Source organism: Lissotriton helveticus, chromosome 3_2 (genome assembly GCF_964261635.1).
Source record: "Lissotriton helveticus chromosome 3_2, aLisHel1.1, whole genome shotgun sequence".
In the NCBI taxonomy this organism is placed as follows: Eukaryota; Metazoa; Chordata; class Amphibia; order Caudata; family Salamandridae; genus Lissotriton; species Lissotriton helveticus.
Window position 1 is genome coordinate 180492180 of NC_136062.1, and position 70000 is coordinate 180562179.

The following is a 70000-nucleotide window of genomic DNA, read 5'->3' on the forward strand; positions in this document are numbered from 1 at the left end:
TGCACTCTGCACTCACTACTCTGCACTCTGCACTCTGCACTCTGCACTCACTACTCTGCACTCTGCACTCACTACTCTGCACTCTGCACTCTGCACTCACTACTCTGCACTCTGCACTCTGCACTCTGCACTCACTACTCTGCACTCTGCACTCACTACTCTGCACTCACTACTCTGCACTCTGCACTCTGCACTCTGCACTCTGCACTCTGCACTCTGCACTCTGCACTCTGCACTCTGCACTCTGCACTCACCACTCTGCACTCTGCACTCTGCACTCACTACTCTGCACTCTGCACTCACTACTCTGCACTCTGCACTCTGCACTCACTACTCTGCACTCTGCACTCACTACTCTGCACTCTGCACTCTGCACTCTGCACTCTGCACTCACTACTCTGCACTCTGCACTCACTACTCTGCACTCTGCACTCACTACTCTGCACTCTGCACTCACTACTCTGCACTCTGCACTCACTACTCTGCACTCTGCACTCACTACTCTGCACTCTGCACTCACTACTCTGCACTCTGCACTCTGCACTCTGCACTCTGCACTCACTACTCTGCACTCTGCACTCACTACTCTGCACTCTGCACTCACTACTCTGCACTCTGCACTCACTACTCTGCACTCTGCACTCACTACTCTGCACTCTGCACTCTGCACTCTGCACTCTGCACTCACTACTCTGCACTCTGCACTCTGCACTCACTACTCTGCACTCTGCACTCACTACTCTGCACTCTGCACTCACTACTCTGCACTCTGCACTCACTACTCTGCACTCTGCACTCTGCACTCTGCACTCTGCACTCACTACTCTGCACTCTGCACTCACTACTCTGCACTCTGCACTCACTACTCTGCACTCTGCACTCACTACTCTGCACTCTGCACTCTGCACTCTGCACTCACTACTCTGCACTCTGCACTCTGCACTCACTACTCTGCACTCTGCACTCACTACTCTGCACTCTGCACTCACTACTCTGCACTCTGCACTCACTACTCTGCACTCTGCACTCACTACTCTGCACTCTGCACTCTGCACTCACTACTCTGCACTCTGCACTCACTACTCTGCACTCTGCACTCACTACTCTGCACTCTGCACTCACTACTCTGCACTCTGCACTCACTACTCTGCACTCACTACTCTGCACTCTGCACTCTGCACTCTGCACTCTGCACTCTGCACTCTGCACTCTGCACTCTGCACTCTGCACTCTGCACTCTGCACTCACTACTCTGCACTCTGCACTCTGCACTCACTACTCTGCACTCTGCACTCACTACTCTGCACTCACTACTCTGCACTCTGCACTCTGCACTCTGCACTCTGCACTCTGCACTCTGCACTCACTACTCTGCACTCTGCACTCACTACTCTGCACTCTGCACTCTCTACTCTGCACTCACTACTCTGCACTCTGCACTCACTACTCTGCACTCTGCACTCACTACTCTGCACTCTGCACTCACTACTCTGCACTCTGCACTCTGCACTCACTACTCTGCACTCTGCACTCTGCACTCACTACTCTGCACTCTGCACTCTGCACTCACTACTCTGCACTCTGCACTCTGCACTCACTACTCTGCACTCTGCACTCTGCACTCACTACTCTGCACTCTGCACTCACTACTCTGCACTCTGCACTCACTACTCTGCACTCTGCACTCACTACTCTGCACTCTGCACTCTGCACTCACTACTCTGCACTCTGCACTCTGCACTCACTACTCTGCACTCTGCACTCTGCACTCACTACTCTGCACTCTGCACTCACTACTCTGCACTCTGCACTCTGCACTCACTACTCTGCACTCTGCACTCACTCTGCACTCTGCACTCACTACTCTGCACTCTGCACTCTGCACTCACTACTCTGCACTCTGCACTCACTACTCTGCACTCTGCACTCTGCACTCACTACTCTGCACTCTGCACTCACTACTCTGCACTCTGCACTCACTACTCTGCACTCTGCACTCTGCACTCTGCACTCACTACTCTGCACTCTGCACTCTGCACTCTGCACTCACTACTCTGCACTCTGCACTCTGCACTCACTACTCTGCACTCTGCACTCTGCACTCTGCACTCTGCACTCTGCACTCTGCACTCACTACTCTGCACTCTGCACTCTGCACTCACTACTCTGCACTCTGCACTCACTACTCTGCACTCTGCACTCACTACTCTGCACTCTGCACTCTGCACTCACTACTCTGCACTCTGCACTCTGCACTCACTACTCTGCACTCTGCACTCTGCACTCTGCACTCACTACTCTGCACTCTGCACTCTGCACTCTGCACTCTGCACTCTGCACTCTGCACTCTGCACTCTGCACTCTGCACTCTGCACTCTGCACTCACTACTCTGCACTCTGCACTCTGCACTCACTACTCTGCACTCTGCACTCACTACTCTGCACTCTGCACTCTGCACTCTGCACTCTGCACTCTGCACTCTGCACTCACTACTCTGCACTCTGCACTCTGCACTCACTACTCTGCACTCTGCACTCTGCACTCACTACTCTGCACTCTGCACTCACTACTCTGCACTCTGCACTCTGCACTCACTACTCTGCACTCTGCACTCACTACTCTGCACTCTGCACTCACTACTCTGCACTCTGCACTCTGCACTCTGCACTCTGCACTCACTACTCTGCACTCTGCACTCTGCACTCACTACTCTGCACTCTGCACTCACTACTCTGCACTCTGCACTCTGCACTCTGCACTCACTACTCTGCACTCTGCACTCACTACTCTGCACTCTGCACTCACTACTCTGCACTCTGCACTCTGCACTCACTACTCTGCACTCTGCACTCTGCACTCACTACTCTGCACTCTGCACTCACTACTCTGCACTCTGCACTCTGCACTCTGCACTCTGCACTCTGCACTCTGCACTCTGCACTCTGCACTCTGCACTCTGCACTCACTACTCTGCACTCTGCACTCTGCACTCACTACTCTGCACTCTGCACTCTGCACTCACTACTCTGCACTCTGCACTCTGCACTCTGCACTCACTACTCTGCACTCTGCACTCACTACTCTGCACTCTGCACTCTGCACTCACTACTCTGCACTCTGCACTCACTACTCTGCACTCTGCACTCTGCACTCACTACTCTGCACTCTGCACTCACTACTCTGCACTCTGCACTCTGCACTCACTACTCTGCACTCTGCACTCTGCACTCACTACTCTGCACTCTGCACTCTGCACTCACTACTCTGCACTCTGCACTCTGCACTCACTACTCTGCACTCTGCACTCTGCACTCACTACTCTGCACTCTGCACTCTGCACTCTGCACTCTGCACTCTGCACTCACTACTCTGCACTCTGCACTCACTACTCTGCACTCTGCACTCACTACTCTGCACTCTGCACTCACTACTCTGCACTCTGCACTCACTACTCTGCACTCTGCACTCACTACTCTGCACTCTGCACTCTGCACTCTGCACTCTGCACTCACTACTCTGCACTCTGCACTCTGCACTCACTACTCTGCACTCTGCACTCTGCACTCACTACTCTGCACTCTGCACTCTGCACTCTGCACTCACTACTCTGCACTCTGCACTCACTACTCTGCACTCACTACTCTCTACTCTGCACTCTGCACTCACTACTCTGCACTCTGCACTCTGCACTCACTACTCTGCACTCTGCACTCTGCACTCACTACTCTGCACTCTGCACTCTGCACTCTGCACTCACTACTCTGCACTCTGCACTCACTACTCTGCACTCACTACTCTGCACTCTGCACTCACTACTCTGCACTCTGCACTCTGCACTCTGCACTCTGCACTCTGCACTCTGCACTCACTACTCTGCACTCTGCACTCACTACTCTGCACTCTGCACTCACTACTCTGCACTCTGCACTCTGCACTCACTACTCTGCACTCTGCACTCACTACTCTGCACTCTGCACTCACTACTCTGCACTCTGCACTCACTACTCTGCACTCACTACTCTGCACTCTGCACTCCTGCATCTGACTTCTGCACTCTGCACTCTGCACTCTGCCACTCTCTACTCTGCACTCTGCACTCTGCACTCTGCACTCACTACTCTGCACTCTGCACTCTGCACTCACTACTCTGCACTCTGCACTCTGCACTCTGCACTCTGCACTCTGCACTCTGCACTCACTACTCTGCACTCTGCACTCACTACTCTGCACTCTGCACTCACTACTCTGCACTCACTACTCTGCACTCTGCACTCTGCACTCTGCACTCTGCACTCTGCACTCACTACTCTGCACTCTGCACTCACTACTCTGCACTCTGCACTCTCTACTCTGCACTCTGCACTCACTACTCTGCACTCTGCACTCACTACTCTGCACTCTGCACTCACTACTCTGCACTCTGCACTCACTACTCTGCACTCTGCACTCACTACTCTGCACTCTGCACTCACTACTCTGCACTCTGCACTCTGCACTCTGCACTCACTACTCTGCACTCTGCACTCACTACTCTGCACTCTGCACTCACTACTCTGCACTCTGCACTCACTACTCTGCACTCTGCACTCTGCACTCACTACTCTGCACTCTGCACTCTGCACTCTGCACTCACTACTCTGCACTCTGCACTCTGCACTCACTACTCTGCACTCTGCACTCTGCACTCTCATCACACTCTGCACTCACTACTCTGCACTCTGCACTCTGCACTCTGCACTCACTACTCTGCACTCTGCACTCACTACTCTGCACTCTGCACTCACTACTCTGCACTCTGCACTCTGCACTCACTACTCTGCACTCTGCACTCTGCACTCACTACTCTGCACTCTGCACTCTGCACTCACTACTCTGCACTCTGCACTCTGCACTCTGCACTCTGCACTCTGCACTCACTACTCTGCACTCTGCACTCACTACTCTGCACTCTGCACTCACTACTCTGCACTCTGCACTCACTACTCTGCACTCTGCACTCACTACTCTGCACTCTGCACTCACTACTCTGCACTCTGCACTCTGCACTCACTACTCTGCACTCTGCACTCACTACTCTGCACTCTGCACTCACTACTCTGCACTCTGCACTCTGCACTCACTACTCTGCACTCTGCACTCACTACTCTGCACTCTGCACTCACTACTCTGCACTCTGCACTCTGCACTCACTACTCTGCACTCACTACTCTGCACTCTGCACTCTGCACTCACTACTCTGCACTCTGCACTCTGCACTCACTACTCTGCACTCTGCACTCTGCACTCACTACTCTGCACTCTGCACTCTGCACTCTGCACTCACTACTCTGCACTCTGCACTCTGCACTCTGCACTCACTACTCTGCACTCTGCACTCACTACTCTGCACTCTGCACTCTGCACTCACTACTCTGCACTCACTACTCTGCACTCTGCACTCTGCACTCTGCACTCACTACTCTGCACTCTGCACTCACTACTCTGCACTCACTACTCTGCACTCTGCACTCTGCACTCAGCACTCTGCACTCTGCACTCTGCACTCAGCACTCTGCACTCTGCACTCACACTCTGCACTCTGCACTCTGCACTCACTACTCTGCACTCTGCACTCACTACTCTGCACTCTGCACTCACTACTCTGCACTCTGCACTCTGCACTCACTACTCTGCACTCTGCACTCACTACTCTGCACTCTGCACTCACTACTCTGCACTCTGCACTCTGCACTCACTACTCTGCACTCTGCACTCACTACTCTGCACTCTGCACTCTGCACTCACTACTCTGCACTCTGCACTCACTACTCTGCACTCTGCACTCACTACTCTGCACTCACTACTCTGCACTCACTACTCTGCACTCACTACTCTGCACTCACTACTCTGCACTCTGCACTCACTACTCTGCACTCTGCACTCTGCACTCACTACTCTGCACTCTGCACTCTGCACTCACTACTCTGCACTCTGCACTCACTACTCTGCACTCTGCACTCTGCACTCACTACTCTGCACTCTGCACTCACTACTCTGCACTCTGCACTCACTACTCTGCACTCACTACTCTGCACTCTGCACTCACTACTCTGCACTCTGCACTCACTACTCTGCACTCTGCACTCTGCACTCACTACTCTGCACTCTGCACTCTGCACTCACTACTCTGCACTCTGCACTCACTACTCTGCACTCTGCACTCACTACTCTGCACTCTGCACTCTGCACTCACTACTCTGCACTCACTACTCTGCACTCTGCACTCTGCACTCTGCACTCACTACTCTGCACTCACTACTCTGCACTCTGCACTCTGCACTCTGCACTCTGCACTCTGCACTCACTACTCTGCACTCTGCACTCACTACTCTGCACTCTGCACTCACTACTCTGCACTCTGCACTCTGCACTCTGCACTCACTACTCTGCACTCTGCACTCTGCACTCACTACTCTGCACTCTGCACTCTGCACTCACTACTCTGCACTCTGCACTCACTACTCTGCACTCTGCACTCTGCACTCTGCACTCTGCACTCTGCACTCTGCACTCTGCACTCTGCACTCACTACTCTGCACTCTGCACTCTGCACTCACTACTCTGCACTCTGCACTCACTACTCTGCACTCACTACTCTGCACTCTGCACTCTGCACTCACTACTCTGCACTCTGCACTCACTACTCTGCACTCTGCACTCACTACTCTGCACTCTGCACTCTGCACTCTGCACTCTGCACTCTGCACTCTGCACTCTGCACTCTGCACTCTGCACTCTGCACTCTGCACTCTGCACTCACTACTCTGCACTCTGCACTCTGCACTCACTACTCTGCACTCTGCACTCTGCACTCACTACTCTGCACTCTGCACTCACTACTCTGCACTCACTACTCTGCACTCTGCACTCACTACTCTGCACTCTGCACTCACTACTCTGCACTCTGCACTCTGCACTCTGCACTCTGCACTCTGCACTCACTACTCTGCACTCTGCACTCACTACTCTGCACTCTGCACTCACTACTCTGCACTCACTACTCTGCACTCTGCGCTCTCTACTCTGCACTCACTACTCTGCACTCTGCACTCTGCACTCTGCACTCTGCACTCACTACTCTGCACTCTGCACTCACTACTCTGCACTCTGCACTCTGCACTCACTACTCTGCACTCACTACTCTGCACTCTGCACTCACTACTCTGCACTCTGCACTCACTACTCTGCACTCTGCACTCACTACTCTGCACTCTGCACTCACTACTCTGCACTCTGCACTCTGCACTCACTACTCTGCACTCTGCACTCACTACTCTGCACTCTGCACTCTGCACTCACTACTCTGCACTCTGCACTCACTACTCTGCACTCTGCACTCTGCACTCACTACTCTGCACTCTGCACTCACTACTCTGCACTCTGCACTCACTACTCTGCACTCACTACTCTGCACTCACTACTCTGCACTCTGCACTCACTACTCTGCACTCACTACTCTGCACTCACTACTCTGCACTCACTACTCTGCACTCACTACTCTGCACTCTGCACTCTGCACTCTGCACTCACTACTCTGCACTCTGCACTCTGCACTCTGCACTCACTACTCTGCACTCTGCACTCACTACTCTGCACTCTGCACTCACTACTCTGCACTCTGCACTCACTACTCTGCACTCACTACTCTGCACTCTGCACTCACTACTCTGCACTCTGCACTCACTACTCTGCACTCTGCACTCTGCACTCACTACTCTGCACTCTGCACTCTGCACTCACTACTCTGCACTCACTACTCTGCACTCTGCACTCACTACTCTGCACTCTGCACTCACTACTCTGCACTCACTACTCTGCACTCTGCACTCACTACTCTGCACTCTGCACTCTGCACTCTGCACTCTGCACTCTGCACTCACTACTCTGCACTCTGCACTCACTACTCTGCACTCTGCACTCACTACTCTGCACTCTGCGCTCTCTACTCTGCACTCACTACTCTGCACTCACTACTCTGCACTCTGCACTCACTACTCTGCACTCTGCACTCACTACTCTGCACTCTGCACTCACTACTCTGCACTCTGCGCTCTCTACTCTGCACTCACTACTCTGCACTCTGCACTCTGCACTCTGCACTCACTACTCTGCACTCTGCACTCACTACTCTGCACTCACTACTCTGCACTCACTACTCTGCACTCTGCACTCACTACTCTGCACTCTGCACTCACTACTCTGCACTCTGCACTCACTACTCTGCACTCTGCACTCTGCACTCACTACTCTGCACTCTGCACTTACTACTCTGCACTCTGCACTCACTACTCTGCACTCACTACTCTGCACTCACTACTCTGCACTCTGCACTCACTACTCTGCACTCACTACTCTGCACTCACTACTCTGCACTCTGCACTCACTACTCTGCACTCTGCACTTACTACTCTGCACTCTGCACTCACTACTCTGCACTCACTACTCTGCACTCTGCACTCACTACTCTGCACTCTGCACTCTGCACTCACTACTCTGCACTCTGCACTCACTACTCTGCACTCTGCACTCTGCACTCTGCACTCTGCACTCTGCACTCTGCACTCTGCACTCACTACTCTGCACTCTGCACTCTGCACTCTGCACTCACTACTCTGCACTCTGCACTCACTACTCTGCACTCTGCACTCACTACTCTGCACTCTGCACTCACTACTCTGCACTCTGCACTCTGCACTCACTACTCTGCACTCTGCACTCTGCACTCACTACTCTGCACTCTGCACTCACTACTCTGCACTCTGCACTCTGCACTCACTACTCTGCACTCTGCACTCACTACTCTGCACTCTGCACTCACTACTCTGCACTCTGCACTCACTACTCTGCACTCTGCACTCTGCACTCACTACTCTGCACTCTGCACTCACTACTCTGCACTCACTACTCTGCACTCACTACTCTGCACTCTGCACTCTGCACTCTGCACTCACTACTCTGCACTCTGCACTCTGCACTCACTACTCTGCACTCTGCACTCACTACTCTGCACTCTGCACTCACTACTCTGCACTCACTACTCTGCACTCTGCACTCTGCACTCTGCACTCTGCACTCACTACTCTGCACTCTGCACTCACTACTCTGCACTCACTACTCTGCACTCTGCACTCTGCACTCTCTACTCTGCACTCTGCACTCTGCACTCACTACTCTGCACTCTGCACTCACTACTCTGCACTCTGCACTCACTACTCTGCACTCTGCACTCACTACTCTGCACTCTGCACTCTGCACTCTGCACTCACTACTCTGCACTCTGCACTCACTACTCTGCACTCTGCACTCACTACTCTGCACTCTGCACTCTGCACTCACTACTCTGCACTCACTACTCTGCACTCTGCACTCTGCACTCTGCACTCTGCACTCTGCACTCACTACTCTGCACTCACTACTCTGCACTCTGCACTCTGCACTCACTACTCTGCACTCACTACTCTGCACTCACTACTCTGCACTCACTACTCTGCACTCACTACTCTGCACTCACTACTCTGCACTCACTACTCTGCACTCTGCACTCTGCACTCACTACTCTGCACTCTGCACTCTGCACTCTCTACTCTGCACTCTGCACTCTGCACTCACTACTCTGCACTCTGCACTCACTACTCTGCACTCTGCACTCACTACTCTGCACTCTGCACTCACTACTCTGCACTCTGCACTCTGCACTCACTACTCTGCACTCTGCACTCACTACTCTGCACTCTGCACTCACTACTCTGCACTCTGCACTCTGCACTCACTACTCTGCACTCTGCACTCTGCACTCTGCACTCACTACTCTGCACTCACTACTCTGCACTCACTACTCTGCACTCACTACTCTGCACTCACTACTCTGCACTCACTACTCTGCACTCACTACTCTGCACTCACTACTCTGCACTCACTACTCTGCACTCTGCACTCTGCACTCTGCACTCTGCACTCTGCACTCTGCACTCACTACTCTGCACTCACTACTCTGCACTCTGCACTCACTACTCTGCACTCACTACTCTGCACTCACTACTCTGCACTCACTACTCTGCACTCACTACTCTGCACTCACTACTCTGCACTCACTACTCTGCACTCACTACTCTGCACTCACTACTCTGCACTCTGCACTCACTACTCTGCACTCTGCACTCTGCACTCACTACTCTGCACTCTGCACTCACTACTCTGCACTCTGCACTCTGCACTCACTACTCTGCACTCTGCACTCACTACTCTGCACTCTGCACTCACTACTCTGCACTCTGCACTCACTACTCTGCACTCACTACTCTGCACTCACTACTCTGCACTCACTACTCTGCACTCACTACTCTGCACTCACTACTCTGCACTCTGCACTCTGCACTCACTACTCTGCACTCACTACTCTGCACTCTGCACTCTGCACTCTGCACTCTGCACTCACTACTCTGCACTCTGCACTCACTACTCTGCACTCACTACTCTGCACTCACTACTCTGCACTCACTACTCTGCACTCTGCACTCTCTACTCTGCACTCTGCACTCACTACTCTGCACTCTGCACTCACTACTCTGCACTCTGCACTCACTACTCTGCACTCTGCACTCTGCACTCTGCACTCTGCACTCTGCACTCACTACTCTGCACTCTGCACTCACTACTCTGCACTCTGCACTCACTACTCTGCACTCTGCACTCACTACTCTGCACTCTGCACTCACTACTCTGCACTCACTACTCTGCACTCTGCACTCTGCACTCACTACTCTGCACTCACTACTCTGCACTCACTACTCTGCACTCACTACTCTGCACTCACTACTCTGCACTCACTACTCTGCACTCACTACTCTGCACTCTGCACTCTGCACTCTGCACTCTGCACTCTGCACTCTGCACTCTGCACTCACTACTCTGCACTCACTACTCTGCACTCTGCACTCACTACTCTGCACTCACTACTCTGCACTCACTACTCTGCACTCACTACTCTGCACTCTGCACTCTGCACTCAGCACTCTGCACTCTCTACTCTGCACTCACTACTCTGCACTCACTACTCTGCACTCACTACTCTGCACTCACTACTCTGCACTCACTACTCTGCACTCACTACTCTGCACTCTGCACTCACTACTCTGCACTCACTACTCTGCACTCTGCACTCTGCACTCTGCACTCACTACTCTGCACTCTGCACTCTGCACTCTGCACTCACTACTCTGCACTCTGCACTCACTACTCTGCACTCTGCACTCTGCACTCACTACTCTGCACTCTGCACTCACTACTCTGCACTCTGCACTCACTACTCTGCACTCTGCACTCACTACTCTGCACTCTGCACTCACTACTCTGCACTCTGCACTCTGCACTCACTACTCTGCACTCTGCACTCACTACTCTGCACTCTGCACTCACTACTCTGCACTCACTACTCTGCACTCTGCACTCTGCACTCACTACTCTGCACTCACTACTCTGCACTCACTACTCTGCACTCTGCACTCACTACTCTGCACTCTGCACTCACTACTCTGCACTCTGCACTCTGCACTCACTACTCTGCACTCTGCACTCACTACTCTGCACTCTGCACTCACTACTCTGCACTCTGCACTCTGCACTCTGCACTCACTACTCTGCACTCTGCACTCACTACTCTGCACTCACTACTCTGCACTCACTACTCTGCACTCTGCACTCACTACTCTGCACTCTGCACTCACTACTCTGCACTCTGCACTTACTACTCTGCACTCTGCACTCACTACTCTGCACTCTGCACTCACTACTCTGCACTCTGCACTCACTACTCTGCACTCTGCACTTACTACTCTGCACTCTGCACTCACTACTCTGCACTCTGCACTCACTACTCTGCACTCTGCACTCACTACTCTGCACTCTGCACTCTGCACTCACTACTCTGCACTCTGCACTCACTACTCTGCACTCTGCACTCACTACTCTGCACTCTGCACTCTGCACTCTGCACTCACTACTCTGCACTCTGCACTCTGCACTCACTACTCTGCACTCTGCACTCACTACTCTGCACTCTGCACTCTGCACTTACTACTCTGCACTCACTACTCTGCACTCACTACTCTGCACTCTGCACTCACTACTCTGCACTCACTACTCTGCACTCTGCACTCACTACTCTGCACTTACTACTCTGCACTCTGCACTCACTACTCTGCACTCTGCACTCACTACTCTGCACTCTGCACTCACTACTCTGCACTCTGCACTCACTACTCTGCACTCTGCACTCACTACTCTGCACTCTGCACTCACTACTCTGCACTCTGCACTCTGCACTCACTACTCTGCACTCTGCACTCTGCACTCACTACTCTGCACTCTGCACTCACTACTCTGCACTCTGCACTCTGCACTTACTACTCTGCACTCACTACTCTGCACTCACTACTCTGCACTCTGCACTCACTACTCTGCACTCACTACTCTGCACTCTGCACTCACTACTCTGCACTTACTACTCTGCACTCTGCACTCACTACTCTGCACTCTGCACTCACTACTCTGCACTCTGCACTCACTACTCTGCACTCTGCACTCACTACTCTGCACTCTGCACTCACTACTCTGCACTCACTACTCTGCACTCTGCACTCTGCACTCACTACTCTGCACTCTGCACTCTGCACTCACTACTCACTACTCTGCACTCACTACTACTTGCACTCACTACTCTGCACTCACTACTCTGCACTCACTACTCTGCACTCACTACTCTGCACTCACTACTCTGCACTCACTACTCTGCACTCACTACTCTGCACTCACTACTCTGCACTCACTACTCTGCACTCACTACTCTGCACTCACTACTCTGCACTCACTACTCTGCACTCACTACTCTGCACTCACTACTCTGCACTCACTACTCTGCACTCACTACTCTGCACTCTGCACTCACTACTCTGCACTCTGCACTCACTACTCTGCACTCTGCACTCACTACTCTGCACTCTGCACTCACTACTCTGCACTCTGCACTCACTACTCTGCACTCTGCACTCACTACTCTGCACTCTGCACTCTGCACTCTGCACTCACTACTCTGCACTCTGCACTCACTACTCTGCACTCTGCACTCACTACTCTGCACTCTGCACTCACTACTCTGCACTCTGCACTCTGCACTCACTACTCTGCACTCTGCACTCACTACTCTGCACTCACTACTCTGCACTCTGCACTCACTACTCTGCACTCTGCACTCACTACTCTGCACTCTGCACTCACTACTCTGCACTCTGCACTCACTACTCTGCACTCTGCACTCACTACTCTGCACTCTGCACTCACTACTCTGCACTCTGCACTCACTACTCTGCACTCACTACTCTGCACTCTGCACTCTGCACTCACTACTCTGCACTCACTAAAGTGAGTTACACAACCTAACAGAGGCAGGCTTGGATAGTTCGACAAGAAAATACTTACTTTCTAAAAGTGGTATTTTCAATCAGAATGTTAAAATCAACTTCACTAAAAGATGTACTTTATCATTCTGAGTTCAGGCATATTAAACTCGAATTTCTACCATGTTCCACGTCAGTTAGGATTATAAAATGTAATATTCTAACTGCCCATTATGGCCTTTGGGGAATAGGTAGCCTTGCAATAGTGAAAAAATTAAAATGGCTGTAATTCACTAGTAGGACATGCCACACAAATCAGGGTTTGTCCTACCATATACTTACAATGCACCCTGCCCTTGGGCCTAACATAGGGGTGTATGACATGAAGAAAAGGAAAGGTTTAGGGACTGGGAAGTGGATGCACTTGCCCAGTCTGCATGGCAGTACCAGACTGCACACAGGCTCTGCAATGGCAGACCTAATACACTTACAGGCTGCTTCTGTGGGTGGCACAACCAGTGCTGCAAGCCCACCAGCAGCATTTGGTTTACAAGTCCTGGGCACACTCAGTGCACTGTACTAGGGTCTGACAAGTAAACCAAACCAGCCAATCATGGAATCACTAATCCATACATCAATTTACAATAGAGAGAGCATATGCACTTTAGCACTGATCAGCAGTGGTAAAGTGTCCAGAGTCATAAAACAGCCAACAGGTCAGAAAACATAGGAAGGCACAAATTTCAGGGATGACCCTGCAAAAAGGGCCAAGTCTAACATTAAGGGAAATAGATTTGTTCCATTAATGCAAAAGACGAGGATATGCATGTGATGGATGTCACTTTATTGGCAGATATGCAAACATCAAATAAGCTCCATTCATGGACACTTGATGAAAACTTTGAGGCATCCACAGATCGTTAAATATACTGTGGTGAAATCTCTGAAATGGCACATTCCATTAGATTAGTTTGCCCACTAACCCAAAGTGGCTATGTAGCAATGTGATTTAGTAGATTGTTCTGAAAGTACCCATTGTGGAGCATTAGGCATTCAAGACCACCACCCTTTCATGTCATCCACACTCCAGTACTGTCCACAGACTCATCAAAATACAATGGGAGTCCCTTCAGGAGTCATTAGTACGTCTGGTGGGAGTAAGGTAAACTATGGCCTATTTGGGCCAATGTTTGTGGATCCTAATGATACTAGAAAGAATGCTATCTTGTAGCAAAGTGGTGAAATGAGAACAAATAAAACGCCATTTCAGGTGTTTAAGAAAGGGGATAGATTGCAACAGAAAGCAGTATTAAAAGCACAGCAAAGTTCCTTGTATAATATGAAGTTTTTGGACAACAATAAAAGTGTCATGATAACGAGTGATTAATGCACCTGCTGGAGCGAGATGGAGTTAAGTTCAGTAGCAGCTTTGACTCATCTAAGGTAGCGCAGACTGTTAATATGCCTGCTGTAAAGAAAGAATATCATTCATTTCTTAAAAATAAAAACTTTTGTGCGTAGCTCAGTGGGTTACTGCTTTTGACAGATTGTTACTGCGTAGTTCATAAATTACAATCATAATCTAGCTCAATAAGCTATGGACTGCCTCAAAGAGCTGCAAGCAAACTCCACGGTACAAGTTGGTATGCCATCTTTTTTACCCCGAGTCTTTCAATTTCCTGATGCTGCCAAAATGGTTTGTTTGGGTAGAATTAAGTTGCTATAATTAAAGTCAACGCTAACCACAGTGTTACGTTCTGAAAACAGTTTGTGCTTCTGCAGATCAAGCGCTCTTAAAAAAATGCTTGCCATTATGTATGACGTGGATCCTACAGCTTGAAGCCCCCTTTGTAACATTTTCTATACACTGATTGACATGTGCGATTTATTGTTTCTGTATGTGAGTGAAGTAAAGTGCTGACATCCTACACTAGTAGGAGAGATGCTATAAAACAATTGAAATACATGTGACAGGGGTGCTATTGAGAGAATAGAGGCATGTTTGGAGGATGATAGTGTGGATTCATGGAAGAGCCCCAAAAAGATTGTTGTATTGGTGAATAGTAAGGCCATCATTTACTATGCTTTAATAGTGAATACAAATCAGTATATAATGACAAATGTGTTATAGAATGCACCATTTCCCCCAAAATGTTCTTTGTGGGAGAGCTCTCCAAAGTCAGCTTTGTAGTGGCCAGGCTCACTCACTGCACTTGCTGTGCACCGTAGGGGGGTCACATTTGCCAGGGCGGCTTTGGGTTCCAGTCTAGCCCAGTCTGGAGCAGGAGCCTTAGACGGCAATTCGCAGAGATGGAGCACCAACCTTCCTATTAACATTTTTCGATTGTGCCAATTGTTACAATATAAAACACTAAAAGCTTTAGTATATCAAGTATTTGTTTGGTGTGCACACGTGTTTTGTTACAGTTTTAATGTTTGAAATTTGAATCGTACAAATTGCCTGGGGGTCCTCTGCTTCAATTAGTAACTCAATAGGGGCCCTCAGGAGACAAAAGTTTGGGAACCACTGATTTTGTACATCCATATAAAATGTATAAGACAAGCTACTGAACAACAAAAAAAATGCAGAGCCCAATAGAAGTATAAAAAAAAACACATTCATGTTTTATTGATTACTTTGTTTCAAAACAGAAATTGAAAGCTTGATGTAGGTATTTAATCAATATCAATTGTTGGAATGATGCATGTCTTACAGTGACAACCTTGGGTTTTCCAGGTCATCCTTTTTTCGCAGTCAAACGCCAAAGTATCTCTTGGTTTTCCAGGCAAGAGAAGTTTTACAGTTGCTCGTCAAACTACAAATCCAGTCTTAAACAAGTGTTAATTTGGGACCATCAAGCCCAGCTAATGGTAGATCAAGGCTGCCTGAGCGTGGATGGGAGCAGAAGAAGCCACAATCCAAAAATGACTACCAGTCTGTCCAGAAAGCCTCTTGGCATTTTTTATCTAAAGTAAACAAATTTGTTACTCTTTAGCAATCGCGAAGGGCTTCTCCACCACAATCACACCAGAGTCTTCGACAATAACGTCTTTCAATGGCTTGTCTCGTCCATCTGTCTTGGTGGTCTCGATCTTCTTCACAATGTCCTGCAAGAGATGAATAGAGTAAACACTTAAGATTTTTCTGTATTTCTCAGGCTATAGTTTCACTCTTTTACACTTCTTCAAATGGCATCAGTTCAATTTGGAAAGGCAGGCGATTTTCCACGCTTATGTTGCAATTATTCCACTTCAGCCAGGCAAGAATCCGGTATTTAAACGAGTTCCACTTTACAAAAGTGGAAACAGACAAAGCCAATGGGGAAAAAAAGCAGATCACTCCACCACCACAGTGGTGGTTTAGGTTTTCGTTTTGACATCACCTCATGAAACTGTATATAAACACACGTTCATAACCATTTATGGCAAAGTAAAGAATTCTACTAAAAGGTCAGAAAGTTAGATCAACACAAGTAGTCTGAAAGTGGGTCGAAAGTAGCATCACAAATCATACCAATAATACCCAGCAGCAAATGAAAAAACTGTACAATGACTGACGTTAAAATACTGTCAAAATATCAGTGTCATTACCATTCCCTCTATGATTTTTCCAAAGACGACGTGTTTCCCATCCAACCAGGACGTCTTCACAGTGGTTATGAAGAACTGTGAGCCATTTGTATCCTTGCCAGCATTGGCCATGCTGACCCATCCAGGTCCATAGTGCTTCAGCTTGAAGTTCTCATCAGGGAATCGGTCACCATAGATACTTTTTCCTGGCAAGAGTAAAGGCAAGAGATGTAATGTGCAATTTGCTATTATACCAGATCACAAAAGCAGCAAACAGCACAACAGGGCCATTAATAAGTTAGACAGCAACTGTGTTGTGGTTCTGAAATTCTGGACCCTACTGTTATCCCGGTATCGAGGTCCGATACCCGTGTCCCGAAACATCAACGTACCATGACTAATTTGGTGTCGACGAACCGATAATGATTAGGACATCATTCCTATGCATTTGCGTCCTGATCGAGGTATGCTAACACCCCTGAATCGCAGTTTCCGTCCCGACCCCTCAGACTCCATTTTGTAAACAGTATCCATCTTGTGTCTTGCCCTCATGATAAGTCAATTAAAGGTCGAGCTTGATCTAAAAGGACACGTCCACCTTCCCTGACTTCCCCCTGACCTGTCCCAACTGACTCCCTTGCCTCCAGCCAAACCTGTTTGGGCAGCTCCTCGCCCAGTGGCCAAACACGATAGCATCAATGCACAACATACCACAAACCATTCACCGCATACAGATCATGTCTTCTACACACACACCTGTCCACGTTCCCCGTTTATGGCCAGTTTTATGACTAGGAGGTGCCTTCTTTTATTGGGGCTTCACCGATATCTGATGGGAGTTCCGGGCCTGGCTAGGTAATCTATCACGAATTGGACATCTAAAATACGGGCTTGCCTACATGACTTTGCTCTTTTGTATTATTGTAGAAATATGTATATAGCCATATCATAAACTCAAGAATTCTTGCTTGCAGCTATTATTTTTGTATATAAGGAGAAGGCTGGTTCTGTAAAAACGAACAGTCTCCTGAGAACACATGACCCGTGTTTGTCATGCTTCTAGCGAATAGAGGGGGCAACATTGCCCCACCGGCCGCACAGTTGCTTATTGCCATCTGGCAAATAACTTCATTGTTTAACCAATATTTTTCACCGTCATCCATAGTTAATCCATTTAACCAAAAGTTTTCTCATCTTTAACTTCAGTCCACACACGGGATCTTTATGCCTTTTTCAATTTTCTAGTGAGAATGCTGTGCCCATCCAGACCTCTTGCACAAACACGACAGATGCAGGGGTTCTTCAAAAACAGCGTTTATTAAGAAAACCAATGCATTTCGAGCATCAAGTGCTCTTCGTCAGGGTACGCTGGAATCAATACAGAAACACATTCATTAACATCCTTGCAATACTCAGTTAACATCATCATGCGTTAATGACACTTGGTGCTTAATAACTCCTTTGTGGCTTGACTTTATTTTCTTTACATTAAAACATCCTGCTTACAAAACAGTCTATGAAACTAGTCCCAACTAATTGTCAAAAATGTGTAGACACCGACTTAAAGACCGTAACATATCATATCCCCCTAGGTCTGTATTACTACTGTCCTGCTGCTCTCGTGGTTACTGCCCAACAGTTTCTACTTTCCGACTCCTTATTAACACCTCTTTTTGCATATTTGATTCGCTCTTCACTCCCCGTGTTTGCTAAGTGACTTGATGCTCGAAATGCATTGGTTTTCTTAATAAACGCTGTTTTTGAAGAACCCCTGCATCTGTCGTGTTTGTGCAAGAGGTCTGGATGGGCACAGCATTCTCACTAGAAAATTGAAAAAGGCATAAAGATCCCGTGTGTGGACTGAAGTTAAAGATGAAAAAACTTTTGGTTAAATGGATTAACTATGGATGACGGTGAAAAATATTGGTTAAACAATGAAGTTATTTGCCAGATGGCAATAAGCAACTGTGCGGCCGGTGGGGCAATGTTGCCCCCTCTATTCGCTTTATAACAGGTGCCGCAGGGTTTTGGCACCAATCCGACCAGCACGCTAAGGAGGAACATGTAAATATCGGACGTATTACTTGGAGAAAGCAGGAGTGCTCCCCACACCCTCTAATCTTGTCATGCTTCTAGGACACCTGTTACTTGGTAGCTGCCAATAAAACTTGATATCTGACTGCGAGTAGAAGACTCCGTGTTTGTGGTCAGAAACAAGGGGGAACTCAGAGGTCTTCGGGTGTTATCCCCTGACACCACCGGGCTCTTAAAACCCGGTACCTCAGTTGGCGCCCAACTCGGGGCGGTATCAAGCGGCGATGGTCCAAGCCAGATGTTCGTGAGGAGCTTCGTGTGAAAATTCCAGACGACGGCCAGCCACTTCAGCGACCCCTGTATGTCGACGTGGTTCCGAAGGTCTTTGCTGCGAGGTTCCCCGCGTCCCGACGGCTACGAAGGACTGCTGCCCTGACTATCTCCTTGTTTTGGACCCAGTGATCCTTGGTAGAGCGAAACGATAGACGAGTCTTCTAGCGACGTCACCCATCTTCAAATACTTCAGTTAAGTATAAGTGGAGCGTCTCCCAGTCCTTAGTTTTTGGTATCCTTGAGATACGCTTTGATTTGGTACTAGCAAGCCCCAAAGCCGAAGGACTTGTGTTTTCACGAGAAATATCGTAATAGATAATCCTTTGAAGTTTGAAGCTAGACTAGTGAGCGAAGATGCCTGGTTTTAGCAGACTTGGAAACTTGTTTTGTCTTGGTTATAGTAAGGACTCCCGATTAGAGGATTCCTGTCCGGTTCCTCCGATTGGAACTCCAACATACGAGCTCTATGTAAAGCACGGCATAGGTCCTATCACATATAATGAAGTGTGGATAAAATACACCCGCAAGGATGGTGTTTTAAAATGGCCCCAATATGGTAGTTTCGACTCAGAAATATTGGATAACTTAGAGGTCAAATTATTCAAGAGAAAAGCCCGGCCGGCGATGTTTGACTCTTTCCGCTTATGGCGCAAAGAAGCCAAACAGAAAGAAATAAAATTAGCAAAAAAGAATAAAAGAGGTATGTCAATGGTGCAAGCTGCCGTTGCATACAGGGATAACGAGGAAGAGCAAGAAAGCGAACAAATACTTAGGAGCAAGAAACTAGCAGTAGATAAATGCTACCCGATGTTACCAAATAAGGGACAAGGTCAAGAGGAGAGATCTGAGAAAGATCCATTAATGTCCCACTTATTAAGTTCACCTCCACCGTATGCGTTAGACGATACTACAACGCCAAAGCATTTTACTATACCGCGCCCCGGCGCACGAAACACAGCTCTTGCACACACGCCAGCTACTCTACAGCTGGTTCCTACTTCTCCGGTGCAGCCTTCTCAAAGGCCGCCATCTTTGCTACCTACTCCATCTACTTCTACGACTTTGCCTACAGCTCCAGCTATTGTCTATGATACTACGTCTGCTACTACTTCAACTTCCTCTGCTATTGCCTCAGCCTGGTTTTTCTGATGCACTTGCCCCGCCGCAAGGTTCTCCTTCTATTAGACAAAGAGTGACAGGTACAGTCACTGGTCTGCTTTCACCTTTCTTCGGGTCGCCTAAAACGACCCCTAAAACAGAACATAGACAGTTACGTAGTCAACTGCCTGATTACGAGGAAAGAAAAGTGCTGAATGAACTAGCCCGTAAATGGATTACGGATACTGTTAGATATGATGTTCAGTCTGTTATGGAAGTTTTCCGTCAATGGAATGCACCCACTCAGATACGTATTCGAAGAAATGTGTGTATATCTGGGCGAAGATGTGAAGACAAATGATCCCAAATACACAATGAACGAACTATGGCGTACACGCTTTAAGTTCTATGAAGGTATGATTATAGGTGCAGATGATGAGAAAGCGATAGAGTTATTGCTCTCTTATAGGAGTAAGGGAAATGTCTCTAGATCATGTCACGAAGACGATGCACCAGGCGGGAAAAGAGCGAGACAGTACCCCATGAGAGAGGTTCCTCCGGTTTGGAGGGAAGGTGATGCGAATGCGAATCCACCGATTCTGCCTCATTTCCAGCGTGTATGGGTACATGTCCCCTGGAAAAGATCCGATGTCTTAGCACTCAAACAGACACTGCCTGATCCTCGTAAAAACCCGACTGGGTATAATAAGGAGTTATCGCAAACTGCAAGCTCATGTATAATGAATTTAGCGGATATAGACATGTTGTTTGGGAACGTTGTTCCACATCCTCTATGGAGCAAAATACGTCATACGAACCATGACCAAGAACTAGGTGACTCATGGGCGAACATTACAGCTATAGATGCTAGACAAATTGGTGGTTCTAAATCTGAGCCGTTAATAGCTGAACTTCCCGGTAGAATTATCGCGTACATGAAAACGATAATGCCTGAAGTACGCGTAAACTGGGACAAGCTATCTGCGTGCAAGCAGAAGAAAGATGAGAATGTGCCTGACTTTTTCAAAAGATTTGAGGAGACTTTCACCGATCATAGTGGTCAGGATATGGCTACCGAGGGTGGCCAAAGATGGTTTGTAGACAAATTCGTACATAATTTAATCCCTGAACTGTGTAATAAACTGAAAGATTCAGAGAGTGCTTGGGCTGTCTCTACGTCAGCTCAAATTTTAGCTACAGCCCAGTACTATGAAAATAGGCGCAAAGACGAGCTAGATAAAGTCAACAAAAAGACGAAAGATTTAAAAACTAAAGTTCTTCTCCAGCAAGCCTATCCGCCTCGCACGGCTAGTCAGCCCAATTATCAACCACAACAGCAGTATTCGAGAAACGCGCAAGGAAACGAGTTTTCCCATCAGCGTATTGCTTATGGCCCGAATCAATGTGCGTATTGCAAGGAAGAGGGTCACTTTAAAGGTAATTGTCCGGCTCTTGCGCAACGTTTGAGCGGTGCTTCAGGTGTAAGGGGAAGAGGTGCTCAACATGCCCCTAGAGGTAGGGGCCGTGGAAATTTCACGCAAAATACAACTTCTTTTCCGCCTCAGAATTCGATGAACAGTTTTGACCAACAGAATAATGCGTCGTCCAGGTCAGCTCAGTACTATGCTGACGACTATTACACCGAACACGAAAATGAGGGTAACGATTGCTAGGACAGCCATCGACAAAGAGAGGGAGTTGTTTCAGTAGATCAGAATGGACCTTATGTCAAGGTAATTACCTCAGAAGTGTCAGAGCCATTTCTGCTGGATACTGGTGCTACAAAAAGTTCTATCATGCACTCGAAACTTCCTGGCGCACCTTTGTCTGGCGAAATGAATGTTTCAGTAGGTTTCTCTGGCGCCCCTGTTAGAAACCCGATCTCTAGTCCCATATCTCTTTCTATTGGCCCATGCGAATTAGAAGCACCCCTCATTTTGACAACAGGTTGCGGTGAAAATTTGTTAGGTTTGGATTTGCTACAAAGGTTGTATGCGACTCTGTACTGTTCACCGTTGGGAGTACAACTTACTTTAGGTAAGAAAGTCGTTTCTCCAATGTATGTGTCAAAAGAAAATATTGCAACTGAATTGTCGTGTCTTCCTGATGTACTCTGGGCAAACGGTTCTAATGATGTAGGTCGTTTGGAGATAGCACCGTATGTCATAACATTGAAAGCCAACGTTAGGTTGCCACGTATTCCCCAATACAAAATATCTAGCGAATGTGAAAAGGTGTTATTGACGATTGTTTATGACCTGATTGATAAGGACGTCATCGAAGAAACGACAGGAAATGTTTGTAACAGTCCAGTTCTGCCCGTCTTAAAGTGTACTGATCCTTTACAACCGCCTGTGTATAGGTTCGTCATCGACCTCAGAGAAGTGAACAAGATAGTTATCCAACAGTTTCCAGTTGTCCCTGACATTACTGCTTTATTGACGATGGTTCCAGCTTCAGCAAATTGGTTCTCGGTGATTGACCTGAAGAACGCCTTCTTCAGCATCCCGATTGCTGAGGAGAGTAGAGATATTTTCGGATTCCATTTAGGAGGACGAAGTTTCTGCTTCAAGTGCGCTCCTCAAGGCTACTGCGAAAGCCCATCAATATTCAGTCAGGCCCTGAAAACACAACTAGACACGATTGTTCTACCGAATGGTTCAACTCTGATTCAGTACGTAGACGATCTGCTGATCGCTGCAGACACTGAAGAGATTTGCAAGAAAGCTACGTTATTATTACGTAACCTATGTGACATGAAGCACAAAGTCTCTCTCCAAACTACAATTTTGCCGACAAGAAGTAACCTACTTAGGTCACATCTTGTCGAAGGAGGGAAGGAGACTGACACCAGAAAGAATACAGGCAATTGCAGAACTGAGTGCCCCAAGGACACAGAGAGGTTCGAGCCTTCTTGGGCATTACATCGTACTGTAGACAATGGATACCGAATTTCTCACTACTAGCTAAACCCTTGCTGGCACTACTCTGCAAAGACACGCCAAATCCTATGCCTTGGTCTGAAGATTGCCAGACGAGTTTCCACGAGTTGCGTGATGCATTATGTTCGGCTCCTGTGTTGGGAAACCCCAACTACAGTAAGCCTTTTACATTATATGTCCATGAGAAGGAAGGTTGTGCATGATCAGTTTTAACACAACATTTCGGGGACAGACAGCGCCCATGCGCGTATTTTTCGGCAACTCTAGACCCTGTGGCTAAAGCCCTACCAAGTTGTCTGAGGGCTACCGCCGCAGCAGCTGTCTGCATCCGACAATCCGCTGGATTAGTCATGAATAATACTCTGATCGTTATGGTTCCGCATGCAGTAGACATTTTACTAAACAGGACGAAGACACAACATCTTACTAGCGCTCGACTATCCAGTTACGAACTTACACTGCTAGCAAGTCACATCCACATAAAAAGGTGCGATACACTGAATCCCGCAACGTTATTACCCATTCCGACAGAAACAGACGAGATTGATAACCATGACTGCTGTTTTAGGACAGAAGAAGAGACTAAAAGGGAGAGTAGACTTACAGGACACTCCCCTTCCTGAATGCAACGATACTTTATGGGTTGATGGTTCATGTTTCAAGCTGCCGAATGGTGATACGACTGCAGCATATGCCGCAACGACATTACACACCATTATAGAGACCGCGCGCATTTCCCATAATTCTGCACAAGCTGCAGAGCTAATTGCGCTTACCAGAGCATGTGTGTTAGCGAAAGGAAAGCGAGTGAATGTGTACACTGACAGCCAATACGCCTTTGGTGTGGCTCACAGTTTTGGGAGATTGTGGCGTGAACGTGGGTTTCTTACGTCACATGGTGCAAAGATACAACATGGTCAGTTAGTTAATAAACTCCTCGAGTCACTGACCTTGCCACTACAAGTTGCCATTGTAAAATGCAGTGCACACAAAAAGATTCAGGATGATGTTGGCCGCGGGAATGCATTTGCAGACGAGGTTGCGAAAGAGACTGCAAGGAACACAATGAGTCGGATGTATGTTGTAGGTCCCGCTAGATGGATTACTGATGTGAGAATGTGTGAGGACACCATTGAAAGCGTAAAATCTATACAAGCCGAGGCAACTGAGAAAGAGGTGAATGAATGGAGAGAAAGTAAGGGTAGGTTAGATGCGAATGGTTGTTGGGTCGAATTGTCAGAACACCAGCGATGGCTATTACCCAACGCATATGTACTTGCAGTAGTAACAATGGCTCATGGATTTGCGCACATCAGTTCGAAAGGAATCTGTAAAGTATTGGCCCCAGTATGGCAAAACAGCAATATCCCGAAATATGCAGAGAATGTGGTCAGAAACTGTATGGTGTGTTTGAAGTACAATCCCGGTAGGGGAACCACAACTCCAGCTGGTCATTTTGCGCCTCCAACGTATCCATTCGAGGTTTTGCAGCTCGATTTCATTCACATGGAGAGATGCAACAATCTGAAGTATGTGCTCGTTGTTGTTTGCGCTTTCTCCAGGTGGGTGGAAGCGTACCCCCTCAAGGACAATACTGCCTTGTCAACTGCCAAAGTCCTTGCCAAAGAGTTCTTCCCGAGATTTGGCATGCCTAGAATCGTCTGGAGTGATAATGGAAGTGAATTCGTAGGACGCGTGATGGAGAGTGTGAGTGTTTAGGCATACAACAAAAGTTTCACTCTGCGAATCACCCCCAATCAGCTGGGTTAGTAGAGTGCTACAATGGCACTTTAAAGCTCAAATTAGCCAAGATCCAAGCCTGTACAGGTCTTAAGTGGCCTGACGCCTTGCCCCTAGCACTCTTGTCAACCAGAATGACAGTCCATTCCAGGTTAGGACTTAGCCCCCATGAGATAGTGTTTGGCCGCCCAGCCAACGTCTGGGGCATGCCACGGCCAAATAAACTCAGCGAAATAGAACACCCCGTACTGCTTGACTATTTGTGCGAATTGACAACTAAATTGTGTGTTTTACACCAACAGGTTCACAGTTCCTCTCCGCCAGCCTCTGACGATCCAGGTCACTCCATCGCACCCGGCACATGGGTCTTGGTGCAGAATTTCCAGCGCACAAACAACGGACAGCCGAGGTGGACCGGACCTTACCTGGTACTTTCCACGAGATCAGCGGTTCGGGTGGAAGGCAAAAAGAACTGGGTGCACGGGACCCATTGTAAACGGGTCCCTCTGCCCCTTCCATACGACCGGTGGGTCAACGAAGGAATTGCCGACTCAGACAGAATCCATACCTCGCTTCATCCCTTTCAGCGATGCACGTTTAAAATAAACTGGTACCGAAAAGGAGAGTGATCATATTTTACAAGGATTTGTTCCACCGTCAATGCAGTTGGACACTTCAGAACCTAAGACATTGTTTGAAGACCACACCGTACATTGGAAACAACAATATAATCTAAGGTCGAGACAAAGACTAATAAAAAAAACAAAAAAAACTAATGTGATTTCCCTTCCCCCAAGAACTATTTTTGATTTTTCACCTCTCTCACTCTCAGGAAACTTGCTCATTTTTGATTTTCGAACCGCCATCCGGTTCTGCTGCTAGGGTCGCGGTTGAAGTCTGGGGAATGCAGCTGGGGACGTTTAGGTCAACGGTTCTGGTTGGTCCAAGGGAGTTACCCCGGACTGAACAGAGCGCACTCCCTGGCAGAACCAACCTACCACCGCGGGCAGCAACTAGAGGATGGAGTTTCCTAGGGTAAAGAGACCTGCCAGACTCACGAACATTGAAAGACAACTATGCACTGTACTGGCCAAAAGAAGGTTTTTGATAACATGTATTTTAATGTTGTGTAGCATAACGATGTTTTTGACTGGTTATACTCTATTCGTATTCCAAGTTACTTTTTCAAATGACACCCGGCCACAGCCTCCTCCTACTATCTCTCCACACTACTTTCACCCTCTACCTGAACACGAGTCTGCCAGAAGACTCGAATTTGTAAATAACTCATTCATTCAACTTCTACACCAACACCAGTCCATAATGAACACATCGAACTGTTGGATATGTGGACTCATGCCACACACAACGGATAAGGGTATCCCATACTTCATCCTGCCTTTCAGTTATTATGGTTCTCTGTGGGCTTTCCAGACCATGTTCCTATTCGCCCTAGAACCATACCCGACCCGTTCTACTGAGAGTGATTCCAGTAACAAGGCACTAGTAGCAGGGATAAGAAATATGAGTAGAGAGTTCGACACATATCTAACGATTACCAAAGATGAACTCACTCCGTACACTCGTTGGAACGTACATATGGGGTTGACCTGAGTAAGAGCCAGAGAGCAAAGAAATCCCGCCCAGTTTGGATAGTACCCAACCGAGGTCACTTATGTTTACAAGGTATCGGTAGGGATCCCAAAGCACAATTAGGAAAGAGTATATGCGCGGAAACATATGTGTTCGCTTCCCGAACTTCCCCTATATTCTTAGCAGCCAAAAGGCACGTATTTCGTCTGCCATGACCAAGCCTACACCTGGTTACCCCCTGACTTCTCAGGTACATGCTTTATCGCATTTCTGCTGCCTCCCACCTACACGGCCAGAGCAGATTACCATCGGACAAGGACAGCTAGAGGTGTCGTGAGTAAAGACGACACCGCGGGTCAGGAATTCGCTGACTTCGCAAAGGGTTTTCTGCCATTTTGGGGGCCTATGGTGAACAGCAGGAATATTCGCCAGTTATCAAGGATAGTTGAATCCGCCGTGATTACAACGGCCGGAGCCCTTGGCAATTTGACGACCGAACTTCAGTCGGATCGACTTAGGACTCTTCAGAACCGAGTTGCCCTAGATATCATACTCGCCGATCGTGGAGGTGTGTGTAGAGTGATCCAATCCAGTTGTTGCATTTTCATCCCTGATAACGCACCGACAGTGTACCAGGCCATCTCTAAGCTACACGAGATATCTGGTTCCCTTCACGTAGAAAAAGGGGACTGGTCCTTACTAGGGTGGTTCTGGGAACTGATCGCTACCTGGGGATGGAAAACACTGATCTTCATTGGGATGATCTTAGCACTTCTGTTTATGTTCTGCCTGTGTGTACAGTGCGCTCCTGCACTATGTGGCCTCTGTGCTACCTCATGTGTACAGAAGCCTGTGTCAAGGGACGAACTGAGCAACAGAATGATGCTACAACAGCATCTCCACGAATTCCTTCATACAGATTTAGACTCGGATTAACATGAATTATTGACTTATATGAAGGCAAAAGGAGGGTCTGTGGTTCTGAAATTCTGGACCCTACTGTTATCCTGGTATCGAGGTCCGATACCCGTGTCCCGAAACATCAACGTACCATGACGAATTTGTGTCGACGAACCGATAATGATTAGGACATCATTCCTATGCATTTGTGTCCTGATCGAGGTATGCTAACACCCCTGAATCGCAGTTTCCGTCCCGACCCCTCAGACTGCATTTTGTAAACAGTATCCATCTTGTGTCTTGCCCTCATGATAAGTCAATTAAAGGTCGAGCTTGATCTAAAAGGACACGTCCACCTTCCCTGACTTCCCCCTGACCTGTCCCAACTGACTCCCTTGCCTCCAGCCAAACCTGTTTGGGCAGCTCCTCGCCCAGTGGCCAAACACGATCGCATCAATGCACAACATACCACAAACCATTCACTGCATACAGATCATGTCTTCTACACACATACACACCTGTCCACGTTCCCTGTTTATGGCCAGTTTTATGACTAGGAGGTGCCTTCTTTTATTGGGGCTTCACCGATATCCGATGGGAGTTCCGGGCCTGGCTAGGTAATCTATCACGAATTGGACATCTAAAATACGGGCTTGCCTACATGACTTCGCTCTTTTGTATTATTGTAGAAATATGTATATAGCCATATCATAAACTCAAGAATTCTTGCTTGCAGCTATTATTTTTGTATATAAGGAGAAGGCTGGTTCTGTAAAAACGAACAGTCTCCTGAGAACACATGACCCGTGTTTGTCGTGCTTCTAGGACACCTGTTACTTGGTAGCTGCCAATAAAACTTGATCTCTGACTGCGACTAGAAGACTCCGTGTTTCTGTGGTCCGAAACAAGGGGGAACTCAGAGGTCTTCGGGTGTTATCCCCTGACACCACTGGGCTCTTAAAACCCGGTACCTCAGTGTGCCCTCCAAAAGGAATCAAAGGTAAAGATCGTATCAGACACAGGTGATCCTTGAGGGGATTATTTTATTGATCCCCTTAACTCTATGTAGTTAGTCCAAGTCAAGATCGTTAAACAAAGCAAATAAATTCGTTATTTTGAGTGCTTATTACCTTTGAGGAATAAGTATGATTGGATGCAATATATATTCACACACAGAGATGGCATCAATACAAAGACAGTTTTAGAACTAAAGCCATGCACATCTTAATTAGTAAAAGCAGAGAGTAGGAAGCTTGTAGTAGGTGTACAACATTGCAATAGTTAGAGAACAAACTCGACTGGTTATCAGGTTATCGAAATCATTTCATATTAGCTAGCTCACACATGTATACACTCAAAGCAAAAAAGTATGCATGCGTTTTAAAAAACTTATTCTAATCCGAACGTGTCAACACTTGATTTGACCTTGAGAAAGATTCCTGCCAAATAGTACTGTACACTATATATGTATGTGATTTTTCACAGTTTGTGGCACCCTAACATTCGAGGCATAGACCTACAAGTAAAAATCGTTGGGGGTTGTTCAGTACTCTGTCCTCTTGACAACTGCTGTTACGATAAAAGACGTTGGTGTAACATGAATTTACACGACTAATTAAAGGAAATAACCAACAGGAAAGAGCAATCAATTGCACTGTGCTAATTACAGATAACTATGAAATGACTTTCCATTACTTCGTCAAAAGCCCCTTTTCCAGTCCGTCAACTGTGAAAATACATACAACTACGCACTACTCATTGGAATAAGTTTGACACCCAAATACACGAGCCAGTAACTGGAACATGGACGGATAGCATGTGCGAAGTGTCCGCCTTGATCCACAAGAGTTGTGTTTTTGGTAGCTTTAAGTTAATTTCAGCTAGAAACAGCTCACGTCTCCTCGCTGGTTCACCCGGCATTGTCTGGGCCATTATTTGGCATAGAGAGCAGCAACATTTGGCTATCATTTTGGATCAAATGTCTTTTGCTACAGGTGAGAGACAGACCGAGTAGTACGGGGATGAGAATAGAAAGGGAGAATGTAAGCACATATTTAGTAGCTACTGGACACTACCTGCTGTTAGTACGCCCTTTTCTTTAGAAGATCACGTGGCTGCGCCTTGGGGTAGGTTTGTAGTAAATGGATATGTAGAAGAATGTGAAAAAAAAAAGTCTACCACCAAGCATTTATGAATGCTAGGATACAGGGGCAAGAAATACCAACGTCCACTGAAATGCAAGTGGCAGCCCACTCTGAAAGCCACCAATATAGAACAGACGCCAAATAGCTGTCAGCAGCATGCTCACAACTGTATTCCACCAAAATACTCCACACACTAACCACCAACATTTTGGATACAACATTCATACAACAAAGTTCAGATACCAGTTTCCGTCAATTTGGAAACAAATTCATATCTACTGAAGAAATCTAATTTAAACTTGCCTTAGACTCAAAATTAAAAGCGGTCCATTGTTAGTCCCTGCTCTTTATTGATCAACCATGTAACCAATTATAGTGGCTATTCTGTGGTCTGCTCATTCTCAGTTTTCCATCTTTCTTCTTAACCAAGCTTGTTTTCCCTTTCCTACTTTCTTCTTCATTAATCCTGAGCGTCAGTTTTTTTATTTTAGGTAATGGACCCTCGTTGTACTATGAAGTAGTCTTCTAATTACAGTTACAGGCTATTAGATAAACATGTACATGTCACTTAACATGTAAAGCGCTTTCTATAATGCGATCAGATCTGTATCTATTTCCTATCCATCGTAGGATTTTCCTTGAATAGAGAAATGTCTATTGTACATGTTTTGCCTGTTCTCAATAACCGATTATCACATTTTAAAACTGCCAAAATCATAAACACAGGTCAATGATGAATGCATAAAAAAGCCCCCTAACTAAGAATATGATGAGAACACAATGCATCAAAGCTTGAGGCGCAGGTCTGCTATGGAGATACATACGCTCACTCCGCCTCCCTCCCCCAATCCCACCTTTGGTGTAGGCCAGCAAATTACATGCAATAGAGGTCCCAGAACTACAAGCATACTTCGTAGGAATGAAATCGCTGAGGCCCCAATAATAAAGGGCAGCTGGGCGTTGTTCGGAACCTCCCAAGCTAGGCACGGTAGCCTTTGTTTCCAATCTGCTAAATCATATAGCATCCTTCAACCAGGACCACATAGATGTAGGACGTTATCCGCTTCTCAACTCCAACATTTCTCCCCTTTTCCTTGGGGGGTCTAATGGGACATCCTTCCCTAAACTCGAGCATTAGCAATAGGGGTGCGACCTTGTTAAAGCACATAAGTAGGTCAGCTGATGTCAAATTAGAAAGAGCCAAATGTTCGGTTTCGCAGTGGAGCTGATATTTCAGATATGAGATAAAGTATTAGTCTGTAGAGTTTTGGTGCATTAGCTGTACAGGGAGATTGTGGCATTGCATTCATGGTAGAGATGGGCATTAAAAAAAAAAAGAATCTCTACTGCTCATCTGCAATGGGATGTAAAAATGCTCCTCAAGTTACACAGGAACCCCTGCATGCACTACTGTTTCAAGAGGTCACACTTGCCGACAAAGGCTGCCCTAGTCTCACCTCCTGTCCCATCTCCTCGGGTAAAGTCTCCTCCCTGAATCATGAAGTCCTTTATCACACGATGGAACTTGCTGCCCTTGTACCCGAAACCTTTCTGGAAGAGAAAAAATATATATATATGCCAAGGAATTTAAGATGTATGTGTTTATGGGGGAAGGAAGCATCGACAGCCAGCAACTCATGCAAATTAAAATTGCCATTTTATATTTAAAACAACACCACAGCTTGACGGCGAAAGAACAGAATCTATAGTTGCAAGTATTAAACAATAATAATAAATTCCTTTATTCGGTTTATAACAATGCAAAACCATAAAAGTAATCACAAAATAAAATCATGCATAATCATATGTGGTATAAAAACAAATCATCAATTATAGGTCATAAATATAGCCACGGTCCTATATTTTCTTAAAAAAGGAATAAATCGATACATTTCAATCAGGTTTTTTAAAGATTGTTCCTATGCCTCATAATACACTTTAAAAAATTAAGTACATGATAACAAGTGCGTTCAGAATCTAACATCTGCAAGGCTAACATGGCAGGCCGACACTGTCTAAAACCCCAGCGTTTTAGTTGCGGAAATAGCCAGATCTTTCTGTGAGTGTGGAAATATTTGCAGAACAGTATTGTATGAATGCATGACTGGGGGGACATATCGTCACATGGGCAGAGGGCCAAGTTTGCGTCCCAAGTGTTCTTTTCTGGAAAGGCCACAAGTCTGTGAAAAAGACTCAATCTGAACCTTGTCAGGAGCATTTTGTCGTATGTGGTGAATTCTAATGTGAGGTAGAGCTGGATTTGCGGGGTATGCTGTATCATGTTTGCATGGAGCACAGATTGTTTGGTCGATAGCAGGGTCAGCCTAAGAGACTCTAAATGGCTCAGCGCGATTTGTTTTTAGGTCTTTCTTTGTTATTTCAGTTAGTTTTTCTGGAGAGGTATAGTACTTTTCTAGACCAAAGTCGGAGAAAAAATGTCTGACATAGGTGAGCCATGCTATTTTGTGTGCACGATCCAGTGTCATGGTATCCTGTAAAATGTCTTTGGTCAGTGAATTTTTGTCCGACAGCCAGATACGTCTCCAGAGTAGCAGTGGCTGAACCTTTATCAAGTCTTCTATATATGGGATTCCCAGTTCCACATGACAAGCGTAGATGGAAGAGGATTTTGGGGTGGATAAAAGGAATCTCATGAATGAGTTCTCTGCTATTTGGAGTGGACCAGTGTCTGTATGTCCCCATACCCCAGCCCCATAAAGAGCGATAGCTTAGCATTTTGCTGTATACATTTTTAGAAGTTCAGCTGGTGGTCTCTTTCCGAGTCGCTGTGAAAAGTTCATCAACGCTACAATTGCTCTTTTGAACAGATGTCTCCTGGCCTCGACGGCGGCCCTCCAGTTTAGTCTTTCATCGATCAGAATGCCCAGATAGGGGTACTGGGGGGTCCTCTCAAGTTTTTGGTCATTTAGATAGATATTCTTTATGGCTTTTCGGCCTCCGCCCGCTACCATGACGAATGTTTTTTTTACATTTATATGTAAATCTAAGGCACTCATGAAGTCAGCGTACTTGGATAGGGATTTCTGGAGCTCAATTGGGGTGCGTGCTAAATAACTGCGTCATCCGCATAGAGCAGTGCGGGGATCAGGCGATGTTTCAGTCTAGGGAGGTCCTGCCCCCCCCCCCCCCCCCTCAGCATCCTCTCCTCCAATCCATTGGTATACAGGGAGAAGAGGAAGGGGGCTAGGACGCATCCCTGCCTTACTCCTCGTTCTACTCTGAATGGCGCAGTGAGCTCTCCTTTTGTTCCATAACGCACTCTTGCAGAGGCTTCAGCGTATAGTTCCCTTAGGAAATCCAAAAGGGGGGGATTCACCCCTACGGTTCCTAGAAGGGTCCAAAGCTTCGCGTGAGATACGCAGTCAAACGCGGAGGACAAATCCACGTATACCATATACATTTTCCCTGGCTTTGCGTGGATATATTTGGAGACAATCATGCTTAGGTTGAGGGCCTGTTCAACAGTTCCAAAGCCTTCTCTGAATCCAAATTGCAGGTCCGATAAAAACATTCTATCGTCTGCCCATTGCTGAAGTTGTTCTAAGACTACTCTGCCGACTACTTTGCCCAGAGAGTCTAAAAGTGAAATGGGACGATAACATTTTACATCCTGGCGATCCCCTTTTTTGAAGATTGGTACCATGATGGAATTTGACCATGACTCAATCAGTCCCAGTTTTGCAGCTGCAGTACATACTCGTGTGAGTATGGGGGCCCAAAGATCCGGGAGATGTTTAAACAGATCTACTGGGACCCCATCGGGTCGGGTGCTTTACCACCCTTACTCATTTGCAGTGCATGTTCGATGTCTTGTAGGTCGAATTCTATTGTTATTGGAAACACTACAGGGGGAAGAAGATGCTGGGATTCTTCTATTGAAGATGTTAGTTTGAAGATTTTGGAGAAATGATTTACCCAGGTTTCCTCGTCAATAGCGACATCGATCTGGGGTGTATTGGAATCAGATAATAGGGGGGGACTTCACTATTCGCCAAAAAGACTGACTATTTTTCATGAGTGCACTTATGAAGATCGCTCCATAGAGCTAATTTCAACTCTTTTTTCCTCATCTTTCTGGCCTTATTGTACTCTAGCCTAAGGTGTTGTATCAGTTGCTGATCTCTAGTTGGTTGCCCAAGCGCCTTTCTTACGTTGGTTTGCGCCTTGGTACAATCGTGATTGAACCACCCTGTTGAACTTAAATTATTTTGTTTAGGGGTTCTGGTCAGCAGTACTTTTACTTGGTCTAGTATTAGCTTAAAATTTTCCAGGACTGTACCATCGTCTACCGATGGATCTAAACATTTTGTTATATTAATGTATACAGTCTTTACTAGTGTACTAGTCAATTTGTTAGGGTCCACTTTTTCCCATTTTATAGTGTATCCATTTCTTTTGCCCAATTCAAGCCTATTTTGAGATAAAGTATTTGCTATTGTTGTTATGTGGGATACTGAGTGATTCAGCTGAAAGTCCAGTCTGAGAGCGGAATGATCGCTTAAGGTGTTTTCCATGAGTTTGAAATCCCTACTTAAGTGTCTCAGTCCGTCTGTCAGGACGATATAGTCAACAGTGGTTTCATGCCCCCTCCCTCGATATGTTGGTTCTAGTGAATTCTTAGCTGGATCTATTGGATTTACTATTATTAGTTCCAAGTCTGAAAGGAGGTTATTCATGGCTAACCCCGTTCGTAGATGGAGGAAATGTATGAGAGGATTCTCATCTTCATCCACTATTCCACAGCTCCGATTGCCCGATGACGGGCAGGGGTGTAAATTAAAATCCCCTCCCCATAATATGTGGGCATTACCCTTTTTTTCATATAGTTGTCTAAAATGAACAATTTTTTCTTGAATTGTTAAAAGAGTATTGATAAAATGATCATCCTCTAAATTGTTATAAAAATTTATTAAGATGATGGTATCTTTTTTCCCTACCATAAAACAAAGCAGTTGAAAATTTGTGAGAGATTCTACATCTAGTACTTTTAGATCTGTTATTGTATTAGCTATATAAGTTAGTTGCAAGTAAGACCTAGACATGACAAAAGTTATGCAACACAAGCTCAGTATGAGTGGGTGGTTTTAAGCAATTCTTTTTTTGCTACTTCACCAGCACTGGTATAAACCAACAGCGCAGGCTTTAATGTGATACAAAGAATGTGTGCATGCTATGCATAACAAGCATTTGCAATGCAATAGGTCTTGCATTACGAAAGTTTGAGCTATTGGTATTGTATATGACATTTTTTATTTATGTGTTGGTTTTGAAAATAGTGAAAATAGCTTTGTCATTTACAATGCCAATAGTTTTAACTTTCGCAAATGTGACACCTATAGCATTTGTAATGCAATGTGTTGTATTTACGTGACTTAGATGTATTGATATTACAAATAATGGCTTTTATTATGTTCAGTATTTTGTGACGAAAATCCAAGAACATAAGTGAAATATTAACATCTGTTTGTGACATTTGCAATAATGCTTGAAACATTTAGAGAACATATTTGAGCCAGTTGTTGAATGGTTGCAAATTAATGCTGTGGTAGCGCATAGTGATTTTGTGGTGCCCCCGAGTGATTCTGTAGTGATGCGACAGACAAAACTAGGGCGACAGACAAAACTAGGGCGACAGACAAAACTAGGGCGACAGACAAAACTAGGGCGACAGACAAAACTAGGGCGACAGACAAAACTAGGGCGACAGACAAAACTAGGGCGACAGACAAAACTAGGGCGACGGGGGTTGTGCGTGCAGGGGGGGTTGTGCGTGTGGCAGGGTTAATTACTCACGCTCAAATTCCTCAATTGATAGTTCTGTAGAAGGATGAAAGTACATTCTTACAAAAACCCACATTATCTGGAGGAACCTACGAGCAAATCTCGTTACCAAATACACATATAAAAAGCAAATCGAGAGTGAAACTATTTAGAGTCGTACAGACAGTTCTGTGACAATTAAGGGAACAAGGGGCGAGGATGTGAGCGTTGGTTAAAGGCGAGATCTACCGAATTCGGAACTGGGAGACCCCGTTCGAGTCTCGGCGTCGGCTCATCACCTGATTGTGGGCAACTCACTTAAACTGCCCGAGTCTCAAACAAAAGGATGACTCCTTGTGTCATGTAACTGGTGCTTGTGTGAAGCGCTCCAATACCATCGGGCCAAATTTGCTTTACATAAAACTGCAAAAAAGCAGGCCAAACTTTTTTTGTTTAAATCCCAAAATGCTTTTAGCAGAAAGAGAGAGAATGTATTTGCGTGTGTGTGAGATTAGTCGGTTGAAAAATACACTAAGCCAGAATGTTCTCTATGTTACATGGAGCAATGCCAAAAGATGTCACTTCTTGGAAAGTTACAGCAGTTTCATTGCTATCATTCTATTTGTCCTGCCTCATACATTTCCAGGCCCGCTTCTGAGATTGCCCATTAAGGGCTGTGGCATGGGTGACCAGCCTGCCGTTTCTGATGCGTGCCATAGCTTCCATTCCACACTATAGTGTATTTCCTGTAATCTAACATTTAGCAGTAGAATGTAAACTACACTTTCTGGGAGCGAAGTATGTCTTCTCGTAATTCAAAGCAATGAGTTTCACAATTCACTGTAAACACATTTTAACGAAATGTGAGCATACCTCGCAATGGGGGGGGCACTATACTTCGTCTCTGGTGTACCTTTGCAGAGACGAAGGCCACATGTGATCTGCACTACGCTGTGGCCATAACTCAAAATAAAGGATGCTCACATTTCCAGACTTGGAGCCTGATGTACCAAACATGTTTCCCCAAAATATAGGCTTTGCGGGAGCTGCGCATCTAGAATAGGCCTGCGTGGCTGCAGGCAGAATACTATTAGCCGTGCACTGTGCAGGTGAATTCACGGGGGCGCTATAATTACCGGACCCGTGTGCACGGGCACCAGAGCTGCTAACAAGCCCTACGAGGGGCTCCAGTTCCGAGGCACTAATGAGGCTGTAGAGGACAGGGCCACTGTGCAGAGAGTGGCCCTCCAGGATGGCCACTGTGCAGACATCCTCGGGGGCGCACAGTGCGACACACGGCAGGAAAATGGTTTGGGGCAAGGACCAGGCGCTATAGGGCTTCAAAGGCAAACACAATATGGATAATTCAGACAAAAATAGACATAGTGCTACTTGGGTAAAAGCGTCAGGGGGTCCAAAGGGTACACGGACCAGAAGAATAAGGCACATAAGTAGAAGAAAAAAACATGAGTCAGATAGCAGAGAGGGGCAGAGAATGGCGGTCAGGGAGCATGGAGAGTAGGCGCTATAAAGACCAGGATGTAAATTGGGGTCCACAGGTGCGAAGCAGCATAGGAACAATCAGAGCAGAGGGAGGGGCAGGGGAGCCAGTCCACATAGGCAGAAGGAAACAAAAGGACAGAGGAAATGCGACCTGAGATCATGGGACCCAAGCAGCAGAGGGACGAAGGAAGGCGACCGCTTTAAGGTGTAGGGCACAATTATAAATAGGCAGATGCATCTGGAAGCATAGTGTTAATGGACACAAGCGCACAGAGGGAAAGGCATCGGGACCCGCAGGCTGGAACAACAACAACAACCAGAAAATAAAAATGATAGAAAAAAGAAAGGTTGGGGTGAGACAGAAAAGGAGGATATAATGAGTGAGAAAGGAAAAGAACGGAGACGACAGATGGTGGGAAGAATGAAAGAATATATCGCCAAAGATTTGTTTTCTTTTTTCACTGCAGCAGACTACAAGCAGTAAGTGGGATAAGGGAGGGGGTGGCAAATAGTGAGCATGTCGCGGCCACTTTGAGGTTCAGTGGCCGCTGCGGCTCACAGAGCATAAATGCGGCCGCAAAATTTCTCCCAAAGCTGCAGGCGGACAAATGGTGCGCGCGCGGCGCACATGCACTGTGCCCGATCCGCCTGCAGACTTTGGGAGCATTTTTGAAAGCCCCTTAACTATATTCCTCGCAGAACAACGCATGCGCGTTGGTTCAGCGAGACCTAAAAACAGCATTTGCCTTTTTTCTTTTAACACATTTTGGCATATGTAGGCCAAAACTATTGGATTCGAGTTTGTTTTTTTAATTAAACGGAGAGCAAGTCGTTCTAGAGGCTAAAGAGAATGTGAAAATGCATCTGGGAATAATAAAATATTCCAGCGTAGTGTAATATCTTATAAAATGGGGCACGATATTAAGATATGCCCTGTAACAACCTGTAGAACTAATCAAGTTTACAGAGTAATAATTAATTTGATGGCTTTAGCTGGGTAAAACAGGATGAATTGGTTGATCTTTCATATTAAAAAAGGCATTCTGAGCTGCAGGGGTAGTGATGAAGGAAGTCATGGAAGAAAGAAAGAAAACAAGTTAGGGTGTAAGGGAGAGGTCAGGGACCAGGATGTCAAACGAGTTTATTTCTAGAGCGCTTCTTGTCACCAGTGAGGGTATCCAGGAGCTGAATATAATTAAATAAATAAAGCCGACTGATGCCGCAGAAGAGAGGAAGAACAAAACATCAGATTTGGCAGCTATCAGCAAGAGGGCCTGTAATGCTGTACAATGACAAACAATGCGAGACAATCTGACATGTGACGGGGACACGTTGGACAAAGAGGTAATATTTCATTGTTTTTAAGGAATACCTACTATTTCTATAGTGGTCTGCATCATAGTTTAAGCCACAATAAATACGAAGCATGGGAAGAGGGCAGTTGTGAAGGGCGCTACACTAGAGGTGCAATCTTCTGTTGCCTACAGTTTAAGTTTTTTAGTCCATACAGCGGCGCCAAAGGTATAACGCATTAGTGTGGTGTTTTGCAATCAGCCAGAACTTATATATACTCTTTGGAGTCCGCTACGCAGCGGCCGGGTGCAACAGAGTGGTGTATGGACAAAGTTGTCCTCTCAACAGGAGAGGGTAAACCACATGAATGAATGCACAGAGATAGCATTTGATGTCTGGGGTAGCACAAGAACAAAGTACGGTAATTACATTATGCAATCAACCACAGTACCCGTCTGAGGAGTCTACCAGAGTTTGACTGGTACAACTTCTAGAAAAACTCAGCCTCTAAGAATGCACATTACACAGCCTGCCCATAGGAGGGGGTATTATACCCCCCCAAAAACAACTGTTGCAGAGGACGCAAATAATGGCGGCCTGAGGCTTTTGAGGAATGCAGTATTACAAAGTTCTAAGATGGCCATGCATAACAGGCAGACGTGTGACAGTCTTGCGCACTGGTATATTTGTTAGCAGTACAAATGCAAAATTAAACAAACATCTCACACGTTTAAATCAACTGCCATCAATTTTGTACTTCCCTGGTTAAATATTAATCTAATACTGGTCTAAAGGATTTTCTTTCCAAGGTAACCCAAGTACATCCGGAAATTCATTAGCTCCTCACCTCAAAGCAAACAGTCATGAGCCAACATATAAGGCGAAACAACCTCTTCTTATAGCACCACAAGACCAGTTTGGTTTGAAAATGTGTATTTGTGCTGTGCAAGGCTCTAGTCTAGGCCAGACTGATCTTGTGTTGTCACAGTTCATAAAATAATTCACTAAAGGTGTCCAAGTAGACGGGGCAGTACAAATTAAGTGCCCTAATGCAGATGTGCCAGGGAAGGGGTCTTCTGGTGGGCAAGCACTGGTGTAACTGCTTTAATAAATGATCCAATTCCTTATTAGTATCAAAGATTTACATATTTCTAAAGTAATAATTTCAATTACACCTCCCACGCTTGAACCTCTACCGTCGAAACTCCACAGAAAAAATGATGCCTCCCATGCGCACACATCTACACAGCTTATAAAGTGTTTGTACAGGATGTCGTAAGCATCATGAAAATTACACGGTCATATCTGATACTGCAGCGTGTTTAACCCATCACTTCTACACAGAAAATAAGCCACCGCAACTGTAGTCTCGACTGCTGTATCTAGCCCAGGCCTTAAAAAAACAAAAAATATATTTAAAAAAATAGAATTGACAGGAAAGGATGTTACCAAGATGGTATACATAAGAAATGGGTGGACCCAAGACATCTTTGTGGGACACCAAAACGTAGTGCAGTGGGTACAGTTAGCCTTGTGTCCCAGGCATGTGTGTCTGCCCATGCCACGCATAGCACAAGATGTCAGTGGGGAAATGCATTTTTGAGAAAAAGAAAGTCTATGGCAGAATACGAATTGTGTTGCAGGTGGAGTTACAGGGCGATCTAAAGGGGTTTTGTGAAGGAAATCCAAAAGGATCCACTACATGCCAATACCTATGGTGATCTTTACGCCAGGACCCCAAGATGAAAGTGAGGATGCACCACCGCTGGTCTAAAAGTCAGTTGTAATACTGAGGCTTACCAGTTAAGCTCTCCCCTGCGCAGTAGTTTGAATTGGTCCAGAGTTGAGGCAAACACTCAGAAGATCAAAGCCTGATCAAGGACTTGTGCAGTGCTCTGTGGTTAATCAAGCAGGCAGCTTCGGTTCTACCACCACTAGCCACCTTGGTCACCAGTAGAACTACCCATTAAGTTCTCACGTTTAACTAAGCCTACAGCCATGTTTCTCCAACCACAAGGATTAGCTTCAGTTTGTGTTAGTTTATGCGTGGTGGTGCACATGTATGAGCGAGCCAACAAGTGCGGGATATCGGTGATATGTGAAAGGGTAGCCAGGGCGATAAGAGAACCATTTGAGGGTAGAGATATTAATGCCTAGGGAGCTGAGAGAATAGCATGTGTGCGCACCTTCCGTGGCAGAGTGGAGGGCACTGGGCGCTTCCTTGGTAATAAAGGGCAGCTTTCTCAAGTACAGTTCTGGGATAACGGACTTTCCTGACCTTTTTTTTGTGTTTTTTTAAAGACGTGACCCATTCTTGCACCAGGCTCCCATCACTAACTTTATGCGAGGCAGCCTACAACTCAGCAAATCTTTGTAAATTCAATGTTTTTGCTCATGGCAGCAAGCTACATCTGTGTTGATCTGTCCCCGACTTTGGTCTGCTGCAAGGATTTGGCCAGTGCGATTTTTGTGGCCCAGTAATAACTCCAAAATCAAGGGATATGTACACATCACTTAACAAATAAAGCCTCAGTGAAGTTTGTGTCAAGCATTGCATATGATGTGGGCAGTTTCACGTCCAATGGTCCCCTGCTGCTTTCCGATCATCATGAACAAACTTATAGTGGTTTGAGTCACCTGGTTCAGTCGGAATAGGGCCCCTCTAACATGAGATGCAGCACGACAATTATGCGTAGCTTTCAGTCATCTCACGGTGCAAACCAGATGGAATGTTTAAACAAATCCTCCTGGCTTCCAGAGGGGTAGACTGAGCAATGCTATACAAAAGAGCTGCTTATCCTTCAGAATACATACCTCACTAGTTCTGAAACCAACACTGTGCATGCCTTCATACATCAGGCTATTCTACTGCCAAAAGTAATAGACGTGCATGCGCTTAGGCTACCCCATCTCCGCTCCTCACACCGTCCACTGAACAGGGCTCTACCCACCCACTTTGTATCAGCTCCACACCTAGGCTCACATAACCAATAATTCTGGTGTGTAATCTGGTCGCATAATATATTTTGAGGAGCTGCTGACCCGTTTGAGAGATGCCAACTATATTAGTTAATGTTTTTGGTTGTCTTCGACACAAGAATCAAGAGAAGGAGTGCTCAGGTAAATCAGTGTCCAGAATTGCCACTTCTCTTGCCTGAAACTAAAACAGATAGTTCCAAAACTAAATTGCGCCTTGACCCATGACATTGGTTTAGTGACCTTCTGGGAAAACATTTGAGTGGAATGTAGCTGGTGTATCTTTGTGGCAATTGTAAGCACTACATAAACGCATAGGTCAGTATCTGTTCGTCAACAGGGCAGACCTTACCTCACCAGTTGCCAAGACGACAAAGTTCTCAACTGTCTTCGGACAGGTCTTTCCAAAAAGGCCAAAGACAATTCGTCCAACTGGATCATCGCCAACCTTCATGTCAAAGTAAACCTGAAACAAAGAATTGATTACAAAATGGCTTAGCAAGAGTCTCAAAATTACCTGTCGAATGCGTCAGCCTACTCAAGCGAGGTATTTAAAAAAAATCCCTGCAAATGTATTAACTACTGTTTCACTGGCAAAGCGGTTTTATGGAGAATAGAAATAGATTAGCAGAGGAATAAATAAAACCGGATATACTCTCAAAGGCTTGCATATCAGAGGCTACAAACTGAAAGCAACCGATGGATGTGCTATTAATGGACCAGTAGCGCAGATTAAACGAAAATGTTATGTTATGTTATGTTAATTGGCTCTTCTATAGCGCAACGGCTACTCACAATGGAGTGTCCCGGCGCTTTGGCGAAGAGGACCTTTAATGGAAAGGAAACATAACTGAAAATAAAAGACAACACGATTCCTAAATAAAAAGCCATGTTTTTAATGCCTTTCTAAAAGACAACAGACTAGGGGCCTGTCTAAGAGCAATTGGAAGTTCATTCCAAGCACGTGGGGCCAGGTAATGTGTCCAATAAAGTTATTTAGATAAATAGTGCGGTGGAGCTCACATCAGCATATGGCATTACGGTAGTTTGCCACTGCTTAACTGTCCAAAATGAGAGTATGCGATTGTTAAGTAACCAATCCGCAGGATTACTTAAGTATATTTATTTAAGTATTACGATAAAGGAACAGGTAGTGCCAGGAACACAACTCAACAGGTCTTCAGCCAGTCAGTAACTGCCCGTCTTCCTAGAACACTAACACTAGTCTATTCTAGGCTCGAACTAACACGAGTCTTAAAGTAACATTACATAACAAATGTGAGCAACATAACAGCGATTCAGGGAGAGTTATTCGTTAACTAATAACAGTATGTCGGCATCTATTTTACTATCATTTTGTCGTGCCCATCGCTGTACGTAAAACGCTTTATCACTACCCAACACAAAAAGGTAGTCAGGTACCATACCGAAAACCAACAGCGTGGAGATGCACTGAGCTGCTCTGCATACAAAAATGGAGCCGTTTGGCCAAAGCAAATAGAAAGAATGAGCATTCCCTCGTGAGTAAATGTAGGTTTAGAACTGCATTAGGGCAGTTCCGTTCAAGAACTGTGGACGGTTCAGACTTCACATAAAAACATACAGGGTATAATTCCACTATTCTCTCAGAAAAGTAAGACATCAGAACAAATTAGTCATAACAGCACAAATTACAACAAGGAGGAGAACTTGCACACAGACTACCCTAGAGCCATTCCCCCATGCAGGTGAAAAAAGCATCGACTAGACGGACTTGAAACTGACACGTGTCACTATGGCCGAGCAACCCAGCGCCAAGCTCCATCTACACCAACGGTGGAAGAATCTGCCTCGCATTGTTAAGGTTTTTATGTTTTCAGCGCTCTCGAGAGAACAGACTTGGGCAGTGGCCTCGACATGACTCAATATTGTTCCGATTTAGGATTGCGAGGTCTCCAAATCTCGCCGACGTGGCGGAAGCGGTCGGCTATATGGCCCCTATTACGCGATTTGGACGATGCAGGCTATAGTGTTCACACACGCTCACTGGGATACTTTATTAAATGGCTTAGAATTAAACGAGCATGGTCAGCAAGTTAAGGCTGTGTTCAGTGGGGGTGTGCATAGCAATCGGAGTCTGCAAATATACAAAGTTGGTTATAATGTTTTACTGTAGAACCTTGCCGAGCTGAGTGCCCAGTACATTAACCAGAATGTTTGTTCCGTCAATATTCAACCACGCGCAGCAGAGTTCTCCCCCCCTCCCAAAAAAAACCCTGTAGGAACCCCGCTACCCGCCAAGAATCACCACCAGACCGTAATAATGCAATACAAGCCTAGTACCTTTCACCTCCACTTCCTCCCGTCATGAGCCGTACCCTTGTTGAATCACGCGCCCCATACTTAGCATTCCTTGCGGACTCACCTTGTGGGTAACTTTCGGTCCCTTCTTCTTCTCTTCGGCCTCGGAGAAGCCGGAGAGAAAGAAAATAATGGACCCCGCGACGAGCGCAGCAGCAACAAGCAGCTTCATGTTCTTTGCCAAGGCCGGCCGCATCAACCAGGACTCACGGGTGCTGCCGGGAATAAAAGGTACTGGAACGAGAGCCGGAAGTGACGTGACCAGAATTGGCCAGGCTGTACCATAGAGTTGGGTTCGGGGTGCATAGCCTTTTGTCTGATACTCTCAGTGATGCAAGACGAAAGGAACAAGTGACGAAGAAGCAAATATGCCATATTTTAAATGTGTACCGAGGCAACGAATAGTGCGTAACACTCTTTCTAATATGTTCTTTAAACAATATAGCCCCCGCCGTGGCAATGGAATAGCCGACCTCCGAACCGCTAGTCAGTAAACGTACGCCCACCTCTCCTCGACGTGTAGTTAAACCGCTCCCCGTTCATTCCTGTGGCTGATTCTGTCTCGCCACGTTTGTGGTTGTCCACATACCAGCCAATCAGAGAGGAGCATGTCAGACTACAGGCACGAACTCAGTGTAGAGACTAAAATAGGACAAAGCAGACCCCCAGGATATTGCGGCACAGATTTGCAAATTTAGCGGCACAAAAATGGAAATTTAGCGGCACAAAAATGGAAATTTAGCAGCATTATTGCGGCACTTTATTTTACTCGTAAGCATTCCTTTCCAGCCTTAAATCAATGTAAACTGATTTAACAGGGAATTCCACTGTGAAACTGGCATGTTTAAAGTGTCTGCGGTTCTACAGAAGCACAGCTCCAATCTGCACCTTGCTGCTAGAGCGCTTTACTAGAAAGTAATGCATTGAATTAAGTGTGACAATTTAAGTGACACTTTGTGAGTGGACAATGGCAAGGAAATCCATAAAAAAACTATCCTCCTATCTGAAACCCAATGGTCTAAAAGGGCCTTAAAATATCCCCAGCAGTTCTGAAGTGCTGCTGCAGGGTACATAACTGCCAAGGCTTCAGGTTGCTATGTGTGACATTTTCATAAATTAAGTGTAAATATGAGTGACATTCAACGATTATGAGTGACAGTTTCTCCTGAACGAAATCAAGCAATGAAGTCTAGGGAAACACATAAATATAAGAAATACCCCCATTTGAGCAATTAGAAACTCTAAGAATATCTTGAAACTGCAGCAAAGTACCAGAAATGGAAGGACATTAGCCTAGTGCCTTTGTAACCTGATTGAAAGACCTGTTAAGTACTCGGGTGCGGCTGCATTAGACGTCGCCAGCCCGCGAAACTGTGTCATCCTAGGCTGACACAAACGACGGGTGGGGGGGCTGAAGCCCGGTGAGCCCAATGGGTGTTGCGCGCCTGTCTTAAATCCACCTCCTGCCTTGTACTCCACTGCCAGCACTCCCTGCTCTATTATCTCACTCTGGCAGGTTCTGCTTTCTCCTTTTGTGACGGGGTTGCCATCTTTCTAATTGTCTCTCTTCCCGATCTGTGTGTTTTCCCCTTGATTCGCCCCCCCCTGCTCAAATTAAGCAATGTCCTGCTCTGGGAATGATTGGCTTGCCATCCTAGCATTTTCTCCGTGGGTTTCGTCCTGAGTGAGGAAGAGAGTGGACTGCAACAATCCAACCAGGCCCCACGTCATCCATCTAGTCACAGTCTGCAGCGACAAGTCCATTTGAACCTTTTCACCAGGACTTATATTTGGTTTTCACTTTGGTCGTAGACAAGAGCAGCAGTAATACGGTAATGTTCCTGCTTTATTTTTAACTGCCCCCGTATTCGAAAGATCACAGATTCAGGTTCTCTGAAGCCTTTCAAGCTGAAATGTAGGGCAGGGCAGAGGCCATTGTTTTCACACATCAGAGGTGCAAGAAATGTCCTCGCATCTTTCACCCTCCCAGAGCACCGGCCTTGAGCTTTTTTAGGGGAAAGGTGAACGCAGCATGTAAACAGACGCTGCACACGAGCCTCAAACACAGGGTTTTTCATGACGGGGAGATAAACTTTAGCGCTTGGGAAATTATGTAAGCCGTGACCTTTGCCCTTTACAGTACTCGCCTGCCAGAAGGTAGGAAGGGGTGCGGCCTCGCCAGCAGGCTCAGAGTTTGTTATTGGCCTCAGGCGTCGTGTCGTGATGAGAGAAAGTCCTGTTCCCGGAGCGAGGCGCCAGTAGCTGCATTTACACATCAAAGCCACACAGGCTAAACGATAGGATCTTGTAAAGTGGGACACAGCAGGTATTCGGCGGCTGGACGGCGGCAGTAGTGACATGTGCGCAAACAGCCTATAAAAGGGTAATGTTTGATTTGGTTACAATTATCGCGGCAATAAATGTAAATATCGCGGCCATCGCGCTAGTCAGCCGATTTCGCGATTTTTTTGCAAATCGCGAAATCGCGAAAGGCTGGAGGGTCTGACAAAGGCATTTCGGAAGAATAAGCCTAGCCTAGCCTAGCCTATGGTTGTCACACCAAGCAGAACTTCTGCAATTTCGCATTATTTTTCCCCTGGTAGTTTGAAGGCGTTCTAAGCCAAATTGAGTCTAATACATTAGTAAAGCAAAATAGATAGGTAACGCTGCCATTTCATGATTCTATTACAGGACCGGAACCTTCGTATTATGCTTCTCTTTCTTTTAATGCTACACACAGCAGCCAATGAAAATCGTTGTATATGTAAAATAAACTAGATTTCCCATGATGCAAACATACATCACTTCCTGTCATAGCCCATAAGAACTAGGCAACACCGGATATAGTCCTCTTTCTTTGCTGCTCACGCAGCCAGTTAAGTGCCTTTACTTTCCTATGTGAATAGTGATTAATATATGGCTTTATTTAAGTTCTTATTGTTTGTATGCTAATGTGTGGCATTATTGGACGCTTTGTCCCTCTGGGCTGTGTTTGTTCGGTGCTCGCGCTGCGGCGCGCTGTTACTTCTGGTGGCTAATTGCTGGCACGCTCCACTCTTCGGCGCCGGGTGAGATCGCGCCTCTCCTTCTTTCATTACGGGAGCCGCGAACTCACCGGGACGCCGCGTGTGTGCTTCGGGAGCAGCGCTTAGGATCGCGCTCGCTCCCGAGAGAGGCTCCGGTGCAGTTTCACTCGCGCAGTGAAGCGCGGCGGTTGCCGCTTACTTCTGGGGGCAAGTTTGGATCAGAATATTTGTTTGGGGCACGGTGCCGACGGCGAGATTTATTATTAAGAGCGCGTGGCCCCCTCATTGGCCTTAGACGCTCGGAGCCAGTAGTTAGTTTATTTTCGATAGTTTCGACGTGCGTAGCCCAATTGGGCTGGTTTTCAGTAGGAGGGGGCTACGCACATCGCTACTCAGGGGCGGATTGGCAATGCGGGCATTCGGGCATGGGCCGAAGGGCCGGTGTCTCCGTGCCCTCTGTGGGCCGTTTTTTTTCTCCCCTTTCCCAGCCACACATGAAGCTGCATTCATTTCTCTGTCTCTGTCTCCGTGCTCACTGTGGACTTGGAAAGGGTAGAAAAAAAACCGGCCCACAGAGGGCACAGAGACAGAGAATTGAAAGCAGCTTCACTGTGCGGCGGCAGCGATTATCCGCTGTGGCCTCTCCTTGACCCCCTGCCCTGCCAAGCAATCATGCTGATGGTGGGCTGGCGAGGGGTGATTGTATACAAGAAACGGCCTCCCAGGGGGGAAGGTGTTGCTCAGGTCATTGAGCTATTTTCACCTCGACCCCCCTGGGGCCCATGCAGCACAAACAGTGTTAGATTTAACACCTCGCCCACAGCCCTTCAACTTCAGGGCATAGTGGGCGAGGAAGAATGGGTCTCGCTGTGGGGGCCAGGTGATGTTTGTAACTTGCACCATCTTCACCTCAGCCTCCCCCTGGCTAATGTGGATGACCAAGCAGCTGTGTATTGTGCTCCCCTGCCAGGACATTGCCCTGAGGCCTGGAGGGCTGGGGAGGGCTGAGTAATTTACTAATTGCAGGGGCCTTACTGCTGTTCATGTGCTCCTGAGCTGAAGGTTTTGGGGAGGGCGGAGTAGGTTAGTAATAGCAGGGGCTTCCTGCTTATTAGGTGCTCCTTCGCGAATAATTTTGTGACAGAAAGGGGCCTTGCTGTTTTTTTAGTTGTTCAGCATGTAGGCCATTGTCACCTTGGCCCTGTGTCCTGTGCAAGAAGAGTATCCTCTCACCTTCATTTCTTGTCTGTGCCAAACATCTTAAGGATTTTGGGGGCCCTGGGCCAAACATATTTTTGGGCCCCTGTTTGGAACAGATTTGAATTTATAATCCAATTTCTGCTCTTTGATGCCCTCTTTCAGCTGGTCACTGGACAGAGCACTACCATATTTGTCCAAATTCTTAATGTATTTACATCTAATATTCAAGGACATTGACGTGTGTTTTCAATATTACAACACAGTAGCAGCTCACTAAAATTACTGAAAATAGTCTCAGTGACATCCTCCCATTTCTCATATGTGATGGCCTGTTTGATCTCAAAGACATTTTTTTATGGATGTTGCATGAAACTTAAACACATTTTTCTGCAAAATATCCGTGATAGGTTCTTACTCATCGCCCATATTAAAAATAAATTTGAAAAAATGGTATTTAAAACAATCTGTTTAAGGAGTATGCATGGTCATTAGGGCAAGATTCTCTGCAGAACAGAACTGGCTCTATCAGGGGGCTCCCTGAAAGGCTGGGGCCCTGGGCCAGAGCCCACATTGCCCATGCCTTAAAACTTCTCTGGTCTGTGCATAGGCATATGTGGCCTGACGCCAGAGTTGCAGAGATTGGGATTCAAGTTTGAGTCCCAGCGTCTGCTCTACAACCTGTGATTCTGAGCAGATCACTTCATCGCCCAGGCCCTTAATAAAAAATCGGATCATGTGTACTGTAATTGGTACTCCTAAATAGAACTGTGTTTTTTGTATACGGACATCACCTGCTGGATGTGAAATACATTTATGACTAGATTGTACAGATACATTTTCCAGCATTCTTTACACCCCAGACTGCCTTTTCCGCGTTTGTGAATTCTTACTTTTGTTATTACATGTTCTATTCCCAGAGATTCCAGTCTTACCCTTTCTCCTTCACTTTGTGCTAGATTTCTAATTCATGTGATGATTAGAGTCTAGGACATAGCTGGTTGGGAAAGAGTATCTAACAGCATTGTGCAGGGCGTTAAGACTGCAAGTAAGTATTCAGTTATCAGAACTGCAGTGCTCCTAGTCTTTACCAATGTTACCTGCTCTGTAAGCTTTAAAAGGCTTAATTTACTAAATATTTATCTACAAATTAGACCTCAAAGAGTAACCAAATGGTGTTCCATGAAAGGGCACGCCCCTTGATTGTGGGCCACGCCCCTTAATTTTGGGCCACGCCCCTTGAATGTGGGCCACTTTTTTCGTCAGTGCCCGGGCCAAATTGTGATCCCAATCCGACCCTGTCGCTACTGCCCGTTTTTTGTTAGTTTTAGTTAGTTCTCGGAGAGTTTGGTGCTGTCTTCCGCCGGAGGAAGTTCATTGACGCTTGGCGAGCTGCAACAACTGCTGGGCCTAGAGGGTGCACACCTCTTTGGACTTGTTTATTATTTAAAAAGGATTTTGGCTCCATTTTTACGCCTGAGGGCTGCAATAACTTCATACAGCCTTTGGCTGAGGAGCTAGGTACCTGGTTGCCCATATTGATTCTTTCTTGTGCTGTGGGTTGGCTCCCCCTGTTCCTCCTCAGATATTACTCTTGTATAAATTTGGTGCCACCATGGAGGACTGGGTGACATATGATGAGGAGAATGTCTATGCAGTAGAAGTGGTTACCCCTTCTGTTGAAGAAAAGATTGTTGAGGCTCTGGACGCCTCTGTCCAAGATTCCGTCAACAAGGCCCTGGAGAAGGCAGTTCCAGGAACTGTTCAGCAGGCTCTGGCTAGTGCTCTGAAGCCAATCACGAAACAACTGGAGAAGTTTGCGAAAAGGCATGGTTTTACCTCAGCTGATACCGCCAAGAAGGGCGCAGCTGCCTCTCAGGCGCCTTCGGAGGCTTGGCCTCATTCCAATTCTATGTCCTCTCTGCCTGCTCCAGACTCGGGTAAGAAATCCCAGGTACAGGACACTGATACCGACACGGACACTGCTACTACTACTGATGCTTCTGATGAATCCCCCCCTAAAAAACGAGCAAAGAAGTCCAAGAATGTGGAATCTACCCAGTCTCTGTCCACACCCTTTACTTTAGACCCGACAGATATTGTCCACCCACGATCTTCGGATTGGCTCCCGGCGCCAGAGGTCGCAGCCGGATGTATGACATTACAACGCATGCTTTTACCACGCATGCCTTTACAACGCAGTATTTACAACGCATGCCTTTAATACGCATAGTGCTTTGGGGCGCTGGATAGTGAATTGTTCAATTTACTATTCCAACTCCAGTCCCCGTGGATAGTAGGGAAGGTGTTGGATAGTAAATTAAACCTATTCCCTATCCTAGAGCGCCCCCCAGCGCAATGCGTTGTAATGGTTTGCGTTGTAAAAGTTGCGTCGTAAAGGCACTGCGTGGTAAAAGTTGCGTTGTAAAGGATGTTTCCCGTCGCAGCCTATATTCATGACAACCTCCGCAAGAGCTTCGACAAGGAGGTCAGAAATAGACTCCGATCGGAATGTCCACATCCGGACATTACCGACAAGGTGGCGGATACTCCCGATATTGATCCTAGCATGCTAACTTTCCTTAAAAAGTTCGCGAAGGACCCTAAGAAGGGCATAGATCACGCATGGAGGGGCTGCCAGGACAAACTCCTGGACGTGGTCGGTCCCCTGGCCAAGATCCTGGAGATGGCTTTGGAGGCCCAAGAATCCGGTTCAACTATGGATCCGCATGTATTGGCGGGCTGGACCCAAAGGGCTATCTGCCTGTTGGGCAATGCGAACTGTGCGATTTCCACTGAACGGCGCAAGTCCCTCCTCATGAGGATGGATGCTAATCTCACTGAGCTTGCCACCGCAGAACCAGGGCCCTTGGCGGATGGCAATCTGTTTGGCGACCGCTTTGTTAAGGATGTGGTAAAGTACGTGGGTACTTTCACCACTTTGGATAAGGCTCAATCCGGTATCAAGCGTGCCCTGCAAGCTGGTGTTTTTCACAGGGCCGGACGAGGCCGGGGACGCTCGTTTGGCCGTCAGCAATTCCAAGGCCCCCATAGAGGTGATTTTGGACGTGGCAGGGGCGAGTGGGATTCCACCAGAGGGGGAACCTTCTACCCTACCAGGCAGCGATTCAACAAACAACGGTTTAACAAGGGATCTTACGGTGGCGGTTTCCAGGCCTCAGAATCAGGAGGAGATCTTTACCCATTGCCTTTGGGGGGTCGTACTCGTCCTTTCTTTCACAATTGGGTTCAGTTATCTCAGGACGCTTGGGTCCTGGAGACTGTTCGAGGTTTTCATCTGCATTTCTTTCAGGTCCCCGTGCAAGAAGTTTTTCCCAGACAGCTGTTTTTTTTCCCAAGCAGAAGGCGCTTTTATCGATTCAGAAATAGGAGAATTGCTGCGGAAACGTGCGATAGCACGCTGCGACGCGGGCCCTCGCGGTTTCTGCAGCAATATTTTTCTAGTACAGAAGAAAGGTGGAGGTTACAGGTTAGTACTCAATTTAAAAACCTTCAATCAGTACATGGTTTACAAGCATTTCAAGATGGAGGGCATCCATCTTTTGACGGATCTGTTGAAGCAGGGAGACTGGATGGTCCGTTTGGACCTGAAAGACGCCTACCTGTCCCATTCCGATTTTTTCCACCCCATCGGAGGTATCTACAGTTTCAGTGGAGGGACCAATGGTACGAATATTTGGTCCTGCCTTTCGGTCTCTCATCAGCTCCTTGGTGCTTCACCAAGGTGTTGAAACTGGTGATTGCATATCTCAGGGAGCAGGGGCTCCGTATGATAGTGTACTTAGACGACATCCTGATCATGGCGCAGGATGTGGCATCCCAACACCTGCGCTTGACCATTGCTACGCTTCAAAATCTAGGTTTTGTCGTCAACGAGAAGAAATCAGTTCTCTGCCCATCCCAGAAGATAGACTTTCTGGGTTTTGTCATAGACTTGCAAAAGGCTCAGTTGAGCCTCCCTCGGTCGAAACTGCGCGACATTCAGAAGGAGTTGCGTATCCTGTTGTCCAGACAGAGTGTGACACTGCGTGCTATTGCCAGGGTGGTGGGTCTCCTGGCATCATCTGTGCAAGCAATATTTCCGGGACCCCTTCATTATCGGGCCCTTCAGAGGTTGAAGATTCGGCATCTACAAGAGGGTCTCTCGTATACGGATCTAGTTCCTCTGTCTTCGGAGGTTCGGCAGGAACTCCAGTGGTGGTTAGGTCACGTGGAGGCTTGGAACGACCGGGTCGTCTTCGGCTCCGTTTCAGATGTCATCATAGAGTCCGATGCCAGCCGTTGGGGCTGGGGAGCGCGGTGTGGAAATATTTCCACCGGCGGCAGGTGGTCTCTGCGGGAGCTAGAGCTGCACAAAAATTGTCTCGAGCTGCTCGCCGGTTCGTTCGCGGTCAGAACCCTGGCACCCAAGAAGGTGTCCTGTTGCATCCTCCTAAGGATGGACAACGTATCAGCGGTGCGCTATATCAACAAACTAGGGGGCACAAGATCCTCCATGTTAGTAGAGATAGCGAAGGATTTCTGGCATTACTGTCTGACCCATCAGATTTCTGTCACGGCGGAGTATATCCCGGGTCAGTTGAATGTGGTGGCGGATTGGCACTCGCGCCACCTGAAAGACTATAGCGATTGGCAACTCAACCCGACGGTGGTGCAATGGTTGCAAAGGATATGGGGAACGTGTTAGATCGATCTGTTCGCGTCCCGACTGAATCGTCAGATGCCTCTGTTCTTCAGTTGGAGACCGGATCCGTTGGCTCTAGCGACGGATGCTTTTTCTCAGGACTGGTCTCAGTCGCTGAATTATGCGTTTCCCCCCTTCATTCTGATTCCCCGGTTGTACTCTCGGGTTCTGCGTCAGAAGGCAGAATTGATTTTAGTGACTCCCCTTTGGAAGTCGCAGCCGTGGTTTCGGAGCCTCTTGGAGCTGTGCTGCGACCTTCCCAGGAAGATCCCGGATTCTCCGACGCTGCTCCAGGGCCCTCAGGGAGAGATGCACCCGATGCTACTGTCGGGGCATCTAACACTGATGACCTGGAGACTTTCAGGAAACGTTGGCAAATACCGGAGTTTTAGGAGCAAGCTTCAGCCTTCATTGATCAAGCCTGGGCTCCCTCCACCAGAAAACGTTATACTTCTGCCTCGAAAGGCTGGGTTCGTTGGTGCGTGGAACAGCACGTGGATCCCGTGGGGGCAGGACTACCCTGTATTATACATTTTCTTTCCTCGAAAGTGTCGGAAGGGTTAGCTTATCGTTCTGTTAATAACTTCCGTTCCGCGATTTCGGCGGGTCATTCCCAGATCGATGGTAAACCGGTAGGTATTCATCCTATGGTATGTAAACTCTTAAAGGGGATTCGGGTTGCGAATCCACCTAAGCCGAAATACACGTCCTTGTGGGATGTCTCTAGGGTACTCGATTTTCTCGCAAACTGGCCCCATAATGATCTTTTGTCCTGGAAACAACTTTCAGCCAAACTCGCTATGTTACTGTGTCTGTTGGCTTGCCGACGTTCTTCTGATGTGAAGGCCCTGGATGTTACGGGTAGAGTATTCACCCCTGAAGGGGTTTCTTTTAATATAACGGCCAGAACCAAAACAATGTCTAGATGTGTTGATTACTATGCTTTTCCTAGCAATACCAAACTTTGTGTGGTTCAATGTCTTAAAGCATACGAAGAATGTACAAAAAATGTAAGACCTCAGGGTGTTTCGCAATTATTGATTGCTTTACAGAAGCCTTTCAGACCTGTTACTGCGGCCAGGTGGTTGAAATATATTATGCAGGAGGCGGGCATTGATACCCAGGTGTTTGGAGCACATTCTGTTCGGAGCGCCATGGCGTCTAAAAGTTTTATGCTGGGTTGTACTATTCAAGATATAATGCATTCAGCTGATTGCTCTTCTGAATCCACTTTCAAACAGTTTTACTATAAGCCGGTGGGTGATATTTCCTCTGTGGTTTTCAAGAGCGTTAAACTAGCATAATACGAAGCCTCCGGTCCTGTAATAGAATAAAAAATTAGCCAGCTATCGCGCCAAGAATTTTCAATTCTATTAAGGACACGGAGGCGAGGATTATCCTACCCGGTTTATTACATGTATTGTAATATTATGCCCACCCTGATATGATCTGTTTGACAGAATGTCCGGGCATATTTTTTTCAAATTTTTTCAGGTTCTGAAAAGAAGATGGACTGAATGTCCTGCGGATTTATGGAATTCTTTCCAGTTGGCTGTTCTTCCAGGTTGGAGGAGATTCATGTTGGATCAATGTTGTTAATGGACTCATGTTCGGAGCAAAGAAAGAGGACTATATCCAGTGTTGCCTAGTTCTTATGGGCTATGACGGGAAGTGATGTATGTTTGCATCATGGGAAATGTAGTTTATTTTACATATACAACGATTTTCATTGGCTGCTGTGTGTAGCATTAAAAGAAAGAGAAGCATAATCCTCGCCTCCGTGTCCTTAATAGAATTGAAAATTCTTGGCGCGATAGCTAGCTAATTTTTTATTCACCACTCATGCAGCACCTCCCCCAATCAAGTCTCGGATGCAAGTTTGAACAGCGGAGGCAACTATTTATTTATTTATTCATGTAATGCAATTTTATGTAGAACCAAGTATGTTACACAAAGTACACGTGAACGAATTTACACACTAGTAAGTTACATATACAATCAGGATTATAAAAAATTAAAGATGGCAAAATGAGGTTAATAATACAGTTATAGAATACATATTTACAGTGTTGAGCTCATGTAAATGCCAAGCAGCCGTGAGGGTCATGAACTGGGTAGAATTATTCCTGAAAGTGTCTTTGGAAGAGAATACCTTTAAGTTCTGTTTTGAAAGTCCGGAAAGAGATGGTGGTCCGGAGGATTGGAGGTAGCGAGTTCCAAATTCTAGCTGCATTTCCTGAGAAGGATTGAGCAATAAATCTTTCCTTTAGAAAATAGGCGGTTCGAGCAGTACGTTGTCAGCAGTGCATGAGATATTTTGAGTTTATTCGCCAGATAGCGAGGGGTTGCAGTGTGCAAGGCTTTGTGGGTCTACAGGCAGTCTTGTAAATTGACCTAGCTTTGATGGGAAGCCGGCGAAGAGAAAAAAGTATGGGTGAGATGTAATAATTTCTTTTGGCCCCATAAACGATTTGTGCAGCTGAATGGAAGATGAATTTTAGAGGGGAAAGGTGGGTTTTGGGGACGTCAGCAAGGAGAGAGCTGCAGTAGTCCCATCTGGAGAGAAATAATGATAGGACCAAAGTGTTTATGTCTTGCTAGGGAAAGAAACACCAAACCCCCCCAGAGAAGGTGCAGTTGGTAACATGCATTCTTGGCAAAGGCATTGATATGGGAATGCGGTTGAGCGTTTTGTCTAGGATGACGTCTAGGGATTTGGCGCTGTCAACAATAATAGGTTGTTGTTCAGTATATTCAGATTGTCCACCCATGATTAAACAGGAGGAGAAGAGAGTGAGGTAGAGAGAAGAAGGAATTCCGTTTTGGAAGGATTCAGAATTAGTTTATTAGTTGACATCCAGTCTTGGATGGAGTTGAGAGTGGTGTTGAGGATTGAAATGTCATGTACGGAAGACACCTTTAGGTAGATTTGGGTGTCATCAGTATAGAGGGGATAATGGATCCTGTATTTTTTTAGGAGATTTCCCAGCGGTTACATGTAACAGGGTGAGCGCGAGGATCGAGCCTTGAGGGTCGCCTTGCCATACAGCCATTGATGTAGAGAGACAGTTTGCTATTTTGATCATCTGAGATCTGCCAAAGAGGAATGATTCAAAACATTTGAGCACTGTGCCTTCAAATCCCATTCTTTGTTTTAATTTGTTCAGAAGAGTGTTGTAATTAAGAGTGTCAAGGGCTGCAGATAGGTCAAGAAGGATCAGGAGACAAGACTCACCAGAGTCAAGTAATCGCAGGGCATCGTAGATTACTTGTAGCAGGGCTGTTTTAGTTCTGCAGCCTTGAGTGAAACCAGATTGGAATTCGTCAAGAAGATTGTTGTCCTTGATATGTTAGGAAAGTTGCTGTGCTACATAACTTTCAGTAATTTTAGCAAGAAAAGGGAGGTTGGTGATAGGGTGGAAATTGTTGAGGCCATTCTCTTCACCAGATGGTTTCTTAAGAAGTTGGGTAACCCGCCCGGTTTTAAGAGCAAACAGGAAGGAAGCCTTGGTTGAGGAAGAGGTTTACAAGATCTCCCGCAGAGACCGCACCAACGGAGTAGGAGGGGGAATCGCCATCATCCACAAAGACACCATCAGAATCTCGACCAACACCGACGTCACCCTCACCTCCGCCGAGCACATGCACTTCCAGATCCACACCGACCCCAACACCACCCTCAGAGGAACACTTGTCTACAGACCCCCCGGACCTCGACCACAGTTCAGCGACACCATCGCCGACCTCGTCAGCACCCACGCCCTCGCCTCCACGGACTACATCCTCCTCGGGGACCTGAACTTCCACCTCGAGAACAACAACGACGCCAACTCCACCGCCCTGATCGACAACCTCGCCAACCTCGGACTCAAACAGCTCGTGAGGACACCCACCCATGCCGCTGGACACACGCTGGACCCCATCTTCTCCACCAGCCCCAACGTCTCCTTCAACCACACCACCGAACTCCACTGGACCGACCACAGATGCGTCCACTTCACCTTCAGGAAACCCACCACACACCACCGCACCCAACAGCTGCCATGCCGCTGCTGGGGCAAGGTCACCAAGGACCAACTGACTACCACCCTCGCCCTGAGACCACCCGCCGACCCCACCGACCCAGACACCGCCGCGACCAACCTCAAACAGTGGATCAACGACTGCGCCGACACCCTCGCCCCTCTCAAGACCTCCACAACCAACCACACCAACAAGAAAGCCGTCTGGTTCACCGAAGACCTCCGGATCTCCACGCGCACCTGTCGGAAGCTGGAGAAGAAATGGTTCCACGACCGAACACCTGACAGCCACACAGCCCACAAGAGCGCCACCCGCAGACACCACCAACTCATCAGGGCCGCCAAGAGGACCGCCTTCAAGGACCGCTTAGACAACAACACACACAACACCAAAGAGCTCTTCAGCATCGTAAATGAACTCTCCAACCCCAGCTCCAACACCAATGACATCCCACCATCACAAGACCTGTGCGGCTCCCTGGCCACCTTCTTTCACCGCAAGATCACCGACATCCACGACAGCTTCAACTCCGACACCCCCGCACCCACCACCCGTGCGACCACCACCCGCACCAGCCGCCTGACCGCCTGGTCCAACGTCCGCGACGAAGACATCATCAAAACCACGAACTCCATCCACTCCAGATCCCCATCTGATCCCTGCCCTCACCACATCTTCAACAAAGCCAGCACAACAATCGCCCCCCACCTCCGAAAACAATCAACAGTTCCTTCGAGACAGCAACCTTCCCAGAAAGCTGGAAGCACGCCGAGATCAACGCCCTTCTGAAGAAGCCCAAGGCGGACCCCAAGGACTTCAAAAACTTCCGGCCCATCTCCCTGCTCCGTTCCTGGTAAAAGTGACAGGGAAGATTGTCAACAAACAGCTAACCCGCTACCTCGAAGACAACAACATCCTGGACCCCTCCCAATCTGGTTTTCGCAGCAACCACAGCACCGAGACCGCCCTCATCGCCGCCACTGAAGACATCAGGATCCTGATGGACAAAGGAGAAACAGCCGCCCTCATCCTCCTGGACCTATCAGCAGCCTTTGACACAGTCTGCCACCGCACCCTATCAGCACGTCTCCATGACGCCGGAATTCAAGAGAAGGCCCTGGCCTGGACCACATCCTTCCTCTCCGGCAGAACCCAGAGCGTCCGCCTCCCACCCTTCCGCTCGAAATCCACCGAGATCATCTGCGGTGTCCCACAGGGATCCTCTCTCAGTCCGACGCTGTTCAATATCTACATGGCACCGTTCGCCCACATCGCACGACAACATAACCTCAACATCATCTCCTACGCCGACGACACCCAGCTGATCATATCCCTCACCAGAGACCCCCACACCGCCAAAGCCAACCTCCACAGAGGAATGAAGGCCGTAGCCGACTGGATGAAGAACAGCAGACTGAAGCTGAACTCAGACAAGACGGAGGTCCTCATTCTCGGACCCACCCCATCAGCCTGGGACGACTCTTGGTGGCCCACATCACTAGGCACAGCCCCGGAACCCACAGACCACGCACCCAACCTGGGGGTCATCCTCGACTCCACCCTCTCCATGACCAGGCAAGTCAACGCTGTCTCCATGTCCTGCTTCAACACCCTCCGCATGCTCCGCAGGATCTTCAATGGATCCCTCACGACACGAGAAAAACCGTCACCCAGGCCCTCATCACCAGCAGACTCGACTAAGAGAACGCCCTCTACTCAGGACGAACAACCAAGCTCCTGAGACGACTACAACGAATCCAGAACGCCTCGGCAATGACTGATCCTCAACGTCCCCCGACGCAGCCACATCACACCCCACCTGAGAGGCCTGCACTGGCTCCCCATCAACAAGAGGATCACCTTCAAACTCCTCATCCACGCACACAAAGCCCTACACAACACCGGACCTACATACCTCAATAACCGACTCAGCTTCCACACCCACACCCGAAACCTCCGCTCAGCCAACCTCGCCCTAGCCACAGTTCCTCGCATCTGGAAAACCACCACCGGCGGCAGATCCTTCTCCTAGCTCGCCACCAAGACCTGGAACGCTCTCCCCACCAGCCTACGACAGACTCAGGACCTGCTGGCCTTCAGAAAACTCCTCAAGACCTGGCACTTCGATCAGTAGCGGCCCCCCTCGCCCCCAGCACCTTGAGACCCTCACGGGTATGTAGCGCGCTTTATAAATGCAGTGATTGATTGATTGATTTACCAGAATGGTCCAGTAGGAGAGTGTGTAGGTGTAAAAGTCAATGGCAATGTCACTAGGGATGGGATCGATAAAATGGTTAGTAGGTTTTATTTCTAGAATGCTTTTGAGGAGGGCAGCTTGTGTTTATTTGCAGATCTATAGTTGTGAAGCACACAGCCCAACTCTGATATGAATGTTGTGGTGAAGGTGGTGTCTGGGCTTTTACGAGCGATAGGGATAATGTTCCTAAATGTTGGTGCCTGGGTTGAAAATGGCTGACGTTTGGTTTGGGCGAGGGAGATAGTCGGTATAGTGCAATAATTAGTGTTAGCTGGAGAGGAGAAGATGTGGGGGTTAGAGTTAGAAGTATTGTAGCTAGCCATTAATTGCAAATGTCTGTTGGGGACAGATTGTGTGCAGCTTTTTTGGGGCGTGGGAGGAGGGTACTCCTCAGGAGTTTGGGGAAGTGAGTGCTTGCCAGGGGGAGGAGGGTGTTGGATAAAGTAGATATTTTAGCACTTCGGTGTGAGATGGTAGTTTCAAGCTTGGAGATACAGGAGAAGAGATATCCTAGTTTATTTTCTAAGGAGAGCACAGCTGGGCACAGAATGTTAAGCTGCTCATGGGTTCAGGAGCGAGCTTAACTTGAGAGGGAGAGCATGGGGGAAAGAAGGTGTGCTGGGGTGTAGCAATGTAGAGTGGAGGGAGACTTATCAAGTGATGTTGATTGGTAGTGATTGTCGGTGCAGCTGCGGTGGAGAGAAAATTATCTCTGCATACCTTGAAAAGAATAGAAGTATTAAGTTTTAACTGAGGAAGAGAAGGGTGATAACTGTTTTGGGAGGATGGATTAAGGGAAGGGGTTAGAAGGGAGTCACAAAAAGGTAGGAGATCGGGGAGAAGAAAAGAGGAAAGGGTGGAGAAGGCATGAGGGCTGGGTAAAGTGAGTGTATGGGGGCCAGAAACAACCACGATGAGAAAGATTTCTCCGGAGGATAGTTGTAGAGAGTTTATGGTTCTTCTAGTCTAGAGCAAGGGGGATGGGGAAAGGTAGAGATTGCCATAAGGCAGTGGTCTTAAAACCTTTTAATGCCTGCCCCCCCTGTGAAGGGAAAAATCTACAGGGACCCTGCAATTTTTCACAATTATTCGATTAAACTGGCAATGTTTAAGTAAGTATAGACTTATTTAAACATTGCAGCTAAGTTCTATTACCATTTTACAAATGCATTCGAATACATGATTGCCAAACATACTATTCTGGTCAGTCAGGCCTTTCTAACATATTAAAGTATCCACAGGGGGAACATCCATTACGACGCGGTGTTTACACTGCACTACCATTACAATGCTGGTTTTACAACGCAAGTCGTTACCACGACTTGCGCTGGAGGGCGCTCTAGGCTAAGGAATAGTAGATTTACTATTCCAACACCTTCCCTACTGTACGTAGGCTGGTGTTGGAATAGTAAATCTTACTATTCCTAAGTCCAGGACCCTACAGCGCAAGTCGTGGTAACGACTTGCGTTGTAAAACCAGCGTTGTAATGGTAGCGCGGTGTAAACACCGCGTTGTATTGACATACAACCGACTGTTATCAGTGTAATGCTTCATTTGGCCAGAGCCTGGCACCCCCCCTGGGATCACCTGAAGCCCCTCTAAGGGTGCCCGCCTCTCAGTTTGAAGACCCCTGCCATAAGGGGATAATAGGTTGAGCAGCAGTCCTGGATTGATGGGGGAGGGGGAGTGAAGAGAGATGTAAGTCTAGTCAGAATAAAAGCTTGAATTGTATTTCTTCTCCAAGCTACTGGGATCCATTGGAAATGTTTTTGGAGAATTCGTAATAGTCAGAAACCGGTCCCTAGAACCCAGGTTACTTGTTGTTCTTGTGGAGACAGTATGTTATCAATAAGAAAACCCAAACTTTTCACCACCTTTTTGGGTGTGGGTCCCGGGGCCAACCTAGCTGGCCACCATAGCTAATTCCAAAAATTTTCAGCACCACCAAATAATACAATTTCGGATTTGTCTGCATTTAGTTTCAGACAGTGAGCATGCAACCACTCTGCTACCTTCTACAGGCCTACAGGCACTCAACCGAATTGTTCCTTATTTCATCGCAATTATCATCAATAGAGATGATAAGTTGAGTGTCATTGGCATACATGATGACTTAAGACCCTCTTTTTTTCACGATATTATCTAGTGTTGCCAAATAGATATTGAACAGTGTAGGGCTCAAAGAAGAGCCCTGCGGAACTCCATAATGCAGGTCTTTGGGACTTGATTTAAAAGGAGACAACTGAACTGATTAAGATATATTAGACCAAATTAATGCAGCCTTGGAAGATCTCACTCTGGTCCTGGGATCAATATATAGGGGTGTATTACCTATCATTGAAGACTCAGACCAAATGTAACAAGTCAAACTTATGGTCTCATCCTATAGTGTCAATATCTAGCACCCCTAGCATGCCATCAGTTTCCATATGTTGAGTTAGGGTCGAATTGGGATCGCAAATAGGCCCTGACACGCCCAAACAAAGTGGCCCACATTCCAGAATCATTATTTTTTTGTAAATTATATAGTGTGAACTTAGCCCATAGGTATTTGAGAAATTTACACAAACCCCAGTTATATTGCATAGGATTAAAGTAGGTTTTATTTTAGGTAGGGAGATTAAGTGATTTGCCCACAATCATGGGATGTTGAGCTGATGTTGGAATTAGAACCTACTTCCCGAGTTTCAACTTCGGCAGCTCTGACCAGAATGCTAAATCCTATGTATATATTTCTTGTGGGAAAGGTAGCCTCATAGCGAGGCTTATGTAAAACCTCCACCAAAGCCTAAAAGACAATGGGACCAAGGTGATAACACCTGGTCCCTAGCGAGGCCACTTCACTTACTCACCCCCTCCACAGCCCACTATAGCCTATCAAGGAAAGCACACAGCTGCTGCTCCAGGGCCTAAGGTGAGTATAGCCTCCCTGCGACAGGCTCCGGTATACTCCTGCCCAACATGGCCTGAAAGTGATGGCCCAGCTGGAGATGACACTGCTGCTGGACTGGGATTGCTACATGAGGCAGGGGGCAGAGTTGAGAATGCCTAAAGGCCAAAGCAACACCTGGCTCCCAGCCTCAGTTTGACAGCAAAGCAGGTGAGTACCTATGATACTGGCTCAGCATTAGAGTGGTCTGGCAGGGATTGGGAAAGACAGTAAGTCTCTGTGAGGCGGTGTACAGAGGCCCCAAAAAATGGCTCATAGGTGACCCTGAGGCACCGTCCCATCGCCAAATGCTTGACTGCCCCCTTTTCAATCCAACCCTGATTTTCAGCGACTCACCTAGGTTGACATAGCTGTGATAACTATGACCTGTGCTCCTGTATGAGCCATAGAATGTTCCAAGGTGGAATGTGTTTATGGGTTCGAAAGGGAAACGGACAGCTGCATTGTAGCTGTGGATGGGGCAGGTCTAACTTACCTGTTTCACTGGTAACAAGCGTAAGTCTGCTCCAACATGCTGACAGCATGGCTGAGTGGCTTGCCTGGAGTGAAGCCCAGTGATCGGAGGTCGAGTTGATATTCTGGTTGCATATCCTGCGGAGCGTCTGGGACCTGCTTGGGAGTCCTGCTACTGATCTACATGTGGCTGCCAAATTCCTCAAACTGGTTACATATTCCTCCACTGTTTCTGTGTCAACGTACTCCCTCATTACAATATGGTATCTTTCCATTAATGTACTTACATGAGGCAAGTAATGACGATCAAGCTTTTCTATACAAATCTCATTCATTCTTCTGCACTCATTTCTGAAAGTGTCTCCAAAACCTCTTGACCCTCTACTCTTAAGCAGTGTAATAATAATAAATATTTTCTTTCCGCACTCTAATTTGTGCTTCATACCCTTGTAAACCCGCTGATAAAATCAAAATAGTTGATGTTGACATTAATATGTTATTAGATTCTTGTTCAAGGTTGGCCATTATAGATAGTAATATGTTTCAAGAGAAATTTCCTGGAGTCAACCTATGCCGCATAGATATTAGACCTGGAGGGGCATGGGGGGACAGGATATTAAAATACAAGGATTTTTTTCTCAGCACTGTTGCATATTGTGGGAGCATTATACCTGCCAAAGTAAATGTAGCATTGAAGGTAAATTACATTTTGGGATTGCCACATCAAAAAGAACTGGGTGTGTTTCTAGATCCTAATTCACAACCACAGGTGAGAGTCCGACAAATAACAAATTGTTATGCAGTTTGCAAATTAATTTCCTGAAGTTTTTACAGGTAATCTAGAGTGTGGTGTCAAAGAATACCAGCACTACATCACATTGAAACTGGTTGCAATATCTGTGTCAGCCGGGGTCAGGATTATACCACACAATGTACAACTAGATTTAGGTAAGGAATTAGAGAGGCTAGAGCGAGAGGGGGTGATAACCAAAGTAGAATCACCAGAATGGCTATCTACTATAGTAGTGGCAAGAAAATCCTCAGGTGCCATACAGTTATGTGTAGATCTAAGAGGATGGAATAAAGAGGTGACAGTGGGCAAATTTCCATTACCGAACATCTCAGAGATGAGGTCCACAGTATGTGATGCAAATTTTTTTAAATGTTAGATCTTGCATCTGCTTACCATCAGATCAAATTACACCAGATTTTCTATATCTGACTGCGTTTATTACACCCATGGGCTAATTTCTAAGGATGCTGTTTGGCCTTGTATCAGTTGCCTCTGTATTTCAAAGGTTAATGGCATCGGTACTTGGAAAGTTGGAAGGGGTGCAGTGTTTCCAGGATGATGTGCTAGTTTATGGAAAAAACTGGGAACTGGAGGGTTTGTTTGGTCCTTTGTTGATTGAGGGAGGTTTGTTTGACGTTAACTGTGGAAAAGTGCCTGTTTGGAAAATCGTAAATATCGTATTTGGAGCATACTATCAGTCCTGAAGGAGTCAAACCAAAATCGGAATTGGTGAATACCATATTTAAAATGTGTCCTTCGACAAACAAAGTGGAATTTGTGTCTTTTCAAGGAATGGCAGAGTTTTACAGCAAGTTTCTAAACATGTGTCTGGTAAAACTGTGGAGATGAGAAGTCTGTCTGAGAAAGGGGTGGAGTTTGTGTGGAGTGAGGGTTGTCAAAAGGAATTTGTTTCCATAAAAGTTGAACTGTGGAAAGCACCTAATGTAAATGTGTTTATAGCTTATAGACTTACGAAAATGGTCACTGATTCTGGTAATAAAGGTCTGGGGGCTGCGCTTCTTCAACAGGAGGGTGTAGAGGACTACACAATTGCCTGGCATCATGTGCTTTGAGAGGGACTGAACACAATCACTCTGTAATTGAAAAAGAGGCCCTTGCTGTGAGTTGGTCAATTACAATATTCAAATATTTTCTTCGGTAAGGTCTTTCACTGTAGTAAGCGACCATAAGACTCTGAAGGAAATATTTTTTTTTAAAAAGGATTGGACAGTATATCAGCTAGAATTCAGAAATAGCTAGTGGAACTAGAAGAATACACAATTAATGTCAAATAAATTCCTGGTGTACAGAATTTTACTGCGGATTTCTTGTCAAGGTTGGTCTCTGAAAGTCCTGATGATGAGGACACTTTGAAGAACACTATGTGGGCTGATGAGTGTGTTTGCTTGGTGGTGAATGGGGCTATCAGTGAAGAAGAGTGGGACACAGAGGTGGAGAAGGATGATACCATGAACATGATAATTACATGCATGGTAAATGGGTGGCCCATATAGAACAAGTTGCATAGTTTGAGGTGTCCATTTTGGATGGTAATAAACTTACTTTCACTTCTTGAAGGGGTCTTTCAGTTGGTCCAGCAAGCATGAAGAGTAGGGTCATCAGTATTGCCCATGAAGGACATTTGGGAATGAGTAAAACTGAGGTAAGGATCAGAGCTGGTATTTAGTGGCTAGTGATGGGGAAATACTGGCACCCTCCCAGGAGCAAATGGATGAAACTCACCAGACAAAGCAGGTTTGCTCAGAAACAGAGTGACATTTATTTATTGGTACCAAAAGCATACATCATTGCTAATTAGCAAGGAAGAAGTCAGGTCTCCTGCCTTAGGAGCTCCCAGACAGCTTCTTCCCAGAGTGGCTGGTTTCTGGGTGCTATATAGTTTAGTAATGCCATGTCAGCGAAACTAGATTAAGGCAGCAAGCCAAATATGGCTAACAAGGATGTGTAACATGCCAATTATAAATGGCTAGATATGGGCAGACCAGAAAGGCTGGCTCGGCACTGTGTAAGCAACTTGCACAACCAGATAAGGAAACTTATGATGACGTCAGGACAAGGAAAGTGACTTCTAAGGCTGATTCGGAATAGCTGCTGGAAGCTAGTCCAGGCAAGGTCAGATAGGAAGCCTTTTGTAGCTCTGGGCCTCATGTTAGTGTGAGTGCATACATAGGAAATTAAATGGAAATACATAAATATTTTGCAACAGCTAGGCTTAGACATTGAGAGAGAGAGAAAAATCAGAGAATGTGTTGAGTGCAAAGAAAGTGATAAAATACACCAACCTATATGTGTTCCCATGATTTGTAGGATCTTCTAAGAGGTCCGTGGCAAGAGATAGCATTGGATCTGGTGGGGCCTTTAAAGGAGAAGAGAGCTACTCCTTACCTATTAGTAGCTGTAGATATGTCCTAAAGATGGTCAGAAGTTGTGTGTGTGTGTCAGGCATAAGCTCAGGACCAGGTAACAGGTTTTTAGAAGGCCTTTTTAGGAGGGAAGAAGTTCCCAATAGTTTATTAATAGACAATGGAGATCAAATTGGTTCTAGTGCAGTAGAAGATGTTCTAACATTGTATGCTGTGATACATAAGAGATCATCTTTGTATGATGCCGAGACCAATGGGATGGTTGAGAGATTTACCAGGACTCTGAAAGAAGTGTATCAGGTGGCTAAAAGTAATGGGCTTAACTGAAAGAAGGGACTAAAGAGTGGCCTAGAATCATATTGTATTTCTCCTCACATGACAACTGGAAAGTTTCCCTTTGAATTATTAAGAGGGAGGAAGCCCAATTCCAAGTTGGTTTCAGAGTGGATGGAGTCGAACAAAGGTTGGGTGAATGTTTCTTTGAACAATGACTGGATGAAAAGGAAGAAAGATTTTGATGCAAAACATGTTGTAAAAAGATGGATGTTGTTGAAGGTGATTGGATAAGAACAAAGGTTCCTGTGGGGGTTCAGCCGGTTCAAAATACACAGAGCAAAGAAATATGGTAAAAATATTCAGAAATGCCATCAAAAGGGAAGATGGTAGAATTTGGAATTTGAGTAGGGTAATTTTATTGATTGATGATTGTGGGTTTCTAAAGCGCTAGAATCGACTCCCGAAGGAGTATCTCTGCGCTGTAGACCGCTGGGGAACCGTCCTGGCTTTTCTTGTGAGATGGTCCCTACTGGGTATCTCCAAGGTCAAACCAGGAATCCCCGGCGTATGTGGGGGGCCGTTGTGGAGATGAGGCAAGCTAATGCCCAGAGTTGCCGAGTGTGATCCCTAGTTAGAGTAGGCACCGAGGCGAGAATTATCGAGTCCGTTGACCCTGGTCCACGACCCTGCCGCGTCAGGAATTGAACCCTGGTCCCGGGCCGTCCTCTGCTCCCGGGTCTGCCGCCTCTAACCAGTGAGCCACACCACTCCACCTATTGAAGGGTTATAATTCTTAATATAAGCTTCCCGACAACCTTCCTCTAAATTGTGAAGGATCTGCAGGATCTCCAGTAAAATCTTCCATAGGAACAGAAGGGCACTGAGTATTTGTTGGCAAGCACTCCTCAGAAGGAGGAAAACCTAGGGAATATTGTAGTATTCCTTGGTATCTCAAAGACTATGTAAGAAAATAAATGTTCCTATATATATATATATATATATATATATATATATATATATATATATATATATATATATATATATATATATATTAGCTTCCAAAACACCAGCCTGCCGCACTCTAGAACGGGTGCCTGCGTAACGGGGGTGTACCCGTCAACAATATGCAGCTCCAAACATCCAGCAGGTCATAAACCTGTTAAAAAACCGCAGCACTCACGGGGGTGGTTTGCAACAGATATTTTATTTAGAAAACCGTCAGCACATCAAGACGCGTTTCGGCGTTTTGCCTTCGTCAATTGTTGCACGGTAGGCGCCGCGGTCATTAGCGCTTTATAACTGTTACACGTTTGCCATTGACATCGATAGAGGACACACTGTAAACATTGTTGCTGGCCGCCATATTGTAACGGTCAAACCGATGCTAAAAACGTTATATAACGTATGCCTAGACTCCTAAGTTATATTCATATCCTAAGCGCACCATCACATTTCAAATAACCAAGGTTATAAAAAAGATATAAAGTGCATATAGTGCTTATAGTTCCTTCAAGCCCTGGATGGGCATAGCATGTATTGTTCAAATGCCCAGTGATCTCCTAAATGCATAGGTTTTCCAAATAAAATATCTGTTGAAAACCACCCCCGTGAGTGCTGCGGTCTTTTAACAGGTTTATGACCTGCTGAATGTTTGGAGATAGATATATAGATATAGATATAGATATATATATATATATATATATATATATATATATATATATATTCCAAAAACTCCACTGCCAGCCGGCCTCTTACGAATTCCTTTTCCAAAAGAACATGGAGCACGGACCCAATTCAGTGCAAGTATACTCTTTATTTAGTTGTTTCCCAGTCGGCCATTACGCGTTTCGGTACCGGAGTACCTTTATCACATGACACGTGAGTAGTCACCTGACATCTTTTGTACCAACTTTTTTTACACTTTTTTTCTGTTTCTGTTGCAGTGTTAAAGTGACAGTGCAAATTTTTGTGTTTACTACAACGGGCATTGGTGTACACCATAATCACATATTCATAGTAGCCCGACAGTTCCAAATTGTGGTATTAATACCATACCTTTATGAGTAGTCATACAGTATTCTACAATCAAATATGAATATTATTATGGTCCTATGTACATGGGCAAACCTGATTCATTGTGCAAAATAGTGCAAATTCTAGTATACTGCATACACATTACACAAAATATATAAATAGAATAAATATGAATTTTATAAATATATTCCTATAAATAGATCCAAATATATTATATATACATCAAAACATTTAAAACATTTAAAACTTTGTGCAAAAAAACGCAGTATATTTGAATCTTGTTAGAACCCTTGTCCATTTCGACTCTTGTTGTGTCTGGTTAATGTGGACCTACAGTTTGCATTACATTATTGATGTATCATAGGTTCGTCGACTGCTAGGTTTTAGAGGTTTTTATTGTTAGCCTCCCATTTATTGTAGTAATACACATCTGTCGCTAGAAGCCTCTATTGACAGATAAATATTTATAGTGAAAAAAACAGTGCTGAAGTGAGTTCTCATCAGTGTAATAAAAAAAGAAAGTGTTTTAAAATTTGAACCTCTAAGATAAAAGCCTTTATCTTAGTTTCTAATCTTGTTCTTTAATCGTAAGGTCTTAACATTTTTTAACTTGAATTCTCATTTCTCCATTTAGCCCATCCCTTGGTGATATCTTTCTATTTAGGAATTACATTTTCTTGCAGTTATAGATGACGCGCAGTGGACACATATCCCCTCTAATAAACAAGTGTATAAGTCCTCCGTGATGTTCAAACCGTTGGGGTGTCTGGAATCCAGTTCTAAAATGTACCGGTTTCCATTTTACGGAGTCTATTCTCACTATCTCCTCCTTTCTTATTGGAAGGTATGCTGTCTATTAGATAGTACTTTAGGAGTTTTGGGTCTCCCTGATGAAACTCATTAAAATGTCAGGGAACAGGGTAATTTATTTTATTTATTTATTTATTTATTTATGTCATTTCTAAAGCGCATGAATCACCCCAGCCAGGGTATCTCCGCGCTAAGACGGCTGTAGACAGCTAAAACCCAATAGTTTAGAACAGCAAGGTTTTCAGTTGTTTTCTAAAAGATAGGTAGCAGGGGGAAAGACGGATATATATGGGAGCTGATTCCAGAGAGAGGGTGCGACATAAGAAAATGATGCGCCCCCCTGTCGGGTTTGTTTTATCCGAGGTACACAGAGAAACTCCTTTGCCCCAGATCGAAGGGTCCTCGAGGGGTTGTACCGGGACAATTTATCTGCGATGTATCTGGGTCCTAAATTGTTTAAGGATTTGTATACCATGCAGCAGATCTTAAACTTGACCCGTTTCCGAATCGGTAACCAGTAAAGTTTATGAAGTAGAGGGAGTGAGGGGGTTCTGGGGGAGCATTGGTCACTAGTCGAGCTGCTGTGTTCTGGACCACTTGCAGTCTGTTAAGGGAGGATTCCTTGGCGGAAATCAGTAGAGCATTACAGTAGTCAAGACGACTAGTGACCAAAGCTTGCGTCAAGGTTTTCTTAGTGGACATAGGTAGTAGGGGGAAAACTCTGCGAAGCAGACTGAGCACGTGGAAGCAGGACTTGGCGGTTGTGGTGGCGTGTTCCTCGAGGTTAAGTTTCTGGTCAATTTTTACCCCTAAGTTCTTTACTACCGTTTTGGGGGAGGGAGTTTGGCCCAGATCTCCCGGCCACCAGTTTGGGGACCAGCTTGTTACTGCATCTCTGAAGAGCATTATTTCCGTTTTCTCAGCATTTAGCTGGAGGAAATTGTCGCTCATCCATCTGGTGATGGATCCCATTACCTCTGAAAAGGTGTTCTGAATGTTGGTGCAGTTTTTGTCAAAAGAGAGCAGCAGCTGTGTGTCATCGGCGTAGGAAATAGGGATAACCCCTAGGTTTCTTATTAGGTTAGCGAGTGGGGTGACATATATATTAAACAGGGTGGGGCTCAGGCACGAGCCCTGGGGGACCCCCTTAGTGACCATGGTAGTTTGTGATCGAAAGGGGCCTAGGTTGACTGTGTGTTCTTTCAGCTAGAAAGTTGGTCATCCACTCTAGGGCTATCCCCCCATGCCTATATTTCTGAGTCTGCCTAGCAGGATCTGGTGGGAGATGGTGTCGAATGCAGCAGACAGGTCCAGCAGTATAAGGAGTACTGCCTTACCCCTGTCTGCTAGCATTCTGATGTTATCAGTGACTGTCACCAGAGCTAATTCCGTACTGTGTTTAGGATGGAATCC

At 46.4% G+C, this 70000-nt stretch overlaps 1 protein-coding gene across 1 annotated transcript; it reads right to left on the reverse strand.

The window, feature by feature from the left end:
* Positions 1–16035: 16035 nt before the first annotated feature.
* On the reverse strand, positions 16036–43932 carry PPIB (peptidylprolyl isomerase B). Its single transcript, XM_078684991.1, has 5 exons — positions 43743–43932; positions 41691–41804; positions 31243–31336; positions 17023–17207; positions 16036–16539 (listed from the first exon to the last, which is right to left on the reverse strand). The coding sequence occupies exons 1-5, from the start codon at positions 43872–43874 to the stop codon at positions 16417–16419; spliced, it is 648 nt and encodes a 215-aa protein (XP_078541117.1). The 5' UTR covers positions 43875–43932; the 3' UTR covers positions 16036–16416.
* Between the last annotated feature and the right edge of the window lie 26068 nt (positions 43933–70000).

Coding starts and splice junctions, on each gene's coding strand:
- PPIB (XM_078684991.1), bottom strand. CDS start 43,874: ATGCGGCCGGCCTTGGCAAAGAACATGAAGCTGCTTGTTGCTGCTGCG. Junction 41,805..43,742: donor GACCGAAAGTTACCCACAAG/GTGAGTCCGCAA, acceptor TCTTTGTTTCAG/GTTTACTTTGACATGAAGGT. Junction 31,337..41,690: donor TCGTCTTGGCAACTGGTGAG/GTAAGGTCTGCC, acceptor TTTCTCTTCCAG/AAAGGTTTCGGGTACAAGGG.